The 70,062-nt window shown below is 53.1% G+C and overlaps 1 protein-coding gene across 2 annotated transcripts; it reads left to right on the top strand.

The window, feature by feature from the left end:
• Positions 1-37,861: 37,861 nt before the first annotated feature.
• On the top strand, positions 37,862-69,323 carry SLC6A17 (solute carrier family 6 member 17). Of its 2 annotated transcripts, none has more exons than XM_047085251.1 (11): positions 37,862-38,147; positions 42,451-42,608; positions 44,328-44,454; positions 45,222-45,403; positions 47,090-47,200; positions 62,828-63,069; positions 63,343-63,535; positions 65,388-65,571; positions 66,074-66,233; positions 67,856-68,018; positions 68,501-69,323. In XM_047085251.1, exons 1-11 carry the CDS (start codon positions 37,862-37,864, stop codon positions 68,867-68,869), a joined length of 2,175 nt encoding a protein of 724 aa, XP_046941207.1. In that variant the 3' UTR covers positions 68,870-69,323. The 2 variants fall into 2 exon arrangements, with proteins under 2 accessions (XP_046941207.1, XP_046941206.1); XM_047085250.1 differs by having other exon boundaries at positions 65,379-65,571.
• The last annotated feature ends 739 nt before the right edge of the window (positions 69,324-70,062 follow it).

The following is a 70,062-nucleotide window of genomic DNA, read 5'->3' as shown; positions in this document are numbered from 1 at the left end:
TGTGTAGAAGATAGAACCTCCATCTCCAACTCAGGTGAGATTAGTCAAACTTTCCTCATTTTCTAACATAGTTAAAAATCTCTTATAAGTCTATTGCCACCGAGTGGTGAAAATTTAACCTTGGTCACTCCGCGGGGGGCCTCCGTCACTTTCCCTCGGACCGCTTTAATTCTTGGGGGCTTATGGACAGCCAAGAGGGGGGTGGCGTAAGGGGTGGGGGCAGGGACATTTGCCACTGACGTTGCTGGCCCTGAAGGCCCTGCTGGTTGGTGCAAGAGAGCCACAATCCCACGGCTGCCCTTGCGGCCTGAGGTTCCTCTGCTCCATTCATACGGGTCTGGGGAGGCTTGGGCGTCTGAGAGCAGGAAGACTTCTGGTCCTTGAAAACCCCATGCTCCAAAGGATGCCGGGCCCTCTCTGACATGGACTATCTGTGGTCTGGGACTAGGCCATCTGACAGCTCTGGTCCTCTGTTTCTCCTGTACTTATTAGTTAATAAGTACTTGTGGGGTGGGTAGGTGGAGAAAAAGATGGGAAGGCAGACTGCCCAAGGACAGCAAAGGGTGTTGGAGCTTAATGCTGGCCGGGACCTTGAGCCCCACACAAGGCATGGGCCTGGCTCTCTGGGCCCTCTGGGCCCTCTGGGTGTGGTTTGGGAGGTCACGTCCCTGCCACACTGTGCTTAGCCAGACGCCAGGGGTGAGGGTGGGCACTGGAGCCCCTCATCTCCTGCTTGGTGTCCTTCAGTTCCCAGGGCACCGGCCGCTCTTAGGAGCGGGGAGGGGGTGCCCTGGCCCCTGTATGGGGCATTGGGGACCCCGAGGCCTCTCAGCAGGCATTCTAGAGGCTAGCGGTAGCCAGCCCTGCTGCTTCGAGACTCGAAAGAGGTGGGATTTATGTCTCTGGCTGGGGAGGACGGCTCATTTTTCACGGTGCCTCATGACTTTCCAGACTATATTTTCAGCCTTGGTTTGACGTCAGTCTCTCGCTCTGTCCCCGGGGATCTGCTTTGTACATTTCCAGGCCGACCAAGCCGGAGCCTCCCCATGCCCTAGGGCCTCTCGTGGGTCCCTCCTGCCGCCTCGGCGGTGCTCCCGGGCAACAGCTAGTGTGCATGTGTGTGCGTGCGTGCGTGCGTGCGTGCCGGGCTCCCGGGGAGGCCGGTGGATGCGGGGAGAGGGGTAGAGGGGGTCTGCCGGAGAGATGGCTAGGCGAGCTGGTCGAGCTGCGCTGGGAGGTCCTGTGTGGTGTGTGAGTGTGTGTGTTGCAGGGGGAGGAGTGGAGAGCCGGAGACCCGGAGGAGCGAGCCAGGCTGGCTGAGGCGGCACGTTTGTCCCTAAGCGGCTTATCTGCAGACATCCCTGCTTCCCTGTAACAGGCGAGGTCTCAAGGCCTGAAAGGAGGGGAGGGAAGATGAGGAAATGGGGGGGTGGGGAGGAGGAAGATGAGGAGGACGCCAGGGGGAGGGGGCGGTGGCAGAGGCAGGAGAACGGACTACCGGCACAATGACAGATCACATGTGCACAGCACATGCTTTCCCATTTCTTTACCTGAGTCCGCCACAGCTCTGCCGTGGGGATTGTTCTCTGTGTACAGGGGGAGAAAACCCATTTTGCAGAGAGACTGCTTTTGGTTCCCGGTGCCCAAAACTCAGCCCAGCTCCGCCCTCCGCTTTGATTTCAGAGTTTGAGGAGGCACGACTGCGCTCAGAGCTGAGCTCGTAGACCCGCCAGAACCTGCTTCAAACAGTGGCCCCTAGACACAGACCACGACTTGTATTTGGGGGTGTCTCCCTTTACATCACCTTAGAAAAATTTTTTAATGTTTATTTACTTTTGAAGGAGAGAGAGAGAGCGAGCACAAGTGGGGGGAAGGGAAGAGAGAGAAGGAGACACAGAATCTGAAGCAGGTTCCAGGCTCTGAGCTGTCAGCACAGAGCCTGACATGGGGCTCGAACCCACCAAACGTGAGATCACGACCCGAGGCCAAGTCGGACGCTTGACCGACTGAGCCACCCGGGCGCCCCATTTTCATCCCATTTTTGAACCTAGGCTAAGGCCCTGTCTGTGGCAGGCACCCCAGATACAGTTAACAGACTCCAGTTCCAGTTTGTGCCCTCACACCTACAGGCTGTGTGACTCCAGGATAGTCACTAAACCTCTCTGGGCCTTGATTGCCTCATTGCTTTGTACCTGATAAGTTTAGCGTGTCCTAGACTGAAACACATCTTCCCTCCCACAGCCTGTACCTGGGGCCCAACCTCCCCCCCCCCCTGCTGCTCATCATCCCAAATGTTTTCTCTGGCTAATGTCACCCTCAGCCATCCCAAACCAGAGCCCTCCACGTCCAGTCAGCCACCATGCCCTCCTCATTAGGCCTCCTAAACACTTTGAGGACCCCTGACGCCCTGCCTAGTGTTCGGTAGATTCTGAAGAAGTGCTAGTTTTTTGCTTATGAGCTCCTCCTTCTGCTCTGAAAAACATCGAGGGGTCTGAAAACACGAGTGCCGCTGGGATACACTGAGGTTCCCAAGCTCCCTCTCCTTTCCCTGCCAGTCACAGTGTCCCAACTCCCACCTGGGAGCTGTCACCCAGTTCCCACTGCATGGCCTGGGTTCAGGCTCTCCTGGCTCCCACGGGTGGCGGTACGTTGCATCAGTTAAGAATGTGGGCTTTTTTGGGCTCCAACCCCAGCTCTGCCACCAGCTGTGTGACCTGGGCAAGTTAACTAACGTCTCTGTGCTGCAGTCTCCTCGCCTGTCAAATGGGAATGATGCTAGATACTACACCTTGTTGTGAGAATTAGATGCATCCATATACACAAAATACTTAGAACAGTGCCAGCAAGGAATAAATGCTGAACAAAACTTTTGTGATTATTGCCTGGAATATAATAGCCTCCGAAATGGTCTCCCTGCTTCAGGTTTTGTCCCCTCTAGTGCATTCTCCACTCAGTGGCCAAAGAGCATTCTCTGTCACTCCCATGCCAGGTTGCCAAATAAAATACAGGATGCCCAGTTCAAATTTAAATAGATGTCTGGTATTTTTATTTGCTAAATCTGGCACTTCTACTCCCATGCTTAAACATTTCTCCTGGCTCTCCACTACCTTTAAAATAAAACCTAAATTTTTAGCATGACATTTAGTGTGACTCAGTCCCCTGCTCCCTCCGTTTAATCGGTCACCACCCTCAGCCCCCTCCTATGCTCCCGTCGTCTCCGACTGCCTTCTTGGAATCCTGGAAAATGCAGCTTAGCATTTTGGAGCTTGGAAGAACCATTGGCCACATTTTTAGAGGAGAAGATTGGGGCTCAGAGAGGTTGAAGACTTGCCCAAAGCCACACAGCAGTTAATGAAGCCCACACACTTCCCAGGCCAGTGTTTTTGCCAGAACCTCAAACTTTAGCTCTGAAACACTGAGCTCAAATGTTTGGAGCGACAAACATACTAGGTTTAAAATTCCTGACCTTCATGATCTCACGGTTCGTGAGTTCGAGCCCCACATCAGGCTCTGTACTGACAGTGCAGAGGCTGCTTGGCATTTTCTCTCCCTCTCTGTCTGCCTCTCTCTCTCTCTCTCTCTCTCTCTCTCTCTCTGTGTGTGTGTGTGTGTGTGTCTCCAAAAATAAATAAACAGACATTAAAAAAAAGAATGGCTTCCTTTAAAAAGATCAAAATGAGAAAGTAAAAATCCTGACCTTGGAGAACCAGCTGTGTGCTCTCTTAGGTTTAGGGGGTGAGGGAAAGCTAGACCTGCTGGCCCAGAGAAGTTCTTGGGGGACTTTAGGATGACCTGGAAGTGTTCTGGGCTCAGGTAAGGAGCTTCTTGGGGTGTGGAGGCAGTGCTTCCGGGGCGGGGGAAGCAAGGCCCTGTTTGCAGCTCTGTACTTGGGGTTTGGCCCAGAATGGTCTTATTTTCCCAACTCCAGGCAGCTGACAGGGAGGGCATGTCAGCATCCCAGACAGAGTAATCATGGCCAGCCCAGCAGCCTTGGGGTGACCTCAGGGGCTAGCCCAGCGTGGAGGCCATCATGATGGCAGTAGGGACACTTCCCCTGGCACCCGGGGGGGGGGGCAGGTGCCACCACTCTGCAATGACTCTGGCACCAGCCTCGACATGGACCAGCTTCCCGGCCAGATCCCTGGGAGGCTCTGGCTCCGTGACAGCCACGCGATGAAAATATCTCCGCTCAGTGCTGAGAACTTGGTCTCGATAATTGACTTGTATAATGTCCAAAGACTGTGCATATAACCAGCCCAAAGTGATGCATCATCTTTAGCAAAAAGATTTATCATGGAATCTGCAGCAGCTTCCCATTTGTCTGGAACAGAAATGAGAGCGACTCTGCCTGCCAGGAGTCATCCTTTGTCTTCAAAGCAAATTCCTCCATGGTTGGAGGCTTCTTGGGCCCAGGCTGAGGCCTGTGGCCAACTTCCTGGCCAAGGTCCCAGGGCCCTGGTGTCTCCATCCCAAGAATCTAAGCCACAGGCATCAGAGTGCAAATAAAGTGGAGCACTGGGTTTAGGAGCCCCGCGTTCTAGAACTGGCTCTGCCATCAACTGGCTTCGTACCTGGGCAAGTCACTTAGTATCCAGGCTTTTACTTCTCCGTCTGCAATATGGAATTTGTGATTCCTGCTTGAACTGTCTCACAGCCGAGATGGAAGAGGAATCACCGATCCCCTACCTTGCAGAAAGGCTCCATGGAATCACGGTTCAGAGCCCAGGCTTTGAGGTCAGATGGATCTGGGTCACATCCCAGCTCTGCTGCTTGGTTATGTCACGCCGGGCAAGTTTCTCACCCTCTTTAGGCTGTGGTTTTGTACAATGGAGGTGCTAAGAGTATCTTCTTTGTGGTTGCGGTGGTGTCAGGAGGAAAAAGAAAAGGTGCACAGGAGCCCAGAGAACGGTGCGGTGCAGGCTTATGCCCTCGAGTCCCATGCTCCACCCTCTTGAGGCAAACCCGGCCTCCCGGGAAGGCAGGGCGCGTGAGTGGTAACACTCCCTGTTGGGAGCGGCCCCACCGCTACACGTCACATCATCTCACAACTCTAGGTGAGGAAACACACGCAGAGGTCAAGGCCTTGTGCAGGGCCCCTCAACTTGTCCATGACAAAAGTGAGCTTTGCGCCCATTTCTAGCTGCCTCCAGGATCTGTGTGTTTTTCTGCCACACCACGATGGCTTATATTATAGTTGGAGAGTGTGAAGATGGTCAGTGTAGAGTATAATTAGCAGCAAGGCCGCAGAAGCTTTGGAACCAGGCCAACTTGAGTTTACCTTCCGTCTCTGCCACCTCGTAGCTGTGTGACCATGGCCAAGTCACTTACCCTCTCTGTCTCAGTATGGTAAGTTCCTAGCACAGTAAGTGGTGTTCTACACGATACCTCTTGTGACTGCTGCCGAAGGCAGGGTGTGCTGTGTGCTGAGGGACAATACGGTGGGACTGTGGCCAGTGGTGGTGCTGGCAACCCCCCTCCCCTGCCCCAAGGAAGCATCTGGTCTGCTGGAGGTGACCAGGCAAGCCAGCAGGGAGGCATGACGTTGAAATGGGGCTTTGAAGGACCGAGAGGCTTCTGATGAGTGGAGCTAAATGAGAGGCCATTCTAGGAAAAAGGGTTGGTGCCTAGGAAGGTGCTAGAAGACTCAGGAGAATCCTAGGGTGAGAGAGCGTGGCACCGGGAACCCATGAGGAAATGCTCCCCCCTCCCTGCCCCCCGGTGCACCTGGCGACTGCCTTTTACAACCACTTTCTGCGCGCCGGGCACTGTGTATCCTTCATCTCGAGTTTCCACCACTGTTCTTCAAAGTAGGGGTTGTTAACTCCTTTCACAGATAAGGAGCTGAGGCCCAGAGAGTCTGAACAAGCCCCCACGAAGGCGCATGAGTGAGTGACATGGCCAGGAAGGACTCCCACTTGGGTCTGTGCGCAGAGTGTCCTCCGTCTGCACCACCCAGCACGAGTGAGCGTGTGCCTCCGTTCGGCGCCCCTGCTGTGCACCAGGGGAGGGTTTATAGATACAGGCTGGGCATGACCATGACCGGAGTCCCTGGACTCCAGCAGCTGGGGGGCCCGGTGAAGGAAATGTGCACAGTGCGGGTGCTCGGCGGGTTGGGAAGCCCAGAGGAAACGTGGCTTGTACTCGGGCAGCGTGGCCTCCTCATCAGAGTCCCTGCTCCTAGCCTCTGAGGCTGGGGACAGGCTGCTGTGGTCAGCCCACTCTCAGGCTAGCTAACAGTCCATGGTGGGGGGGAGGGCAGGTGGGTCGTGTGGGTGAAGAATAAGGGAGAGCCAGCCGGCCAGAGGCCATTTGGCCGCTCCCGGCCCCCATCCAGCACGGTGGATTTTAACCTCTTTGGGGCCGGCTGGACATCTGTCCCAAGACCACGTGGTGACAGAGCCCACGGCTGATGTCTGCTTTCATTCTCTGTCTCCTTCAGCAATATTTCAACGCAAGAATTTGTCTTTTCTGAGTCCATTTCCTCCGAGCCCCTCCACCGTTGGCTGGTAAGCCCATGTGACTGCGTCATGTGAATCAGCTCTGTGGTCGCCAGTGTCCTATCCCAAGACCTGGCCGGCATTTCCCCCTTGGCGCATCTCAGGCAGAGCACTGTCTCTGACCCAGCCTCTGAGAAAGATCCTCCCATCTCCTCCCATCCACCTGCCAGGCTACGTCCTCCTCCCCACCTCCTCCTGGAAGCCTTCCCTAATTTCTGTGGCCCACCCTGCTTCTGACCCGAGAATGTCTCCAAATACAGCTGTTAAGATTCTCTTCTGTTTGCTTATCCATGTGTTCCTCAGCGTGGTCACTCTGCAGGGGCAACGAGGGTTCCTTTCCTGCCTCTTTATCTCATCCCCAGCACTGAGCAAGGAGGGGCGCGGGACATGGCGATTTCTGAGGGATTCAGCCGGATAGGGGCAGATCTGGGACAGTCTCATCAAAAAAAGATTTCCATAGATTACTGAGGGTGACATCTGGCTTTGTTCAACGTTACAGGACTTTTCATGATTTATTAGCCATTCTCTCTATGTTTAGGAGCCAGGGGCCTAGGTCTTGGCACCAATTAAATGAGCTCTGTTTTCAGAGCTCTGTTTCAGACCTATGACTCTAGCCAGGTGGAGAACCTGGGAGCAAAGATACCTAAAGTCCCACTCACCAGAGTCACACTTGTATTTCTCACCGCAGCTTCCTCCCCGCCCAGAGCTGAGCACTGCTTAAATGGAGATGAGCCTGTTAATGACACACACCCTGTTCTTGCCCCAGTTTGGCAACTGACTTGCTGCCTGACCTTGGACCCCACCTTTCTGGGCCCAGTTTTCTTCCTCTGACAACAAGGGTAGTGGCCGAGAGGGCTGTTCAGGTGACTGCAGGCTCTGAACCTTTGCTTCTCAGACTCAAAGGCAAGGATGTCGATGGCTTCTCGAATATAAACGTTTCTTCCCTGACAGCCAGCCTGGGAGATCAATAATTCTGTCAGAGCATCCTTGCAGGAAGGCTAGAGTCTAGAGGCAAGACCGGACACTTTATTCGTGGCTCATCCCCATTCTCCAGCCCCCTTCACCACCCCGCCCCCAATCCAGGATGCGGCAACCTGCCATGAATGAAGAGTGGCTGGTCACATGGCCTGGTAACCATGGTGACGGATCCCCCGCAGCCGGTAGGCATCAAAGTCACATGAGAACCCCGGAAAACTGGCTGGGGTATTTATAGAAGCAGGCTGGTGCTTTTATGGAAATGGGTCTATATTTGACTCTGGTACTAAAAGCTGCATGCTGGCCCTGGGGCCAGGCGGGTTTGCACCTGATTCTCCTTCCCCGCCTGTGGGGCACACGCCCCCCTCCTTTCCTATGTCTCCTGCCACGTTCCCCTCCTCATCCCACTCCTAGAGGCTGCTGCTCCTATTCCAGCAGACCCCCCCCCAACCCCTTTCTGTGCACAAACAGTGCTTCCTTCTGGGCTGGGAGTTTGGGGTCCCAGGATGCAGGCATGTAGGCAATTTGGGATATCTTCCTTCACCATCCTCCCACCCCTTAAATATCAGAAGGTACTGTGACTCCTCCAAGTCTTTACCGCTTCTTTCTTCCTCAAAATTTGGAGGTAGCTGATAAAAGGGAGGCAATACACTTCCAAGGACAAGACTTCAAAGGTTCAGCCACCCGGCCCTCCATGGGTGTTATAGCCATGTTCCAGAAAAGCAAAGTTCCCTTATGCTAATGGTAACTATTGTTTATTGCGCCCTCCCTGGACGTATGTTATCTCATTTAATCCTCATACGCCCTATGATACACATAACTGCTGTTATCCCCATCTTCCGGATGAGGAGCTCCTAGTCAGAATGAAAACCTGGATGTGATCCGCAGTCCATGCTCTCTTACTGTGTCCCGTGCTCTCTGCAGAGCAGCCATGTCCCCCTGAATGGCAGGGACAGGAGCGAAAGTGGGGGGCCAGGAGACAGCAGTGGAAGGAGCAAGGAGAAACGCATTTTGTTATTTTAATGAACAGATAATATATGCACATAGTCAAAGAAAAATTAAACCAAGGTAAGTCCAATACCACGTTTCCCTTCCAAGGTCCTCCAGCCCCCAGGCCCCCCTCCGTAGAGGAAGTGACTGTGGCCATTTTCGGGTATCCTCTTTCTAGAGATCGCCTTTGCGTATAGAAGCAGATATAGATATACCAAATATTCGTGGTACAGATACAAGGCCTAAAATTCAAAAGGTATGTGGAAAATAACTCTTTCCTTCTTGCTTGCCCACAGCCATACAGTTCCTCACCCTAGAGGCAAGCACCATTATCAGTTTCTTATGTCTCATTCCAGAAATATTTTATACCCCGACAAGTACGTGAGACATACACAAATGGTCCCGCCCTCTCCACACTATTCTGCATCTTTTTTCATTTAACAATACATTTTGAAGACATTTCCAAATCAGAACATTCAGAGCAGATTTGTTCGTTTTAATGGCTGCAAAGAATTTCAATGCGTGGAGTTACCGTAAATTATTTAAACAGTTTCTCAGTTTCTTGTTGAGAGACATCTAAATTGCTTTCTTTTCTTTCTTTCTTTTTTTTTTTTTACAAACACGGCTGCAAGGACTATTTTTCAACAAATGTCTTTAAACAAACACGTGTTCAGAATGAGTATGTGCCTTCAGAATTTTCATAAGTGTGGTTTAATGGGCAATGGGTATGTGCCTTTGTCGTTTTGATAAATATGGTCTCGTTATCCTCTGCAGAGATTGTATAATTGAAGTCTTCTCCAGTTAGCAACTAGTGTGTTATCAGCCTTTTAAAGAAAATTTATTTACCGACATAATAGGTAAAAGATCATATCCCATTATTTTTCAGTTTGCCATTTCTTCTAATATGAATGAAATGGAACATCTCTTTATACGTGTAAAAGCCACTTGTATTTTATTTTCCATAAACTTTCTATTCATAGCCCTCTCACTCATTTCTTAAAAAGTTTATTTATTTTGAGAATGAGCAGGGGAGGGGCAGAGAGAGGAGGACAGAGGATCTGAAGCGGGCTCTGTGCCAACAGCAGAGAGCCTGATGTGGGGCTCGAACTCACGAACCGCAAGATCATGACCTGAGCTGAAGTCGGAGCCACTCTAACTGACTGAGCCACTCAGGCGTCCTCTTACTCATTTTTAGGAACTCTTTATATATTAGAGAAATATCTCCCCCACTTTTAAAACAGTCACTTAATAGATATCTCTAAACACCTACTATATGGCAGGACTGTTCTAAGTGCTGGGGATATAGTGTTAGTCTAGTTGGGGAGCAGACAACAAGCAAATGAAGAAGAAAGTGAGTCAAATGCCAGATGGTGATAAGTGATTTGGGGAACAATAAAGGAGGGAGAGGTAAAAGGACATCAGTGAAGACCTTAGAAAGGTCTTCCCCTCCCAATATTAGAATAGCTTTTCCATGTCTTCTTTTCGTATTTTTATAATTTCATTTTCATTTCCATTTTAATTTAATTTCATTTTCAGAGGAAAAACTTCTGATTTTGATGATCCTCTCTACTGTATGTTTACTTTCCTATTTCATTAATTTCTACATTGTCTTTATCGTTTTCTTCCTTCTGTTCCCTTTGAGTCTATTTTCCTAAGTTCTTGAGATGTTTGCTTGGCTCATTGATTTTTAATCTCTCTTCTAATATATCTATTTAAGTCCAAAAATATCCCTCTAAGTACTGCTTTGGATGCATTCTTACGGCTTTTTATTTTTTTTAACATTTATTATCCCCGATACGAGTATAATTTGGTGTAAGGGGTAAGGAAGGCATTCACATTTACTTCTTTTCTGGTGGCTAAACCAATACCATTTATTAAAAAATCCATCTTTCCCCTAGTCACTTGAAATATAATCTTTATCATAATCTAAATGACTAAGTCCGAGTTTATTTCTGGACTCTGTGTTCTGCCTCATGTATTTCTCATACTAGGACTGCATGAATTTAAACTTGCAACTTTATAATATGCTTCCTCACCTCGTGGGCTAATGACCTACACCACACCTATTGTGCTCTCTTTTCATAATTCCCCTGGCTATTTTGTATTCCTTTGCTTCTGCTTAAATGTTTTTTGTTTGTTTATTTGTGTTTTGTTTGTTTGTTTGTTTTGCAGGGTGGCGGATCTCTCAGTAGCATTTGGGAGCTGCTCTCTCTATGCGGATTTTCTATACCTTTTTAAAAGTTTATTCCTAAGTACTTTTCTTTTCTTACTATTGTAAAGGAAGCGTTTCTTTTATCTTCTCACTGGCTGTGGGGTACCTGAATGTTCTAGATAATTTGCATGTTAATTTTTCATCCAATCATATTACCAAATTATACTGTTGTTTAACTTTTTCTCTTGTGAATTGTTTTTCTAAACGAAACTTTTAGCTTTTAAGGGGATAATGCACATTAATTTTAAAGTTCTCAGGGTAAGTGGCTATTTAATGATTCAGTGAATTAATAAATGTAAGATGCTTACAGTAGTGCCTTATGAGCTACTGCTAATAGCAACAGCGATAATACTGCCTTGATTTATCTTTTTAATCCTCACAAGGACCTCATGAGATTAGAGAACTGAATATTATTTCCATTTTCCAGATAATATGAAGTTTAGGGCACCTCGGTGGCTCAGTTGGTTGAGGGTCCGACTTCGGCTCAGGTCATGAATTCGCAGTTCCTGAGTTCCAGCCCTGCATCGGGCTCTGTGCTGATGGCTCAGAGCCTGGAGCCTGTTTCAGATTCTGTGTATCTATCTCTCTGCCCCTCCCCCACTAGCTCTCTGTCTTTCTCTTTCAAGAATAAATAAACATTAAAAAAAAAAGGATATGAAGTTCAATATTAAGTGATTGTCAAAAGTTGGCTGGCAAGGGTGGATCAGAACCTGGGTTTATCTATGTCCATCAAGCTGTCTCAGAAAAGGAGAGCTAGGCGAGTCCTTGTGTAAAGTGAAGAGTCCCTTGAACTCACACACACTCATCCCAAAGGTCTGCTTTGATTTGTGCTCTGTATGCTCCTGCAGGGGTGTGTTCAGTTGGGGCACCTTATCCTGTTCCATAAGGACTGTGCAGAGTCAGATTCTCTGGGACAATTTTCCAGGCCACTGAGTTCCAAAAAGCAGAAGATCAGAGTTGCCTTGGGGCTGGGCAGTGGGGCTCGGCTTGAATTTACCGGGTGCTTCCTATTCCTGTGAAGAGCTGTCCATTCCTCTCCTCCACTGCCGTGCTTGACTATCTCACATCGATTGGGAGATGAGGAACCAAGGGGTTCAAGGGCTTGCCTGAGTCACAGTGGAGGACGGGGAGGTGGTGGGTGCAGGAAAGAATTTGGTGCCTTCTTTGGTCCTCTAGGGCAGCTGATCTCTCGCTGCCTCTCTCTTTCCTCACATTCCTCTCCAGTTCTGCCCCACTTCCATCGAATTGCTAACCACTGGGGTTCTCTCAGACCCTGAAGTGAGGCTTCCACTTTACAGACTGGGGAGTTGAGGTCAGGAATGAAGAGACTCTTAAAAAAAAAAAAAAGGTTTATTCATTTGTTTTGAGACACAGAGGGAGAACACAAACGGGGAAATCAAGAGTCGGATGCTTAATGGACTGAACCACCCAGGTGCCCCATGAAGAGACTCTTGAAGCTGCTATGAGTTAGAACTGGGAATCGAAATTGGGGTCTCCTCTCACGGGGTAGGGATGCTTCTGAAGGGCCCTGGTGTTGTCACATCCCATTAAAGTGTAGCTGGGAAGCCACCCCCCATAATGTGACTGTCATGCTCTAAAACTTTCCATGGCTCCCTCTTACCTTTCAATCTAAGTAGAGGTTTCCAGCCTAACACATCAGGCTTCCACATTAGAGAATCCCACTCACCTTCTGGCTTTACCTCTCATTTGTCCCCAAAGCCACAGCCTCTGAATGGCCCGGCTGGACCCAGACCTACGCCTTGGGGTTGGACATACGGTGAATTCACAAGCTCCTCCCAAATGCTTGCCCTCTATTTCTTTACAGGGGTCCTCAAGCTCCAGAGGGGAAGCTAGATGGACTTGTGACATCCACCCCTTTGTTGGAAAACGAGAATTCCATTCGTGAAGCTCAAGTTTAAGTTAGCAGCCATTTCACATTGTTGCTTCATATTTACAGCTTGAAATCTACTAATAACTCCAGTTATTTTTCACATAAACTCTGATGGAACCAGGAATGATGGATTTGGAGGAACAGGAAACAAACATGTAAAAGGCGATGAACTCATCTGTGTTGTGTCTTCAAAGATCCTTACTTGGATTACTATATATATTATATACACGTGCATACATGCTACGCGCACGCCAGAGAATCCTGCTCTCTCTTCCGGGCCACATAATGCTCAGAGCAGAAACTGAACTGAACGCAAACGCCCGGGTGCTAACAAAGTTCTTTGTCACTGCTTTAGGAAAACTTACTTTCTCTTAATGGGGATGAAGTCCGTCGTTGTCTTCTCACCGCGAGGGTTGCCTTGGGGCTTTTATTAGGCCCTGGCCAAGACCCGGGAAATTGCTTAGCTCCTCAACACCTTCCATGCTGTCTGTCTTTGGCTGATGGTGTAAACCCTGCCTCTGAAGTGGGCCGTGAGCCCCCCGTGCTTTCCCGAACTAGTATTTAGTTGGATTTGCAAAGAGACTGGCCGCACACAGACGGGAGCAGGTGGACCCGGAGCCATAGGAAGGGCTGCTGCGCCCACGGCTGCACCAGATGGGCCGGGTGAGGGGGTGGCTGCCTGCTGTGTACTGACCCCGGGAAGTCCTGTCCCGCTCAGGTTCCCACCGCTCCCCCCTCGACACCCGGCTCGAGTTTGGACAGGTGACTTTTCGACAGCTGGGATTGCTGGCAGGCCTTCCTCCCTGGGCTCAGTCCTGTTCCATCTACACAGGACCCCGGGGCACAGGGCTCTGGCCTGAAGCAGCTGCTCCCATGCTTCTGGCCCAGCTCTTTACTATGTCACTGTCATCATCACAGTTGTCATTGTCATCATCATCATAGCAGCCATTTACGTGCGTCGAGTCCTCGCTCTGTGCCAGGCCGCTGTTATACATACGTTCCTTTGAATGCTCAGCATCCTGTGAGGAGGGCACTCTCCTTATCCCCATTTCACAGGTGAGAACACGAGGTCCCGAGAGGTCGCAAGGTGAGACCGTGAGTCCTGGCACTGGCCTGCAGGGGCCGAATGAGCCTCCGGCCACTGGCTCGCTGAGCTCCTGCACCGCTCTGCTCCCGTGTCCCTGCGTCCCTGCGTCTGAGAGCTGACACTCACTTTCTCACTCACTTGCTAACTCAAGACGCCGTGTATGTGTGTCGTTCCTCCTGCTCGCTCCAGCTGATTGGTGAGCTGATGAAGCCCGTGGGGTCTCCATGGCAAAGCAAACTATGGTGTGTCAGGGATGGCAGCCACTGGCCAGGAAAAGGAAGGAAGCAGAAGTGCCACGAATGAGGGCAGCCCTGGAGGAAATCGGAGCTCCTGTTCCAGGGTCCAGCTTCCATCTCCCCTGGCTGGTTAAGTTGGCATTTGCCTCTTCATTCGGGTGAAACTCCACCTCCCACGGGGATTGGCTTGATCCTCAGAAGCCATAACAGGATAACCATCTTCAAGGAACTGCGATAGGCCTCGCATTTATTCTAAAGACACACAGGGGGGCCTGGGTGGCTCAGTCGGTTAAGCATCCGACTTCAGCTCGGGTCATGATCTCTCACTTGGTGAGTTTGAGCCCCACGTCCGGCTCTGTGCTGACAGCTCAGAGCCTGGAGCCTGCTTCGGATTCTGTGTCTCCCTCTCTCTCTGCCCCTCCCCTGCTCATGCTCTGTGTGTGTGTGTGAGTGTGTGTGTGTGTGTGTGTGTGTGTGTGTGAAAAATAAATAAACATTAAAAAAAATAAAGACACACTTACACAGTAACGGTGGCACCTGGGGACTTTTATATCAGCTGTATTTTAGATTCTGAACCCTAATTGGGTGAACCCCAATTACTCTTCTCCTTTGCTGATCTAACTCAGTTAATCTGGGAGGATGGGGTTCCGATGATGGCTGTGGAAGGAGGCCCATCTACTGCCTCTAAGTCAGGGGTGAGGGAGTTCTCCAAGGTGTGAAAGTAGCACATGGTCACTGACCATCCTGCGACTTCCCTACTTATCCAATAAATACATGGCTGTTCTGGTTATTTATTGCTGTGTAACAAAGCACCCTAAAATGTAGCGGCTTGGAGCAATAATTATTTTTCTCTATCTCGTAGTTTCTGTGGGTCAGGCACTTGGGAAGGACTCGGTGGGACAGTTTGTCTCTGCCCCGTGCAACATCTGCTGGGGGCTTGAGCGGGCTGGGAGGGATTGCTTCCAAGATGATCCACTCACGTGGCTGGTGCCTGCTGTAGTTCGGGAACTCAGCCAGGACTGGGGGTCGGTGGCCTCCTCCCCACATGGGCCTCTCTGTGGGCTGCTTGGGCTTTCTCACAGAATGGTAGATTCTGAGAGCAGGCATCCCAAGAGAGAATGGAAGCTACCATTTCCTTATGGCCTGGGTCGAGATACACATGACTTCCTTCTCTTGTTCAGGCATCACAGATCGGATTCCGAGGGAGGAGATACGGGTATCACTTCTTGAAAAGAGCGTTCAAAGAATGCTGGGACCATTTTTAAAAACATCCACCCTGGAAAAAACTCTAATAACTGTGCCATTCAGAACAAAAGAGAGATCATAGTTTAGCATCTGTGTGTGTTTAAGATACTCAGAAACACAAACAATTGAAGTGAATTACAATTTGGGCTGTTTCTCTGTGTCCTGGAAAAGGCCACGGCCAACACTTCCTCCTACGTCTTACTACTTTACGATCCTGGGGGTAGCGTTTCTTGGATTCATGTAGTGAGAAATAAAAATTAAGGGCATTACTTCAGTGTCTTTCTTTTCAGGAAGACGCGCTTGGGTGGAAGAGGAAAATCTGGGGAGGGGAGCTTCGCCAGGAAAAGTATCTCCTTTTCTGAGCAGAATCAGTATTGAGAAGAGTGGATTAGGTCTTGTGTTGGACCCTGCCAGATTTGACAGGAATGCCCAGACTGTAAGCTTTGACTGGGCACTTATTGTGTGTAAGTCCGGTGTGTGAGGGGGCGGTGGGGGAAGTGAGGCATGGAGAGTTGAAGAGGAAGAGGTCCCTGCCTTTTATGTAGCCACACTCCAATTTGAGAGGCCAGGCATAGATACGTGAAGGGAAACCTACATTATATGGCCCTAAATGTCAAGATTGAGAGGGAGGATGGACCTCACCATTTGACTTGGACGCCAAGGCTGAGTTTGTCTGTGAGTAAGCCAGGGATACTAATAGTCTCACCTAGTAATATAATACTAGGTACTTGAAATATCTTTCTATAGGCCTGGCAAGGAAGAATCAGTTTTCTAGATGTTCAGAAGGGAGATGGTCACTGAGCGCTGGAGGGGTCAGGAAGACTTCCTGGTGGAAGCCTTCCTTCCCCTCTCCATGTTGGGGCCTTCAGTCAGGGACACCTTCCAGGCTTCATCTTCTTTCACTGCAAGGCAGATGTTGACAGTGTGGACTGCCTTTTCCTTCTGGAAACGCTTTCTTCTGTGACACACACAGTCCTCTCACCTCTTGAGTCTTCCTCTCTGTCTTCTCTCCTGACCATTCCTGCTCTTCCTGCCCCACGGAAGCAAGCCCGGCACCCCAAGTTCTGCTCTCCCGACTGTCTTCTACACACTTCTTCTGGGGGGGGGCATCCTTCCCCTCTGCTTAGCATCCTCTTCTGCTCATGACTTCCAGGTCTGTGTCTCCAGCTCTCTCTCTCTCGGACTTTACACCCATATTTCTAACCACACTTCATTCTTTCAGCCAATCTTTATGGACAGTCCGTTCTGTGGTAAAGATGGACGTGGTCTCTCCCCTCGTGGAGCTCACCCATCATCTAGGGAGACCATTCCCCGGCATCCAGTCACACCATTGAGCAGCTAATTACAAATCATGACAGGGCTACAAAGGAGAAGAAATGTCTACCTGGGAGGTTGACTGAATTCTTCATGGTCAGGAGAGCCATGAAGAATTAGGGTTTGAGGTGAATTGGGTGGGCGAGCAGGGAGCGAAGGAAGAGGAGGAGGGACTGAGAGGCTCTCTGGCAGAGAGGGCATATGGCTGAAGTCCAAGTTCGGAAGGAGTGGGCGCGCATAGGAGGGCCAAGAGAAGGTCAGAGCAGGCAGTGGGTTGCAGGGAAGGCCATGGGGGAGGGTGTGAAACAAGGCTAGGGCTGAGGAAGGGCCTGAAAGGATGTGTTGAAGGTGTGGGCCAAACGCTGCAAGCTTGAGAAGGCTGTGATCATATCTGGACTTCTAAAAGGTCACGGTGCTGCTGCTGCTGTTGTACGGAGAAAGGCAGCAAGACTGCAGTCGGAATCAGGAGGTGACGGTGAGGGTCCAGGCGAGTGATTATTCTGGTGTGGATAAGCATGATGGCAGCAGAATGAAAGAGAAGTGGCCAGATTCTAGAGGTACTTAGGAGATGAAATCTCCAGGATTTAATGACAGATTTCACGAAACAGTGATAAAGAGGAGGTCTCAAGGGTGATTGTTGGGTTTCTGGCTGGCTCAACTATTCATGGAGCCAGGGAGCACTGGAGGAGGAGCAAGAAGCAAATTATGGAATGTTTACAGGGTAGAACTTCGAATGTTGAATTTATTTCTTGCAATCTGTGCTGGAAGTGACTCCAAGGGAGTCAAGTAGAAAGATAGAGTAGGAGGTTGCGTATATGGAGCTCAGAAGGGTGTCCGGAAAGGAGATGTAAAGGTGGGAGCCAGTGGTCTGGGAGATGATCTCAGAGAGACGTACAGAGGGTGAAAGGCTAGAGCTCTGGGAGGTCCAGCATTTAAAGGTCAGCAGGGAAAACCAAGCGGTGACCAGAAGGGTAAGAGGAAAACCAGGGAGTGTGGCACCTATGAAGAGAGTTCTAGAAAGAAGTCTTGAGAGGGCAACCAAGACACGTATCACAGAGAGGTCAGGGAGATGAGGATTGGAGACTGCTCCATGGATTTAGTGACATAGAGGTCACTTGTGACCCTAGCGAGAGAGAGCCCCCTTGGCAGCATGATGAACAGAGGTGGGTTGAGGAGCGAGTGGGGAGTGAAGGAATGGAAGCAGGGTGTGTGGAAGAAAACGAGAAGGTGAGGATGAGAGCTTTAGTGACTTTGTGAAAGGAAGATGCCTGCTATGAAGGATCCAGTAGAAAGGAAATGGTTGATAAGACAGGAGAGAAGGAATAACCCACAGTGATTGAGGTTCTCAAGGAGGCTGGGGCCAGGGGACCCAGTGGACTGGGGACTGATCGCAGGGAACAGGAGAGACTCTCCCCTGCTATGTCAGAAAGGAGGAGGAGAGAGCAGGTGCAAATGTAGGTGCAGATGGGGGCAGGTCTACTTATCCTCAGTGGAAAACCCAGAGGGCTTCCAACTGGCTGGGGGCGGGGGGGGGGGGGCAGCAGGGTGGGTGTTTAGGAGAGCGGAGAAGGTGGGAGTGGCGTCCATCAGACTGGAGAAGTAAGTTGACCGGAGAATCATAGGAAGCTTGTTGTACTGCATGAGAGCCCATTTGAGGTTGGTAACCATGAAAGCAGAGGGACACTCATGTGCCCCATGGTGTTTTTCTCCAGAGAACTTTGTACAGAGAAACCAAGTATTGCGTTCATTCAAGGTTGGGGTTTTACTGGGTAAATGTGATACAAGGGCAGAGGAGCAAGGACATCTCCTGGTTATTGTCTTGATATCCCACAGACACTTTATTTTCATATATCTCAAATCCATGATCTCGTTACCTTCTTCCTACTGCTCCCCAGATCTGTCCCTCTTTTGAGATCCCCATCCTGGTTAATAATAATACAATTATCTAATAATACCACTAATAGCAATCATTTATAAAGCACACGTATCAGATATAATACCAGATATTTTTAAAAATCCTCTCACCTGGTCAGCATAATAACCTTATGGGATATGTATTATTCATTTTACAGATGTGGAAACTGAGGCTCAGAGACATTACGTCACTTGCTCAAGGTCTCTAGTAAACGGCAATCAGAATGAAAGAAAACAGGTCTATAAGGCTCCAAAGTCCTACCCTTTCCCATGAGCACACCACCGGCGAGCTCCCCTACCCTAAAACCACCCATCTCTGACCCCATCCTTCTGTCACATCCCCCACCAGGTCAGCCATCACATTCTGTTTGTTCACCTCTGGCATGTCTCCTGTATCATTTGCTACTTCCTGTCACGCCCCTTCACCCCACTCCATGTTGCTGGAGGGGTCCACCTCAATGTAAGCTCCATGAGGATAAGGATCATTATCTGTCCTGTTTTCTGTGGCGTCCTCAGGGCCTAGAACAGTGCCTGGTAAACACTATCTAACACTCAGTAGCTGTTGAGTGAAAAGATAGATGCCCATTGGGAGATAAATCTCCATGGGTGTCTCACATTTCTGCAAGTCTTGTGGGCAGAGGCACTGATGGCTTTTTGTTCCAGACTATCTTTTTGAGGATATTTGCATAGTGAGCAGCTTTGGAAGACAGTCTCCCTCAGTGGAGGACAGGTTTGTTTGCTAAGATAATAATGTCTCTCTCCAGGGCAAAGGTTGGCAAATTTGCATGCAGTCCATTATAAAGGATTGGGGTTCCTAAACTTAGAATTCTTCAGAGTGTGCAGGAGCACCCAGAATCAGCCCCACGTCCTTCCCATGGGACTTGGGGGTCAAGGGAAACTGATTTGAAAGTGCAGCTCGCATTGCCTGCTGCGCTATGGGTGATAAGATCCTTTGTCTCTGGCCCGGGAGTCTCATGTCTTCTGCCAGCATCCATGAAACCATGGCAGGCTCCCTCCTTACTCTGCAAGGGTAAAATCTCAGAGTCTTCACAGTTCATGGCACGGTGCTATCGCCTGTCAATAGGATAACTGAGAAACAGCCCCCACCTCCGCCACCCCCTCCCAAACACTGCCTCTAATGCTAAGATCCCCCAGAGCAGAGAGAATTCATCCCAGACTCCCCACACAGCCCTCCAAGGCCCAGGAGGATAGCTCCCACCTCCCTAACCTCACCCCTGTTGCTCCACCCCTCCAGCTCAAGCAGTCACCGCCTGCACACTTCTCTACTCTCTGCTAGCCTTGCTCTTGTCATGCCTCCCGTCCACAAGAGCCAACCTTCTCCCCTTGCATCTGTTGAAGTCCTATCCACCCTCTGAGGCCAGGATCCCAGCTCACATCCTTAAGGCCTGCCCAGAACCCAGTCAGAATTTTCCTCTCCCTTCATAGCTCCCCACTTTCCCCATCTTGTAGAGTTCCTCAGTCCTTTGGGCTGGTATTGCGGCTATCAAGGTAAACCCCACTCTGCCGGTTCCAGAGGCGCGGCTGGCAGTTCGGCGATCTACTCAACCCCTGCTGCCCACAGCATACAGTAGGAGCTCAACAGAGGAGTACTGTAGTGAAGTTGAACTGCACAGGGAATGGTCTTGCAGGATGGTAGGATGGAAGGACGGTGGAGTGGAAAAGGAATTGCAAGTAGGGGAAGAGTGAGCAAAGGCACGGGGGTGGAGGTGGCTACAGCAGGGGAGTAAGCACTTTGGGTGAAGCCGAATTCATGAAGGAGGGCCAAAGAGCTGCACCTGATAGGGTGACGAAATGGGGCCCAGGATTCCAGAGACCCTTGGCCATTGGGGCCCCATTCTTCTGATAATGGAAGCCCCCGTGATGAAGCCCCAGGGTCTGGGTGTCCTGGGGGGGGGCCTCAAGAGGCCGCTCCTGGGTTAGCCCCTCTCCCTCTCCTCTCCCTGCCCACCCCCGCCGCCTGCGTCGTCGGCCATCAGAGCCTCGCTTGCGGCCCCAGAGCCTCGCACTGACGCGGGCCCGAGCGTGAGTCAAGCCTGCGTCACGGCGCCCCGCCGCCAGGGTGGCCTTTCGGAAAGCGAGGGAACAGTGCGCGCTGCGCTCCGCCCAGCTCCGTTCCGCTCCGCAGAGCCGGCGCGGCCGGGGCGCGGGGAGGGCGACACTCGGCGCTGGCGCCTGCAGCCCCCACGCGCTCCCTCCGCCACGGAACCTGGGTCCCAGGGCTGCTCCCCAGAGAGGCTCGAGCGCGCCGCGGGCGGGATCTGAGTCGGAACCGGCGGCGAGGGAGGGAGCGAGGAGCGAGCAGAGTCGCGTGCGCGGACGCGCGGCACCGGGTCCCCTCCCAGCCCCGGCCGGTGCCCGCCGCCGCCAGACTCGGGCTGCCCGCGGGAGGGGCTGTGAGCCGGCAACCCGTCGGGGACCGCAGCTGCTCGGCCGGAGTGCGGGGGGTCGAGTCCACGCGACGGCTCACGCGGGACAGGTGAGTCTCGGGCCGCGCCCTGCCTGCCTGTACCCGGCCAGCCACCGCAACTTTAGCTGTTCTGGCCCCGCCCCAGCCTGGAAGGCCTAAGGACAGAGGTGCGAGGCGGCGCTGCCCGGTGCCCGCCCGGCCCTGCGCGGGCCCCGGGCTCCTCCCGCCGCTCCAGCCGCCGTTGCCTGGCGACGAAGCCCCGGGGCCCGCGCTCCTCGGGCGCATCGGGGCTGCCCAGCTCCGCGTTCATGGGTTCACCAACGGGCTCCAGCTTCCAGGGCTCAGGAGGGCCCAAGAACTCCGGAGGTAATCCGGCGGAGCTGCAGAGGCAAACGCCCGCGGAGCACCGGGCGGGAGGCCCGGCCGGTTTGGCCCCCCGGAGCTGCGCGCCCAGGGCGCAGTTCCCGCGGGGAGGCTCTTGCGCGGCCGGAGACCCCAGCCTCAGCCGCTCGGCTTCAGGCCCATGACCTTGACAGTAACATTGGCAGGAGTAGCGGAGCGCTCACGCCCGAGATGAATATTTAATTCCGAGTCCGGGAGCTGGACCTCGCTGAATTCGGAGCTAGCGGGGAACCCATCTTCCCTCGAGGGAAGCGCATCTGGGAAGCGAACGGCTGAGATGGGGGACGTGCGCGGGGTGCAGGTCTGGAGAGGGCGCCGTCTCGGGAGAGGCCTCAGCCACATTTATACCTGTGCAACCAACGTCCTCCCAAGCTATGCTCACGGTAGTCCGGGGAGGGCCGCTCCCCCAGGGGCGCGGCTGCCGTGGAAGGAAGACTGGTGTTATCTTTTTAAAGGCCAAACAGCCCTTCGGAAATCCTGAGGCCAGTCACTTGAGGGGGCCCAGTGGCTGTCAAGTGGCGTTAAAAAAAAAAATGTTTTTGTTTTGTTTTTATTTATTTTTTAAAATTTCATTCCTCTTTCCTTCTTTGAGAAATTTGTAACGGATCCTTCGGATTAGGGAATTTCTAACCAGAACTACCTTTGGGGCAATTCAGCTGTGAAAGGGAGGCGGGTGGGTCAGGCTGGGAAGACAGGGTCGTGGTATAGAGAAGGAGGATTTTTCTGAGGGCACTGCCCTTGTTAACAGGAACTTCCAGGAACTAAGCAAATCCTGTAACGGCTCAAAAAAAAAAAAATCAACCAAAACTTTAGTTCGAGCCTAACTGTAAGGCTGTCCTGCACATACTGATTGATGTCTGGAGAACAAGGTCAGAGTGTGTTGAGGTTAATGGTAAAGAATTCTTGTATTTCATGCTGTGCTTACATTACCCCACGGTCCAGCCAGGTGGACCTATCACCCAGGCAGGAGGAAGGGCTTCGAGGTCACACCCGATTGTCCTTGGCTGTGGCTCATCCGTTGGGACCGTCAGAGGTCTTAGCTCCCGTGCTGGCTTTTTCTCCAACCAAGCAGCTGTGGCTAAGTAGGTGGTGAGTCTCAGCAAATCCCTGCAGCTCAGCCTGGAGAGTGACTCAGTGCAGGAGGCAAATCGTGCCCACCAGCTCTGATTGGAGTGAGTTCGTTTGGCCTGAGTCACACAGAGTTGTGTGTCAGCTGTTTGTGAGCTGAATGGAGTTCTTTACCAGGGCTTGTAAGCAGCGATGGCCAGGGCTCCCGGAGTTTGGGGGCCACTGACTAGAGGTAGGCAGGTCCTCAGAGTGAGCCAAGCAAAACTCAGGTACTGGGCAGGTGTCCTAGAGCTCTGACCCCACAGGGAAGGCACACAGAGCCAGGCTGGGGTTGGGGGATTGGAGCAGGGGCCCAGGGGGAGGCTGTGTGCTTGTGGTCGGAAGTGGGCCCAGGGCTCTGCCAGGTGCCAGGGCGGGGTGACCTTGGGCAAGTCACTTTACGTCCGGGGCCTTGGTTTCCTCGGTCATAGAAGAGGGATGCCTGTGGTGCCTTTTCCTCAAGCTTATTTTGAGCCCAGTGCCGGACACGTGGCAGATGCTCTAAAATGTTAATTCCCCACCCCTTTCTTTATGGGCCTTAACCAGAGGTGGTTCTTTCTCTCCCTGCCCTTGTGCCTTGGTGTGAGAGGGGGTGTGGAGACAAGTGAAAGTGTCAGGGCTTCACATGTGCTTGCGAAGGACCCCTAATTCAGCTTCACGTTGACCTCTTCCCAACCTTCAGGTCTCCCCAGGACACGCTGAGTAAGAGCAGGGTCATGGACCATGAAAGACTCTTAAATACAGAGAACAAACTGAGGGTTGATGGCGGGGGGTGTGGGGAGAGGGGAAAATGGGAGATGGGCATCAAGGAGGGCGCTTGTTGGGATGAGCACTGGGTGTTGTATGTGAGCGAAGAATCAGAAGAATCACCAGAATCTACTCCTGAAACCAAGAGCACACTGTATACGATGTATGTTAGCCAACTTGACAATAAATTATATGTAAAAAAAAAAGAACAGAGTTATGAAGGGTGGGGTGGAGGTGGTGGACAGAGCTGTGCTGCGTCTGATGTGTGCCCTCAGCTGTCTCTGCAACAGCTCCAGGGCGAGACTCCAGCACAGGCCCTGACTCCTTAGAATTGTTCATGACCATGGCCTGGTCTCAAGTTGTGGCACTTGCCCGGTGGACTTTGGGGGCCCCTGCCATACGGCCAGATCTTGCCATCCTCCTCCCTCTTGTCCTATCCATCATGGAGTTGGAAGCTGCATGACAGCCATCCTGGGGAGGTGAGGCTGGCCTTTCCTGGAGAGGAAAGGAGTGTGTCGCTTGCCTTCCCTGAGGGATCCTGGCCCCTTGCTGTCTCTTTCTGTAAGATGTCTAGGCTTGGTGCTGAGCTAAGATGTGTGTGCCTCAAGAGTGAAAGGCAATAATGGTGCAGCCAGAGAGGCCGTGCTGACCTAGGGGACTCCAGTCTACTACTGGCAGTGTGTGTGTGTGTGTGTGTGTGTGTGTGTGTGTGTGTGTGGTACATGCACCCTGGATTGATGCTCTCCCCACTGGACCTGGAAACAAATTTCAAAGATGATCGAGACAGAGATGAGAGGGTTCTTGAGAAGCAGGCTCCTACTGCCAGTGTGTCCCCCCTTCTCTCGAGCTCCTTTCCGATCTAAGTTTGCTGCGGCAGGACAATTCATCATGAATCCCTTTAAGGCTGTTAAGATAAGCAGCCACATAGTTTAAAGGGAAGGTGGATTTGGGCTTTTTTTCCTGGAAGCAGATCTGAGTTATCACTCACTCCTAGGCTGGGCTGCAAGAAGTTCTCACAGCCAAACATCTGGAGCACCAGGCAGGGAAAAGACTCTGTCACTCAGCCTCTACAAAGCCCTTGTGCATCACCCTCCCCCACCTAGCGTCCCAGACTGTGTTAGTATGGGTCTGCGGGTCTGTGTTATGTGCTACCCTAGAATCAGGCGGGTCAGTGGCCTGTGGTGAAGCGCCTACTTTGTGTGCTTTTAGGAGGGGCCGGTGCAGTTCTGGATTCCAGGAGCTCATGCCGTGCTTGGCAAACAGTGAGAACATCCAGGTTTTTACTGAGGCTTCTGTGTTGCACTAAGTGCTTTTTTCGTATACCACCTCGTTTAATCTTTGCTACAATCCCAGGAGATGGACATTGCTCTCTGCAGTTTACAGATGTGGGACTTGAGGTTCAGAGAGGTTAAGTCATTTTCTGAAGGTCACACCAGCAGTGAGTGGCAGTCTGAGAATTTGAACTCAGGTCTGGCAGATTCTTAACCACTTCACAGTAAGTTCTTAATAAATGTTTGCAGACCGCCTAGGCATTTATACCCAAATGAGGCTGTCTAAACCTGTGGGTCTAGCTCTTTAAGCTAGCGCCCTGAGGAAGGGAGAAATGGGCCTCCACCAATGGGAATTTGGTGGAGAATGAACATACCTAAACTTCCAAGGTTTGGGAAATACGGTCTGTGGTGCCAGGGGAGCTGGGATCCAGCGGAAGATCCTAGACTCCATCATGCTGCTTCATTGTCCTATCTTGTCTTGCCCCATCCCCACCCCTACCCCGACTCTACCACTCCTGACCTCATTCCTTAAAGTTTGTCCAAGTCAAGGGTTGGTGTTGGAAGCAGTGAGGGAAGAGTCAGAGCACAGTGGATGTCGCCCTGAGGATTTCCGCATCTGCAGAATCAAGGACGGTCAGTCGCTGGTGGGAGCTCTGGTGTGTCAGATTTCTCTGCTGGAGAGTGTGTGCCAGGGACTGGCAGCAGTTTCTGGTGAGGCCCCAGACTCCAGAGCAAAACTGCGAACACTCCAAGGTTATGCATGGCAGCCGCTGGCTGGCCTGGGCTGCTCAGAAGGACGCCGCTCGCTTCCTCATCTTGTCCCGTGGAGAGCCCACTCTCCTCACCCTTGGGGTTCTTCCACTGGAGTCTGGGGCTGTGCTGGGAAACTTGGCATCAGACTCTTCCTGCTTCTTCATCTGTTTCCTCTCTGAGAAACCACCGTCCCTGGCAGGACAGGCCCGTATTGTCCTAGCCTGCGTGGTACGTCCAAACGACCCTTGATCTTGGTAGGGAAGTTCTTGTAAGTGAGGGTGGATAACTGGAATGTAAGCATTGATGTTCCCCCACCCCCAGAGGACACAAAAGGTTTTCCCAGAATCCCTGGCTCCACAGGCAGCCATTTTGTGGAGACAGAGTCCTTTGAAAAGTCCCCCCCTCCCCCATGAGTTATTATTCAAGTTAAACCACTGTTCAACTATGGATACATCCAGTTGTTAGAAGAAATAGATACTCACCGTGCACAGAAAATTTACAGGTGAGCACATCAGCTCAGGTGCAAGATGGATTGCTGTACCCTATTGTTCTCATGTTCATGACCAGGTACATTTTGTTGGAGAATAATTCTGGGTCAGGGGAGTCCTGGGCAGCCTGAGTGTCTAACTTGGGAGTTGAGACTTAAAGCCCTATTTGCTCTGGGACCTCTTGTGGAGTGAGGGTGGGGCAGGCACGAACGGGAGGAAATAACGCCCCAGCTCCTGGGCCTTGGGGTCATCTCATCAGCTGCATTTGTGCCCCCGAGCTGCCTCTGTGCCTTCCAAGGCTACTCACAGTTCATTTGAAGATAACAAGTTGCCTCTCCATGTACTCTGTCATTTCTAATTACTGGTTTAATGAGAATTTCCACTGGATTCTGTGCACCACTAATTTGCCACCTATTCTTTCACTTACAAATAGAATTCATTGGTCCACACCCCCAGCTTCCTGCTGGTTGCATTTTCTCTTTAATTATAAGACTCCTGGGCTCCTGTGGTTTTAAATCCCACTCCAGGTCAGGAGTGCTGTTTGATAAAGCTACCTTTCAAGGGAAGTGAACAGTCACCTGCTGGAGCGGCTCCATCAGGTGCTGCCGGGTGAGTATCCAGTGGGGATGCGGACCTCCTCTTCCCTGGGGGGTTGGAAGGGAAGGAGAGCAGGTGCAACCCAGCACAGGCGTCCTGAATGGCCTGGTGGGCGCTGTCCACGGTCCTGGCACACCACCGAGACGACCTGCCTGCTAGGAATTTGGGGACTCCTCTAGAGCAGCTGGAAGGAACCTCCTTGACCAGTCCCCCAACTTGCATTGTGACATTGGCTTTGGGAAAGGACCTGGCCAAATGAAGAAGCTGCTAACCTCAGGGAGAAATGGTGGGAGATGGACTCACCTCACTGTTGACCTGCTGAATGAGATTCGGGTATATCACTTTGCACCGTGTCATGGTACATTGGAAAACTTCCTAACCAGTGCCGCAGATGGGTAGCGTGGGGCCCAGAAATAACGATGCCTCTATTCCTTGGAGTTGCCTGGAATGGCCTAGGGTGCCGGGACCGCTTACCCCAGTGTGCCATATCAGTGTTCTCTTCTCCATGTGTCGTGATGTACAAAAGATTGGAAAGCACTAGAATATCAGAAAGAAAATGGGCTACAGAGCTCAGGGGCCCACAGTTTGAATCTCCACTCTTTCACTTCATGGCAGGGTAATTTTGTACCTGATAGTTTTCTTCCCTCAGCCTGGGTTTCTTTGTAAAATGAGAATTACATTTTTATCCCAAGTTGTTGGGGGTATAAATAACATATGTAAGCATAGCAGGTTTTCAAAAATACTTGCTCCCCTCACTGCGATCGGCTGTCCTGTGACCTGTTCCCAGTAGGGGCACTTTTCTGCCCACCTCTCCACAAAGCTACACTGAGGGTTGATGAGGAAAGAGCCACAAACCCTTCTCATTCCCAGGAAAGAGACATCATGTTGGGACTGTAATTAAGGGTTTCTGATCACTATTCCTTCAAGTGCCCTTCAGCAGTCTGGTGGGTAACACAGGTAATTGGACACCCTTGGTTCCCTCTGTCTCTCTCTCTGAGGCAAGACAAAGTAGTGGCTTTAAGAAAATCCAGGTCCGGGGCGCCTAGCTGGCTCAGTCGGTTGAGCGTCCGACTTCAGCTCAGGTCATGGTCTCGAAGTTCGTGAGTTCAAGCCCCGCATCAGGCTCTGTGCTAACAGATAGCTCAGAGCCTGGAGCCTGCTTCAGATTCTGTATCTCTTTCTCTCTCTCTCTCCCCCTCCCCCGCACATGCTCTGCCTATCTCTGTCTCTCAAAAATAAATAAATGCTAAAAAAAAATTTTTTAATAAAAAAAGTTTTTTTAATTAAAAAAAAAAAACAGAAAAAGGGGCGCCTGGGTGGCACAGTCGGTTAAGCGTCCGACTTCAGCTCAGGTCACGATCTCGCGGTCCGTGAGTTCGGCCCTGCGTCGGGCTCTGGGCTGATGGCTCAGAGCCTGGAGCCTGCTTCCGATTCTGTGTCTCCTTCTCTCTCTGCCCCTCCCCCCTTCATGCTCTGTCTCTCTCTGTCTCAAAAATAAATAAACGTTAAAAAAAAAAAAACAGAAAAGAAAATCCAGGTCAGAGAATTTGGACAGATACTGTGAGGACCCATCTGTTACCACCATGGGCCTCTCATGAATGAGGAAAGAAGGTAGTGAGGCTTTCACTCCTTGCTCCTGGAATTTTATTTTAACACGTGATTTTAAAAAACTTTTGTCTTTTTCCAAATTGGGACAGTCCCGTAGGTTGTCTACCTGTCGGGGACCTGGTATGTTCTCCAGCACTCTGGGGCTCTATGTTTCCCTCTCTCTCTAAAACCTAAACCTCACCCACCGCCCCGGCTCAGGTCACCATCCCCTCTTACCTACCCTCCCTGTGTCTTCACTTGTCCTTCAGTCATCTTTTTAAAAACAGTTGAGTCACATCACTCTCCTGCTTGAAAACTTGAAACGGCTCCCTATGAGCCTTGAAAGGAAACCCAGTCCTTTCCATGCTCTGCAAGCCCTGCCTACTCTGGAGTCTAGCTATCCTCCTGAAGGCACTTCCCATTCTTCCCTTGTTTAGGATGCCCTAGGCCCAGGTCCTTCTTTCTAGTCCTCCTACTCACCAAGCAGGCTGCCTCAGGGCCTTTGCACTTCCTGTTCGCTCTGCCCTGAATGCTTTCTCAGGATATTCACATGGCCCATTCTCACCCTCCATCAGGTCTTTATCAGAGTGTGCCCTCCTAGTCCCTCTACATATTGTAGCACCCCTGTCTCACTCCGTCCCCTCACATTCAATATTACATATTTATGTGATATGTTTATATATACTGGAGATATATGTCTATACATATGGCAGTAATTATATATTTGTCTGTTTTTAAATTTATTTATCTATCCTGGGAGAGACAGAGAGAGTGTGAGTGGGGAAGAGGCAGAGAGAGACAGAGAGAGAGACTGACTTTCAAGCAGGCTCCATGTCACCAGCGCAGAGCCCAACACAGGGCTCGAACCCACGAAACCATGAGATCATGACCTGAGCCGAAACCAGGAGTTGGATGCTTAACCAACTGAGCCACTCAGGTGCCCCATATCTGTCTGATTTTTGTCACTTTACCCTAGAATATAAATCCCACAGGGGAGGGGCATTGCTTGCTCTGTTCTCTGCTGTGCTAGAACAGGGTCTGACACATAGTTAGTGTTCAATAAATATTGGTTGAAGGAAGTAAAGGAAGCGGGAAGTCAGTTGGAGCACCAGCACCCCCTCCAGCCCCCCGCGTCCTCGGGCACCCACATGCTTGTCGCATTCTGGTGCCAGGGCACCACAGGACAGTGGGCAGCTGTGCCCCTAGGCTTGGCCACACCCACTTTCCCCACGTGCTCACGTGAAGGGGCAGCTGGTGCCAGCTCACGGTATGCCGACTGCATCATCTCATCTTGTCCTCATGACCAAGAGGCCCTCACCTTTGGGGACTTCTCCATCTTTTCAGGTCCAGAAGCCAAGACCCTGAGATTCTGTGTTCTTTCCTGAAGACTCACAGCTAGTAAGTGACAGCAGGACTCAAACCAGACCTCCCTGCCTCCAAAACCCATCTTTCTGTGATAGTGTTGTGGTTAAGAGTCAGATCCCAGAGTCAGACTGTGCTGGTGTGGACCCAGGGCCTCCAGTTTTTGACTTGTGCCCGTGGACCTGTTGCTTTGCTTCACCAGTTCCAAGATGCATTTTTTTTTTTTTTTTGGCACACCGTCACATCTTCAATTCAGGACACAATGTACAGTCAGTGGCATCTCAAAATGGCTGTTGATCAGGTGGCAGTGGTGACCTGGTTGGGTGAAAACCTTCCATTGAGCCTCTCTGGTAAGTTCAAGAAAGCACCAGCATCGCAGGGCCAGCGGTTCAATGAAATCAGCAACCAGTCCCACTGAGCCTCTACTTCTTCATCTGTAAGATAGCAGTAAGTGTGGTGCCAAACTCATACGGTTATGGGCAGGGTTTAAGGAGATAATGGCCGCTCCACACAGTGGCTGCTACAGAGCCAGCCCTCAAGAAGGATCCCTGTGTTGTTTGTTGTTGCTGCTGCTGCTGCTGCTGCTGTTAATGATGACACCCCCCACCGCCTTCAGAAGTTCCCTTAGCGCCTAAGTTCTGGCACAAGGTTAATGCATCTGTGGGGTGGTCATGGCACTGCTCTTGCTTCCACAGCGACTAGGCATGCCTTTCCCCCTCCCACGAAATGGTAAAACTGAACCAAAAGATTTTGTTTGCACTGGCCCCACCCACATATTCCAGTGCCAGTTCCTCCCCCTCTGGACCATCTGCCCCTTTTCCTGCTTCCCTTCCTCCTTGACTAAGAAAACAAAATACCAACTGCAGAGAGCACGCTCGGCAAATGTAACAGGAAGGTGAGACGGGCCACAGAAGGTTCTACTGGCTCCTCTGCCTGAGCTGCTGTTTGCAATGGTCCCACCAGCCTCGTGGAACACTCCGTGCCGAGATGGTGCCCATCCGGTGTGTACCTCTCTAAGGTGAAGGCAGACCCTGTCTACAAAGTGGAGAGAGTGAGGCACAAATAGTGGATCATTTAGAAGAGGCAGAAAGTCAGCGAATGACGGCCAGACTTCTTAGCTTACCTTTGCTTTACACTGCCACATGGGGCGTCTTTGGGACACCGTGTGTTTTGGGGATGGGAATATTGCACCAGAAAATAGGAAAGTTTTGAAGCTGGGGAATTATGTCAGGTTCTGGAAAACTGGGGGAATTCAGAATGCACCTGTCATTCATGCACTCATTCACTTCCTTGATTTCACATTCACTGAGCACGTACAATAGTAATACATGAGGATTTGGTCTGCAACAAATCTGTGAAATGGAGTCAGAAATTCCTGTTCTGTTTATTTGACTTCCCAAGAATCTTCTCTTTCTCTTGCTATCCATGTGGTAACCAGATGCAGTTGGTAGGTAAGCACTGTTCCCTATTGTACAGATGATTACAGAACAGAAAGCTGGATTCCAAGTCCCGGGGTCCTCCCCACATGGGCTTCTGGGCTGCACTTCATTCATAACCCCCCCCACGTCCCCCCCGCCCCCCCGCTCCCATGGCTGGGGCACGCAGGCATCTAGTAGGTTTAAATGTGACTCAGTCAAGTGTGTTAGCTTTTTGTCCTTGCTGCTGTTTCAAAGGTGAAGGCAGTGGTTAGGATTTCAACCTAGGAAGCAGGTTGCTCTTAGAGGGTGGGGTGGCAGGAGCCCTGGAACATCTGCAGGCGTCCTGTTCCGCCCTGTGTGTGCCAGGCACCGGCTGGGCTGGGGGCAGTTGCGGGTGGACGCAAAGCTGGATATGCTTTGGTTCCTGCCTTCAGGGAGCTCCCTGTTTAGAGGATGAATCGGGGGTGTGCACAAGGAGTTATACTAGAAAGCCAAATAGTCAAAGCGTGGAAGAGTATTACAGGTTGCGTGCCAAGAGGGGAAAGAAAGGAGCATTACTTCTCACTTACAGCATCACAGAACGTGCCACAGAGGCGAGGTGGACCTTGAGCTGCACCTTCAAGGTCATTCAGTGAAAGTATAGCTAACCCCTCTGAGCCTTTGGTTCTTCATCTGTAAAATGGGAGTAAGTGTGGTTCCCTTCAAGGGAAGCTTCAGGAGGCAGACACCGGGGAGGGTTTTCTGCACAGGGGCCCGGCGGAGAAGTGGCAGCTGAGGCTGGGGAATGGAGAAGTGGCAAATGTCTCTGGCAAGGGCCGTGGGCTCTCTCCCGTGGGAGTGGGGTGATGTGGTATTTCAGGAAGCTGCCTTTGAAGGCCCAGAGGACAGTGAGCCTGCTGCAGGCATCGAACTGAGAGAAGGGCTGAACCAGAGCACAGGGGGTGGGAGAGAGGACGGGCTCAAACATACTGATGGGGCTCTGTGCCCTCGGCATGGAGGGGGAGGGAGGGAGGGGTCCAAATGGTGCTGGCCAAGAAAAACCAGGAGAGCAGCCATCACCAAGGCCTGTCAGGAGCAGTTTGCCCCAGGTGACTGCCGGGAGGTTTCAATAAAACAATTAAAAATAATTTGTAGGACAATTTGTATCTCTGATAACAGTCGACCTGCTTTAGGCTCAGCTGAAGCCCAGAGGCTCCGAGGTAATTAGGAGAATTGTTTGGGCCACCACAGCTCGTCACATGGAGATCAGGAAGCTGTCTAGTTGTGTGAGAGACAGAGAGACCCCGACCTTGCTTCCTTCTTACCTCTGATCAGCCTAGAGTTAGTTGGACCCTGGCGTTATGGCTGGGGCCACTGGGTGTCCTCCCACTGCTCCCCGCTCCTGGGGGCTCTTCCCAGCTCTCCGTTGTAGAGGTTTGCATTTAAGAATGTGCAGTACTGTCCCCAGAGCCGTGAGACCCAACAGTGGTAAGATACGGCTCTCCCTGGGGGGCTGAGGGAAGCAGGGCCCTGGGTTGGGGGGGGTCTGTCGTCATCTCTGCCGCCTGCTTTCCCAAAGATGGTGGCCTCACCACCCAGTCCCCCCGGGGGGTCTGGCTTGGAAAAGAAGTGATTCCCTGGGGTTCGTCCCCGGAGTTACTTGGTACAACCCTCCCGAACGGGAGAGACTGTGACCCCAAGAGGTGGGTGCTCAGGGGGCCGACTGGACACCGCGTTCCAGAAGGCCCCCACCTCGGGATGCTTGGAGCGGTGGGGCCGGCCTGGCCCCATTCACAGGGTGAGCGGCCTCCCCTCACCCCTGAGGTGATGGCCGAGTGCCATGCTTTGAAACTTGTGGTGGAGCCGTCAGCCCTCCGGCAGGGGATATTTTTACCTGTCTGCCTCCTAGTCGCACAATTTTTTTTTTCTTTTTAAGGAGCTTCACTCCCTGGTGCTGCTTTTCTCATGCGAGCTTCTGAGCTGCAGGCTGCATCTGTTGCTAAGTGACAGGTCTGGCCCCAAGGGCTCTCTCAACTCTCGAGCCCCCCCCTGCATTGTGCTTTGAGTAATTGAGGCCCTTCAGTGCCTCAGAGCTCCATCATCTGACGCGCTGCTCCTGGAATCAGCTTCACAGCCTACCCCAGCTCCTGAGCAGGGGCAAAATTGGAGTATGGCTAGCTGGCTGTCACAGCGTCCCCACGACACCCCACTGAGCTCTCAACTGGCAGAGGTGGTAGGGCCTCGGAGATCACGAAGACCAACCCATTTTACACACGGGGAAACTGAGGCCTAGAGAGGTCAGGGCAATGGTGCCAGCTTGCATGGTTTGTTGGTGGGTGGTCGGGACCAGCACCTGGCCGGCCTCCTGATACCTGGATCACGGCTGGCTCCAAGCCCCGCAAAGTCAGGGGTAGAGAGGAATCCGCCCCTCCTGGATCCTTCTCTGACCCTGCTGCTCGTCCCAGGTAATGCGTCAGGGTTGTTGGCTGGGTACACGCTGGGTTCCCACGCCCTGGTCTGCAAGCTGACCTTTCACCAGCCCAGGGGCTCCAAGGGAACTGGGGGTTGTGGGAAAGGATGATCCATACCACTGGTGCTGTGTCCTCTTTAAACCATGGAGGCAGCGGAGGCGCGAGGAGACTTGGGACTGCCAGCCGTGTGATGTGAGTCAGGTGCTGTCCTGCCCTGGGGCGCACCTGCCTCACCCGCTTCCCGGGCTGGCTGTGAATCCAGTGAGATGACAAGGAGAAGCAACATTTATGAGCACTTGCTGGGCTCCTGCGTGGTTCTGAGACCTGCGCGACCTGTTCTGTCCACAACGTTGTGAGGTGGGAACTGCTGTCCTCCTTTGACGGCTGAGGAGATGCAGCTCTGCGGCCTTAAGAAACCTGCGAGGCCAGGCAGCGGGTAAGCAGGGAGCTGGGATTCGAACCCGTGCCGTCTGGCTTCTGAGCAGTGTCACCACCATCCCGTGCCAGGAGACGGAGTACAAAATGTTTGCAAGTGATTTCAAACGATAACACATATGAGCTACAGCGTGACTAATAATATTGCTAGACTTTACTGCGAGGCCATGTTTTTTATTAGTAATAATGTTGCTGATCTTTAGACCCAAGACCAGGCCTTTACCTGCTTCTCTTTGACACCAGGTGAGGTGGGTGGGCTGGGCTTTGTGGGGTGCTGTCCCAGCAGCCTCAAGGTGGTGCCAGCTCTTGGTAACAAAAACCGACATTTCTGAGGTGGTGGTGTTGGAAAACACTTCTCTCCATCTCCACCCCACTTCTGCCACAAACCGACTCTGGCTTTTGGCGTTTATGTGACCAAACATAAATGGAGGGGGGGGTTACATATTTTTAAATGAAAAACAAAAAACAAAAAAGCAAACAATGCAGGGCTTCCCAGGAGCAGGGTCCTTCCTGGTGCCAGGCCCTGTGCTGGGCACTTTGGATGTGTCTGCTCATTGAGTCCCCAGGGCAGCCCTCCCTTGGAGGGGACAGCTGTCATTATGTAGACCCTCTGCACCGCCCCCCCCAGAGGCCTGACGCCTGCATAATTAAAGCGAAGTGGCTGCCCACCTCTCTCAGAGCACCAGCCAGAGTCCTTACAGTCGGTTGTGGTGGTGGAGGACAGCGGCTTTGAAGACAGGCAGGCCAGGGGTTGAGTGTTTCCATTTATTCATTCACTCACTCACTCGACATCTGTTTCCTGAGTGCCTCTGCTTGAATGTCCCCTCCTCGGGGATGCCTTTCTGGACCATAAAATAACAGCCCTTCAGTTTGCAACACCCCCTCCCCCACCCCATGTTATTTGTCTTTATGTCACGTATCACCACTGGCCTTTATATGTTTGTTTCTTTCTTTAGTATCTGGCCCTTCCACAGGAAATATAAACTCCACGAGGGGAAACATTTTGCTTATTTTGTTCACTGCTCTATCCCTGAAACCTAGAACAGAGCCTGGCACAGAGAAGGCACTCGGTAAATGGATGTCAAGTGAGTGAGGGAATGAACGAATGAATGAAAGAAATGGGAGATCTCAGACCCAGGTCCATCTGATTGCGAAGCCCCTGCCCTCACCACCACTGTCTTCGTCCTGTTTCCCACCTCCCTGCTGAGTGTGACCCAGTGGCTTTGGGCAATTGGCTTCCTCTCTGGGCCTCAGTGTCCTCATACATGGAATGGGAATATTGCTAGGGCCCCTCAAGCTTTAATATTCTAAGTGTCAGACACTTTTGTCACCTGAGCATGTTCCTGGGCACAGAAGGTTCTAGTCATGATTGCAGCCCAGGCCAGTGCCTCCGCTTGTAAATTTGTGCTTTTCGTCCTGCAAACCTGACGGCACAGGGGGCCTTCTGGCACACATCTTGGGAAGAAGGAAGAAGCTCCCATCGTGCCTGTGGTTTCTGTGATGCTGCTGTGGCTTTACCGGAATGTGCCGGTTTTGTCCTTGAGTCCTCCTCGTCTGAATGACGCTCTTCCCTCCTGCAGAACTTTCTCCTGTTGGTGACGAGAGCTGCCACTCTCTAGGCTATTTTTGGGAAAGCATGTTCTCCAGTTGGTCAGCGTCAGGATAAATTCCGCATGCTTGCGGGAATCCCCTTTGGTTTTCTCCAGTTGTGGGATGATGAGCAGTAAATCGTACTTAATGCATCGCGGACTGTTCTCGTCAAATTCCACGGCAGGCAGAGTACCTGGAGACAGGCTCTGAGCTGGCACCCTGGTAACTGCAGTCTCCAGACGGACCCCAACCCTTCTCCCCAGTTCTAGTTTTTACTTTTTAATTTTTTTAAGTGTTTATTTATTTTTGAGAGAGAGACAGCAAGTCGAGAGAGAGAGAGGGGGACAGAGGATCTGAAGCAGGCTCCGTGCTGACAGCAGAGAGCCCGATGTGGGCTCAGACTCCTAAACCATGAGATTATGACCTGAACTGAAATCCAGAGTTGGACGCTTAACCCCCGGAGCCACCCAGGTGCCCCCCACCCGCCCTCCAGTTCTAGTTTTTAACAACAACTCTTGTTTAAGGGGCACCTGGATAGCTCCGTGGGTTAAGTGTCTGACTCTGGATTTTGGCTCAGGTCATGATCTCATAGTTTGTGAGTTCAAGCCCCGCATCGGGCTCCATGCTGGCAGTGTGGAGGCTGCTTGGGATTCTTTCTCTCTCTACACCTCTCTAGCTCTCTCTCTCTCTCTCTCTCTCTCTCTCTCTCAAACTGCCATTGCCTGTGCTTAGGTTTTCTCCATTTGAGTGCCCTGGGGACAGGGATCTGCTGACCAGGGAAGGGGAAAGGGCTCATCCTGACAGTCCAGACAAGAACAAAAGCCTCCCCATTGCATAACTCCTAGGGGCACCATTCCCTTAGGTCATGTGGGCAGGAGGAGGAGGGCTGAAAGGTCCCCAGACACACACTCCCTCCAGGACACAGTGGAATGTTTGGCTGGCCCAATGTGAAGTGGAGTCCCAACAGAGAGCTGTGTTTCTTATAGGGAATTCTGAGCTCTTTTTGGCAGGCTAGTTCTGTCTGGGTCACTGCAAAGCCCAACACCTTGACCGTTCCTGGAGTGGAAGGGGGAGTCACCAAAGACTCACGGTTTCCCTTCAGGGAGTTGTCACCTGCTGCTGTGGTCCATGGCCTGGCCCAGGGAGGACTGGCTAACCACACAGACCAGCGTGGACAGTCCCCATCTGTCGGGTGTCCTAGCTTCACTACACGTGTAACAGGATCCGGCTGGCCAGGTTCCCTTGAAGTTTGGGGCTTTACTGGAGTCAGCCAGGAGGTCCGGGTCAAGCTTCTGCTGCACGGTGCCATTGCCCGCGCTGTTCCGATGGTGCAGACCAGGAGCACAGACTTCCAGAGGCGACTCCTTCCCCTAGTAAAGTGATTACCGAGCCGGCTAATTTACATCCCTAGAAAGACACAGGGCAACCGCAGGCCGGGGTGTACGTGTGTTTAATTTTAAATCCTCCAACCTCCCCTTAACGAGGAGGTGCTTTGAAACACGGCAGCATGTTGATATCCTTCAAAGGGCTCATTTCCTTGGTGCTTTATTTCTTTAAGGGAAAGCCTGAGAGACGGATGGGGAATGGCAGGAGCAGGGGAGGGTTTGCCTCCCCCGCTCGCATCGTGCAGACATTATCTGCTGTAAAACTGTCACCGGAGGATGGAGAACTGGCTCTTGGCTGCAGTGGCCCTCAGATAATGTCAGTGCTGAGCGATGACCCAGCATTTGTTGGCACTAAGCAAACACCTCTAGGGCTTTAGTGCCAGAATCCTTAGCAGAACCTGGTCAGCGCTCCTGCCTGGGGAATGAAGGTCCAGATGTGGGGCTGGTGTTCAGGGTCCCCATGGTGAGAGCTCTAACCTTTTGGGTTTTTTTGTTTTGTTTATGTTTTATTGTTTTCTTGTTGTTTGTTTGTTTTCTGTTTTTGTTTTGCAAGCATTAATGTCCCTTTTAATCACTAAGGGTTCTGTAAACATACAGAGAATGGTTCGGTAGGTCTGGGGTGGGCCTGGCATTCTGCATTTCTTTTCTTTTTTTTTTTAAGTTTTCTTTTATTCATTTTTGAGAGAGAGAGAGAGCAAGGGAGAGAGGCAGCGAAGGAGGGTGAGAGAGAGAATCCCAAGCAGGTTCCACACCATCAGCACAGAGTCCAACGCGGGGCTAGAACCCATGAACCATGAGGTCACAACCCGGGCAGAAACCCAGAGTCGGACGCTTAATCAGCTGAGCCACCCGGGTGCCCTCTGCATTTCTAACAAGCTCTCTGTGATGCTGCTGGCCCATGCGCTGTATTTTGAACAGAAAGACCCCAGAGAAGGCAGACACTGGTTTCCCAGGGTCCCACCAGATGGTTCGGCTACATAGCTAGAGCTCAGGAGGGCTAGGACTTGGCCACAAACCTGCACCACCTGGGAGGAGAGGGCTGTGGGGGCCTCCCAAGGGCCTGGAACACTTCAGGATATGCGGTTACGAAAGGGGGCAGTGGCATCATGGATGCCCCTTTATTTGGGTTTGGTGGGTGGGTTGGCCCCTCCTACCCCATTAGGTTTACCTTTCAGGCATGCTCAGGCAGGGCCTGTGAGAAAACGGAGTCTGCAGACTTTGAGCCCCTCGGTGGGTACCCCCTGACAGGGAGAAAGACAAACGCAACATTCCAGGCCACTCACAGCCCAGCCTCCGAGTATGTGCCCGGAGTGATGGCGGATCTGGGTCCGCTCGGGCTCCCCACCTCTGTGGGGTGGTCAGCTGATCCTCCCCTGCTCACCTGGTCTCACAGGTCCCTGGATGAGAAGGAGCTGACAGCAGCTGAGCCCCACCTTCTCTGAGTGCCGGGGAGCGGGGCTGCGTGGCCCAGGCGGCACCAATGCCTAAGAACAGCAAGGTGACCCAGCGTGAGCACAGCAGTGAGCATGTCACGGAGTCGGTGGCCGACCTGCTGGCCCTCGAGGAGCCCGTGGACTACAAGCAGAGCATCCTGAACGTGGCAGGTGAGGCCGGCGGCAAGCAGAAGGCGGCAGAGGAGGAGCTGGACGCGGAGGACCGGCCGGCCTGGAACAGCAAGCTGCAGTACATCCTGGCCCAGATCGGCTTCTCCGTGGGCCTGGGCAACATCTGGAGGTTCCCCTACCTGTGCCAGAAAAATGGAGGCGGTAAGAGGCAGCCCTGCCTACCCCAAGGGGGCCTTGCAAAGGGGCCGGGCTGAGGGGTGGAAAGGGACGCCCCTTTGCTGATGCAGAATTGGAGCCCTCATAGGGTGGAGCTCGGGAGTCCAGAGGAAGGCTCCCCAGAAATAGCTAATGGTTCATAGCTACCAAGAGGCTGTCAGGCATGATGATGATAAGAACGTGGGCTCTGGCCTGGGACTGCCTGGGCACAAACCCCAGTGCAGCCAGCCGGCATTGCAGCCCTGTACAAGTTGCTTGATCTCTCTGTGCCTCTCTGTCATCATCTGTAAAATGGGAATAATAGTAGATCCTGCCTTACAGCAAAGTTGGGAGGATTTGGTGAGCCTTATGTGTGGAATGCTTAACACCGTTATCTGACGCATAGTAAAGAGCAACTGTTGGCCATGACACTTAAAGGCTTAGCAGGTGCCAGGCACTGCTGAACGCTTACCGGATATTAGGCCGAAATGCATGAAACTGCTGATATTTAAGTGTCTGGGACCAACCAAAGCACCAATTTCATACAGTTCAGCCATCGAATCCCCCTACTCCCTGTGTGAGGAAGGAGTTACTATCCTCATGGTAGAGACTGCAAAATTGAGGCACAGAGAGGTTAGGTATCTCACTCAAGGTCACACAGCTAGTGATAAAGTAAGGATTCTAACCAGAACAGCTTGGCCCCCAGAGTCTGAGCATACCTGCTGCCTCCCAGGGAGGAGGGGGCCTCGCACTGCCCCCCGAGTTTTAATCCGCCTACAGGATCTTGCCCCTGGAATCAAACCCCTTCTACTAACCACTTCTAGCCACCCAGGTGGGTAGCAGCCCCCGGGCCCTTATCCTCCGGCCCGTCTGAGGCAGGCTGGAATGTTTCAAAGGTAATTTGTTTTGAAACCAGGGGAAAACTAACAGAAAATAAACACAGAAAAACCTAGCAGGCTGAAAACAAGGACATTTACAAGCTCAGACATCTGGTCCTGGGAAAGTGATTGGAGCCAGCAGAGAGCCCTTGTGCCTCCTAGTCCCTGTGGCCTGGGACTGCCACACTCCAGCCTGATGGGTGGCCACAGCTTTGTAGGCATTCTCACCTGACTCCTTTTCTCTCTGCTCTGTGCGACTCTGGCCATGTAGCCTCTCCCAGAGATGCAGCCCCATTCAGGGATGCTCCCTCCTCTGCAGAACACTCTCTCATCCAGAGGCCGAGCCTGGCTGGAGACTTCCCTTCTTTCCAATTTCTGTTGAAGGGTGGGAAGTGAGCATGCCCCCTCGAGCCGGTGTAACTGAGGCCAGAGGCTTTTATCTTGCCACTATGGCGCCGTTTATTCACTGTATGCTCTCCATGCTTTGAAAGGTCTTCACCCCACCTCTACTAAATCAATAAATAGCTACCAATTAGAGCTTTTCGCCTATATCGCATGGCCAGACTCAGGTCACTGAGTTGATATAACTCTCAGGATTTTGAGCTCCCCATGACTCATTCCTGCCCCCATCCTTCCCCCCTCTCTGATTCCTAGAGTCCCTTTCTATCTCTGCCTTTGACTCCTGTATTCTATGGGGTTTATAAGTCATCTTAAACATTTTTTGGAAGGAGATAAATTATCATGTTTCACATACAGGAAAGAGACAACTATTCGGTCCAAGAGTGGAAGCTCTGTGGTTCCGAGCCGTGAAGGATCGAGTCCAACTTTGCTTAAATCTGGGTGGGAACTCTGGAACTCTGCTTAGCGCGACTAGATGCTGACCGTTTCTTTATTCTGTGTCCTCTTAGTTTGCTTTTTTTTTTTTCCTGTTTATCTTTATGAAAAGAGGCAAATGTTCATCAAGTGCTTACTAAGGGGTAAGGAAGTCACTGAATCTTTGAAACAGCCCTGTGCCATAGGGGTAGAGTTGAAGCATGTGAAATGACCATTTTTATAAGTCAAAAATGGTCAGAGATCAGCAGTTTCATGTGGTTCTACCTAATGTTATTATCCTTTTTTAGGCAGAGGACAAAACAGTGGTGTAGAGAGATCAGGTAATTGGTCCAGAGTCACACAGCTAGTAAGCGGCAGAGCCAGGATTCAAGCCCAGGGGGTCTGCCCCCCCCCCCCCCCCCCAGATCTCAGCCCCTACTTAGTACGCATCTCAACAGGCTGAGACCAAGGTGGTGCTTCAAAGCCCAGAAATAACCTCAGGGTGTGCCGGAAGCAAGACCTAGAATATAGACCAGGACAGAGACTGGAGAGATCCAGGAGGCCTCAGAGATCACACAATCTTACCTTCCTAGAGCCATGTTCTGTGAAACTTCTAACACCGTGCACAGCACTCCTGGCTGTTCAGGCTGACGACCTGAAGCTCCCGAACGTCCCTGAAACGTCAAAGGAGATCAATCTAGTTGTGCCTCCAGGTTGTATTTTCTAAGGTGGTAGAGGGTGCGTTTCCAAATGATCTCAGCAAAGGTTGATAAGAAAAGTACCTCTGCCTAACCAGCAATTCTCACCCAGCCCCCAGCGCCCGAGCGCTGCGCGTGGCTAGGCCGTGGCACCGTCAGGAGAATTGCAGCCAAGTCAGTGCCCTGGGCCTGGCGCAGGCGACCGGCCCGAGGGGCAGGTGGCGGGTTGCCAGGGACCGGTCTCTGCTGTGGGGCCGCTCTTTGGACAGCACGGATGTGGAGGCTTTCCCTGGTTCTTTGGGGCAGAGGAGAGAAGCATCCCCAGAGGATGCCAGCCTACTCTTCTGCTACCCCGAAACCCATCTTTCTGCACATCTTGCGCCACCCAAGGGTATGTGGGTGAAATACGAAACTAGGGAGGCTGTGTCCCTGTGCTTTTCTGCATGTCACTTCTCTCTCTCATTTCCCCGAAACCCCGGACCAGGAGACAGAACCGTGAGTCCTTCGGGCCCACCCTCTTTTCAGGCTGCTTGTTAGCGACACGTGGAATTTATGTGTACGTGTGACTGTATGCGTGTGGATGTTTAATGAATCAGATGCTGTTGTGTAAGGTTTGGTGGGTTACCTCCCCTGGAGGACTTTCCTGATGAGTTCTGTCTGACCCCTCCCTCAGCACGCGTGTGCTCGGTTGGCTCTGTGTGACTGGTCCGTGTGTGTGTGTGTGTGTGTGTGTGTGTGTACATGTGCTGACGTTGCTCGTGTGAACCTGAGGGTCTTGCCTTCCAGACTGTGAGCTCTCCTGGGATAGCGGCTGTGCCTTCTTTCACCCAAGTACCCACCCCCCGCACCCCGCACATGCCAAGCGCATGGTAGGCCTACAGTCAACAGCTGACTGTTGCCGAGCGCTGGGTCTTGTGCCCAAGAGACGCCTGATCCCCCGGGTTCTTTGGCAGATGGGACACATACGGATGTCATGTTACGGGGGCCAGAGCCATGTGGCTGGGGGTCTTCTGGATGCTCCAAGCTGGCAAGGCTTGGTCTGGGGGTGCTGGGTGGCCATGATGGCACTGGTGACGGGGGCTGTGTGACAGCATTGCTAACAGGACTGGGTTGCTGGCACGTCTCTCAGCAGGGATCGCTCATCTGTGTCCAGACACGATTTTAATTCTCCTGCTAACTGCCCTGTCACTTGGAATTGAGATTGTGTCTGCAGTGAGGCCAGGGACATTGAGTTTAATTTCTCATCTGGAATCTTTATCAAGATCCATCCTGTCTATCCATTATGATCCTCTCGGCCGTGCTTTTCTGAACTGCTAATTTCTCCCTCGTTCCTCCCAATTAGCTGTAGATTAATGGTGATGCTGGTCAGACCCTCTCTCCCTGGAGAGCTTCCAAAAGCTCCGCTTCCCTGGAGCTACTCGGTCTGCTGTGTCAGCATCTGCTTCAGATGCGGGGAGGGCTGTGCCCCGGGGCTGTGCCTCTGGGGGACGAGGGAGCAGGGTCCACTCCATCTGGGGCTGCTTCTCTGTGGGCGGGAGGGGGTGTGAACAGGTGTCCACAGAGTACGTCGGGAGGGGAGAGTGTGTCTATTTGTGATTTGACGTGTGGATTCCTGAGAGTGCGGCATCTGTCTGTCTGTCTGTCCATCTCTGAATCCAACCTTGTGAGCGAGAGGCATGGACCTACATCTAGATCCCCCCTTAGCATTTCAGGGCAGAGGAGTCAACGGGGAGAAGGAGGGCCTGGGCGGCCAGTGTGAGGTGGGCCACACGTATGAGCCAGACCATTCCTGGAGGAGCACAGGACCGCTGGCACTTTGGGGGTGATCAGAGATGTGGGCAGGTCTGCAGGACAAGGCTGTCCTCCTTTACCGTGGTGCCGTGCTCCGGACACCCCGTGACGCTCCTCTCTCCTCCCCAGGTGCCTACCTGGTGCCCTACCTCGTGCTACTGATCATCATCGGGATCCCACTCTTCTTCCTGGAGCTGGCTGTGGGCCAGAGGATCCGCCGTGGCAGCATTGGTGTGTGGCACTACGTGTGCCCCCGCTTGGGGGGCATCGGCTTCTCCAGCTGCATAGTGAGTCGGAGGCAGACACTGGGCACTTAACCGGCAGGCAGAGGGGCCGCTCTGGGGTACGGGGCTTGTAGACCGGAGTCTTGGGCCAGGGCGAGGGCAGGGGGGAGACCCTCAGCGTGAGAATTGTTTCCAACCGGTGTCTCAGGGCCACACAGTGCCTAAATTACTGCCCGAGGCAGGATATAATATTGGGAATTGTTGCCAAGGAGGAGAGGCTGGGACATCGTCTCGAGGGGGTGCCTGGGACATCTCAGCCGAAGTTCTCCGTGGACACGTGGACCAGTCCCAGATGCCTGTGCTTCCCAGCCCATCAGCTCCCCGTGAGAGAGGCCCTTCCTCTCTCCTTGACTGAGGAGTATTTCAGTTGGGCAAGTGTGTGGCGGGAAAAGGCAGTCCTGGGGCGTGGGGGTTCCTTGCCACTTTGCTGTGCACATGAGCAGCGTTGGAGAAGGTCTCAGATGAGAGCCTGTGGCTGACCCGGCTTTGGAACAGCAGGAGCCGGGGACACCCCACGGGCCTGGATGGGGAACTCCGTGAGGCTCATTTACGGGCCTGGAGGTGAGGTTCCGCTTAGCTCTCGAGGTGAGGAAACTGAGCTTCCCTTATGGGCAGAGCCCATGGGTGCACGTGTTCACACCTGCCTCTGGAAGGGACTGAGCATTCCGTTAGGCCTGGTAGCATGGCCAGCCCAAACCTGTCTTAGGCAGAGACTGGGGGAGGGTCTTTGTGGCTCCCACAGTCATGGCGGGCATCACCTCTGCCCAGGGAGACACGGCCAAGTACAGCATACCCTGCCGGGGCTGGCCGTGTGTACGCACGTGAGTGTGAATGGGTCTCCCCTTGGCCTGAAAGCACCCAAGTGAAAGAAGTGGGGGTCCCTCTCCCTCGATATTGCGGTTAAGGTGTGCCGTCCGAGCGTCTGCTCCTGAACGCCAGGGCTCGTGACATTGATGTGGTAAAGGGCCCTCGGCGCTCACGCCGATCAGCATTACCGAGCAGGCCGCTGGAGGCGGAAGGGGCCTCTCGGCATCCAGAGCGGATACGGCCAACCCCCGAGCGTGAAAGCATTGCTTTCTGAGAAACCACTCGGACCCTCGGTCAGAATCCGTGTACTCCTATCTCAAATGCAATTCTGCCAAGGGTAGCGATCATGTTTCCGAGACATGGAAAGTGACATCTTTCTGGAGGCGGGCTGCTGACAGTACCGAAGAGTGGGGTCCTGAGACGAGGGAGGACGTAGGAAACCAGGAAGAAGCATCCATGAAAGCTCAAGGAACACTGCAGTCTGGGGCCATTGTCTGTAGAGGCAAAAGGCGAGCAGGCCTCCAGGGTCCCGGAGGGCAGCTCTGGGATTGTAATCCTGAGTCATCAGGAAATGATGGGGAAGTGCTTTAAGCATTTTTAGAAGAATTTCAAACTGGAAAGGATTACCATTTTAAGAGTTCACTGCTTAAAGGAGAGATCTTTAATATCTGAAACATTCTTTTGTGGATTCCCTGAATACCAGATGAAGGGAGGATTAGGAAGAGGCCCTCAGTGCCTGCGTCTCATCCCTCCTCCCCCTCCTCCTCCTCCTCTTCCTCCTCCTCTTCCTCCAAGACTGTGAGCAGTGTTGTGTGCAGTCAGCCGGAGCCTGGGCCTAGGATGGGGAGTGGGGGTGGGGTGGAGTTGCCTGCAGCCTTCATGACCCCTCCCCCGACCATCGACCATTGTCCCCAGGTCTGCCTGTTTGTTGGGCTATATTATAATGTGATCATCGGCTGGAGCATTTTCTACTTCTTCAAGTCCTTCCAGTACCCACTGCCCTGGAGCGAATGTCCTGTCACCAGGAATGGGACTGTGGCAGGCAAGTATAGGACCTCCTGAGTATGACCAACTGGGTTCTCCAGCCAGCCTGTCTCAGGAAGGGGTGGAAGGAGCCTCAGAGGCTTAGGCAGAGATTTGAGACTTCATTGACTTGCTGTGTCGCCTTGAATAAGACACCTACCTGACCCACATTTCCTGTTCTGATGATCCTTGCCAGCCTATCCCATAGAGTTCTTATGGGGACTCAATGAAATGAGTGTAGAGAAAACTCTAGAAATTGTGACTTGTGTTTAGTTGTTACAATCCTGTGTAACTCTAACACCATCCTGTCTGGAAACAGCCTTAGTTTGCATGCCAGTCCTATAAAAGGCCAAATGATGTATCCCACCTCACAGAGGGGTAAACTGAGGTCCAGAAGCAACTTTCCTGTGGTTGCACTACTGATTTAACCAAGAATCTTGGATGAGAATCTAGATGTCTGGCTCCTAGCTCAGAACCTTTCCCGGGGAACTTGAGGCCAGTTCTGCCTAACCCTTGCTGTCCTCCACCGATGGAGGCGGGCAGGGAGTGGCATGTGTGAGAATGCAGCCAGATCAGTGTGTCCCAAAGCCTCCTGGGCCCCATCTGGAGCCCCATCTGGAGGCTTCAGGGTCTGCCAGATCCTGGCTAGCTCAGAACGAGCACAGTCCCTCCCTGCTCCCCACACTCAGCTAGCCTCTCGCCCACTGCTGCCCTCGTTGGGGGTCAGGCAGAGGAGGGGGACCCAGAGCCCCGACTGAGGCACTGTGGCCTTTGCTGCTGTTTCAGTGGTGGAGGCAGAGTGTGAAAAGAGCTCAGCCACCACCTACTTCTGGTACCGAGAGGCCTTGGACATCTCCAACTCCATCTCGGAGAGCGGGGGCCTCAACTGGAAGATGACCCTGTGCCTCCTGGTGGCCTGGAGCATCGTGGGCATGGCCGTGGTCAAGGGCATCCAGTCCTCTGGGAAGGTGAGTCAGGAAGGGACTAAAAGGGGGGGGGGGTAGAAGAGCATGGAAGGCAGGGGTCTGAGGACACTGGGATATGCTATGCAGGGTCTGTTGGGTGGGCTTGGCCTCTGAGTGGCTCAGGATGATGACACAGCCCCCCCCCCATGGAGGCGACGGGAGTGTCACTGCTGGATTATTGCCCACCAGGAGGGGGTCGGAGTGGGCTTGTGGAAAATCGATGCTTTGAACGCTAGCCGCCTCTGTGCTCAGATAACTCAGGCCTGCTCTGCAGACTTGAAAGGGAAAAAAAGCTGGGAGCGCTGACCCAGGGACATTCGTCTACATCCTAACCCTTAAGGTTCCCAAGCAAAAGCCCTAGAAGCATCTGCTCTGAGCACTTTTTGGTAAAACTCAGCAGCTCGCCCTGTGGAAACGAAAGGGCTCTTTGAGCAGGTGCATGCTGTGAGTGCAGGCACCTTGGGGCCTCGAGGACGGCTCTCCGTGGCTCTCTCGGGGTGCAGTCCAGCCAGCCCCACACACCTTCTCCCAGGAGCTCAGACCCCTTTCAAGTAAGGGCCCTTTCTTCTTTGGCATGTACGGTATTCATGGACTGTCGGGGCCGCAAAGGACATTAGGGACCCAGTGGCCTAATCCACCCATTCTACAGATGAGTGAACTGAGGTCCAGAGCGGGGAAGGCTCCTCACCTGAGATCAGGCAGCCAGTGCGTCCCAGAGCTGGAACTAGAGCCTTGACCATCTGTCTGAGGCTCCAGGTGTTATAATGGACTCAATGAGTAAGGAAGTTGAGCCTTGGAAAAAGGTAGAGTGTTCTCCACCTCTTCCCTCTCCAAAGGCCACAAAAGTAGCTGAGACTTCGTGGCACTTATCAGGCACTGCCACATGTCTGACTGCTTTGGGTCCACAACACCCTTATGAGTTAGGAAGCATTACACCCATTTTATAGATGAGGAAATGGAGGCACACAGAGGTTAAGTGAATCGCTCGAGGTCACATGGTTGACAATGGTAGAGCCAGGATCAGGACTCAGGTGGTCTGGCTCTGGACACACCCGCTCTTTACCTCCAACACCATCCTGCCCAAACGACCCTCTTGATTTGTTTCAGCGCAGCAAACATTCCGTGAGCATCTCCTTTGTGTGAGGCTCTCTGCCAGGCACGTGGGGAATCTAGAAGTGTGCAAAAAATGCACATGCTAGAAAACAGCACACAATTTATGGTCATAAGAGGCAGGACTTTTTCTGATTTTTTGCTTGGGAGCCATGTCTGTAACCTCCGGGAAGGCTTCCCTCAAAGGAGTTCCAAGGACACGGGAGATCCTTAGGGGGTCCCCTGGAGTCAAGGATAGAAAAGCAGGCAGGAGACATGAAAACAGGAGGATGGGAGAGGAGACGGTTCCTCACCCCCGTGGTGGCCCTTGGGGGCGGGGAGGCCACAGACCCAGCCCTACCAGCTCTTGAAAGGAGGAAACTGGCCCCAGGCACAGCCGCGCCGACTCCAGCTTGTCTGTGCTCCCACCTTGGCTCGAGGCCAGATGTGGGGTGGGTTTGGCCCTGTGCCCAGGGGTCCCAGGGCTGCACTTTCTTCTGCCATCAGAGGAGGGCTCCTGTGCCCCAGCTGTGAGCAGGGAGGGGGGTGCCAGCTGCGGGAGGCATTCTGCCCCACAGCGGGTCCCTGTCTTCTCTGCAGGTGATGTATTTCAGCTCCCTCTTCCCCTATGTGGTGCTGGCCTGCTTCCTGGTCCGGGGGCTGCTGCTGCGAGGGGCCGTCGATGGTATCCTACACATGTTCACCCCCAAGGTAAGGGTCTGGGAGACACTGACCACGCCACTGAGCCCTGCCGGCTTCGTGCAGTTTAACACTCACTGAGGACCTGTTACGTGTCAGGCATAGTCACGGGCCCAGGTTCCAAAAAGAGGGACATCACGTCAATTTGGGTGAAATCAGGAGAAGCTTCAGGGAATGGATGACCCGGAAGCAGATCCGATTTCAGCGAGTGGCAGTAGGACATTGCAGTGAAGGGAACCGCATGAGCAATTGAGGGAAAGCACTGGGCATGCTTGAGGCAAAGGTGGGACGTCAGGTGGGACTGGGGCAGGGGGGCAGGGAGCAGTGGCAGGCTCTGTCAGGTCAGCGCATCTGTGACAGCAGGAGCCAAGAAGATGCCTAAGAAAAGAGATCTCCCCCCCGGGAATCACAGCTTGTACCCAAATCAGGGGAACGGTGTCACTGTTTAACTCAAGATAATAGGCCGTGTAGGTAGCGATTTTACCCTGACCAAATCCATCCGTATCTTCTCTCCTTTAATCCTCCCCCTAGCCCAGTGAGGGACCACTGTGCACATGTCACAGGGCACTAGCAGGGCAGTAGACATCCCGAATGTGTACACACGGGTTTCTTAATGGTGGTCTTTGCCCACCATGTGGCCTTGCCTCTCTGTTCCCCTTCACACCACTGGCCACAGCTGGCAGAGCCAGTCCCCTGAGGAATAAGGGGATTTCAAGTGCAGATTGGGATGTCCTTCAAGGTGCTCAAGCAATGTACGTTAGTAACTCCAGCTGGCAAGGCTGGGGAGGTCCACCTCCAAATGCCAGCTGATCAGTGAGCACCCAGCTCGTTGGTGAGACTCCAGTCTGTAGGCATGGGTCAGAACTCCACCGTGTTGAGCCCCTAACACTGCCATGGCACACACGTGCTCACACACACCAGGGCTCACACAGACAGTTCATACAGATGACACTGGGAGAAGAACCCAGATCTGGTGGGGATTGAGATCCCCATTCCCTCCCAGCTCTGCCCTGCAGCTGGGAACAGCCCCTGATGTTTGGAGGGTGGCAATGGGCAGGATACACACCGCTCTATATTCATCAGAGAGGGACTAAATTGGCCCCCAGCATTCTTAGTGGTAACATCTGAGGTTTCTATGTGAACAACCACAGAGGTCCTCTTTAGGAAGAGCTTAGCAAACCTCCTGAGGCAGGAGTGTGCCTCCCGAGCCACGTGGCTGGCATAAGGTTGTTGTGAACATGGGATGTCTGACAAAGAAGACAATAATGTGACTCTGGTTTCTTTGGGAGGGAAATGGCCGTGAGAAGAAAGCCAACAGTTTCTATGAATTACTTCAACTGTATTTTAGAATGATGATCTGTCCAACGTTTTCACTTGAATCTTTTAGTTTTACTTTATTGAACCTTATGAGGAAACTGTATACTCTGGAGATGTTCATAAATGGGGAGATTCACACAGGTCTCTGGATGGGCCCCTTGGTGGGATCCATGTTGAGAGAGCCCAGTATGGAACAGATTCATGAGATGGGCTTCTGGTCCCAGCATACACAGTACCGCTCTCCGTTTGATTCAGATGCTTTTTTTTTTTTTTATTTTTTATTTTTGGGACAGAGAGAGACAGAGCATGAACGGGGGAGGGGCAGAGAGAGAGGGAGACACAGAATCGGAAACAGGCTCCAGGCTCCGAGCCATCAGCCCAGAGCCCGACGCGGGGCTCGAACCCACGGACCGCGAGATCGTGACCTGGCTGAAGTCGGCCGCTTAACCGACTGCGCCACCCAGGCACCCCTCAGATGCTTTTTAAAACATCCTTTTTATTTATTTTGAGAGAGATAGAGAGAGCAAGTGGGGGAGGGGCAGAGAGAGAGGGAGACAGGATCCTAGGCAGGCCCTGGGCTGATGGGGGGCCCGAACTCACGCACCGTGAGATCATGACTTGAGCCAAAATCAAGAGTCGGTTGCTTAACCAACTGAGCCACTGAGGCGCCCCTAAAACCCCTTTTTAATTATGAAATATCTCAGGCATGTAACCACGCATATATAATAATATAATAAACATTTTTAAGAGATCAAAATTACAGAGGCCATAAAAAATGCCCGTATAGCTTGACCTGATCCCATTTCTTTCCTCCCCTAAAGAAAACCACTATCCGGAATTTAGGCTTCATCCCCCTAGTACATTTTTTAAAACTCATAATACATTTTCGTGTGTGCATAAACAACGTATAGCATTTGTGCGTACTTTTAAACTTTACGTAAGTGGCATCGTATTTTATGCAACTTCCTGTGACTTGCCTCAGCTTTTATTTTTGTCCCATACTGTTAGTTGAGGTTTATTTATAGTGCTGTTTGTAGTTCTGGTGTCTCCATCTTCCCGGGTGGACAGTATTCCACCGTAGCACGGAACTTTATTTGTTCATTCTCTAGTTGATGATCACTTCTGTTGTTTCCAGCTTTCACTATTGCTAGTAACACTACAGTAAACACTATCACACAGGTCTTCATGTGCACAGTTTTTTTCTAGGGTGTCTAGAAAAAATTCAGGAGTAAAATTGCCATCCCAAAGGATATGCATACCTTCAGTTTTACTAGATGGTGGCCAAATTGCTCTCCAAAGTGGTGGCAACAGGGCACCTGGGTGGCTCAAGTCAGTTAAGCATCCACTTTCAGCTCAGGTCATGGTCTCACAGTTCATGGGTTCGAGCCCCGTATTGGGCTCTATACTGACAGCTCAGAGCCTAGAGCCTGCTTCAGATTCTGTGTCTCCCTCTCCCTCTCTCTCTGTCCTTCTCCTGCTCATGCTCTCTCTCTCTCTCTCTCTGCCTCTCAAAAATGAATAAACGTTACAAAAACAGCAGCAAAGTGGTGGCAACGGTCGACACTCCCACCAGTTGTAGACAAGAGTCCTTGTTGCTCCACGTTTGTTAGACTTCAATTTTTGCCAATCAGAGGGATGCGAGATGGTTGATGTGTACTTTGCATAACAGAGGACATTCCTCTCCAAAACCTTTTGCTGGATGTTCAGGAAACGGCGTGACGTCATGTTAGCATGTATATGGGCCAGAGCCTCCGTGAAGTGCAGTTTAAAGTAACCTGGAGGAGCCAGGTTACCAAGACCCAGCAGGTGTGGCGCCTGGCCCATCTAGCTCTTGTGACTTTCAGTCTGGAAAGAGCCTGCGAGTTCATCTTGAGATCTTGCTCACTGAGCAGTTCTTTGGGGCAGCTCCCACTCTTGACCTTGGATGGATGTGTTGAATGGGGAAGGGGAGACCTAAGGGCCTCAAAGGCCAAACTCTTCCATCAAGGATCCCCTTCACAGCCTGTGCTGCAGGTAAGGCCAGCAACGACGGCTGGGTGAGGGTGGACAGTTGTTCGACTGTCCATATGTGGCAGACCACTGTTGCAGAGCTGTGACTGTTCCAGGACAGGATTGGTGAGATGGGGAACCCTGAAACCATTTCAAGTCCTTGACCTAGAGCAGTGCTATAGAATGCTGGGGTCCTTGCACACAGCTTCTCAGGCTGTGCGCTGCTCCATTTAGACCGACCACCATGCGAATGACATCTCCAGGGGTCATGCCATTTGGTAGCCATGGCAGAGTCCAAGAAGAGTTTTGGCCAGGGCATCTCAGAATCCACTCGAAAAGAGCACAGGTTGTCTATGGATATGCTGAAAGTCCTCTTCTGAAGTCTTCCAATACCAGAAAGGATCCAAGCCATAGGATCTGGACTTTCAGTCCATGCCCCCAAGCAGTCACTGGACGTATGGCAAATGCAGTGTGGCCAGGATACCGTGATGACCCTCTAGCATTTTTGATGGGACAGTCATTCATGTTGACGGCTAGTTAACTTCTTGGATTCCTTGGGCAACATCTCTCCCGATTACTTTCTTTCCATTCAGTGAAAAACCCAAGTCAGCATGGCGTGCCACACAGTTCACCATGTGCCTTGCTCCACACAAAGTGGTAGATTGTGTTAGACTTACCACCAAAACTTTCGGAAAGTGTTTCTCAAAATCATAACTATTCGTGTCCTTTGACCCAGCAATTCCACTTCCAGCTATTTGCCCTGCAGATATATTCCCTCAAAACAAAAATGACCTGTGAACCATATTGGCCGTTGTAGTACATATTTTAGTGGCCAAAGGTGGAAAACAATCCAAATGACTGTCATTAACTTATCCCTTCAGTCCTCAAAGGTTCGCTGAGTGCCTGTTAGGTTCCGGACTCTGTGGTGGGTCCTGGGATCCAGTGGTGAACCAAGCAGACGAACTTCCTAGCCCTCATGGGAATAATAAGACAATAGAAGATTAAGGACTTGCTGGGTGGTGTTGCTAAGGAGAAAAATAAAGCAGAGAAAGGAGGAGTAGGGACGCCGGGGAGAGGGGTTGCTTCAGGTAGTGTTCAAGGAAGGCCTCCCTGAGAAAGTGGTCTTTGAGTGAAGAGGGGAGGTGGGAAGCAGGCTGTGTGGATATCTGAACGTAGCACATTCCATTCCGGAGCGAACAATAAATGAAAAGGCCTCAAGGTTTGGAAGTGTTTGGCATCCAATTCAAGGAGGCTAAATGAGTCCGGAATGGGAGGGGAGAGAAGTAGGACATGCGGTCAAGGGGGCAGTGGGGAGCCAGAGCACGAGTGTGTTATGAGCCAAGTAGGCCTTTGGTGTCTACTCTTGGTGAAACGGGAGCCACTGGAGGTGCCGAGCGAAGTAGCAACGTGATCTGACTTCCATCTTCGAAAGACCCCTCTGGCTGCCGTAGACAATCTGAGGGAGCAAGGGTGGAACAGAACGACCTGCCAGAAGGCTCCATCCAGGTGACTCCATCCAAGTTCTAGATGGAACTAGTTCTAGATGGCTCCTCCAGGTGAGAGGAGACTGTGATTTCAGCCCAGGTGATGGCAATAGGAGTGATGAGAAGTGGTCAGATTCGGGGCATATTCGGGAAGTAGGGTCACACGATTTGTTGTGGAATTGGATGTGAGGGCTGAGAGAGGGACAGTGGTCAATTTGGGGATGACTCCACGGTCTTTTGCCTGAGCGACTAGAAGCACGGAGTTGAATTCATGGAGATGAGGGCAGACGGTGAGGAGAGCAGACTTGGTGGGGAACATCAAGACTACTGTTTTGGACACAGCAGGTCTAAAATGTCTAGTAGATATCCAAGCGGAGATACTGAGTAGGCAGTCGGACAGCTGAGTCTGCAGGCCAAGTGGAGATATAAACTTGGGAATCAGAGACTTTAAAGCTGTGGACTAGTGACGGTCACCTGGAGAGTGAACACTGAGAAGAGGACTGAGCAGTGAGCACCAGGGCCCAGCATTTAGAGGTTGGGGGAAGGGTAGCCAATGTGGGAGGAGAAAGAGGAGGAGGAGGAGGGGAGGGAGACATGGATACATCAATCCCAGAGGCAAAGCAGAGAAACGTCTTTAAGGAGGGAGTGATCTGCCATGTCCAAAGTTGCTGAGGTCAGGCAGGTGGTGAGGACTGGGAAATGAGCAGTGCACCTGGCATCAGGGGGGTCCCTGGAGAGAAAGAGAGCCAAGTAGGCCTTTGGTGTCTACTCTTGGTGAAACGGGAGCACACACACACACACACACACACGCACACACGAGCCAGTGGGGGAGGGGCAGAGAGAGAGGGAGAGAGAGTCCCCAGCAGGGTCCTCGCTGTCCGTGCAGAGCCCGATGCGGGGCTCAACCTCACAAACCATGAGATCATGACCTGAGCCGAAACCAAGAGTCGAACGCTCGACCGACTGAGCCACCCAGGTGCAAACCCAGGCGTTTTACTATAAAAAAAAAAAAGCAGAGAAATGAGAAATGGGTGGAAACTGGAGATATCCATGGGATCGAGGGTGTTATTTCAGAACTCGGTACTATGATGACAGAACTCCATCATACGCCGCTGGTGGGAATGTGGAATGGAGCAGCCGCTTTGGCAAACAGCCTGGCAGCATCTCCAAAGGTTAGACAGAGTTAGCGTATGAGCCAGCAACTCCACTCCCAGGCGCGTTTCCAAGAGAACTAAAAACATGTTCACACAAAAACTTGTACACAAATGTTCATCGCAACATCCTTCACAAGAGCCAAAAGGTAGAAACAGCTCAGATGTCTGTCAACTGACGAATGGAAGAATCGAGAGTCGTGTGTTTGTACGAGGGTGACTTCTTAGGCCATAAAGGGGAATGAAGTACTAACAGGTGCCACGACATTGCACGAACCTCTTTGGTCTTTGGTCTTTGGTCTTTGGTCACCAAAGACCACATGTTGTGTGATTCCATTCCATTGTGTGAAATGGCCAGAATAGGCAAATCTGTAGAGACAGAAAGCAGATCAGTGGTTCCTTAGGGCTGGGTTTGTGAGGAGGCTGGGGGGAAAAGGGGAGTGACTGTTAATGAGGATGGGCTTTCTTTTTGGGGTGATGAAGAAGTTCGAAAATTGTGGCAATTTTCACAACTCTGTGATGTGCTAAATACCATTAAACTTTACGCTTTTAAAATGTTTATTTTTGAGAGAGAGAGAGTGGGCGTGTGGGAGGGGCAGAGAGAGAGAGAGACAGAGGGTCTGAAGTGGGCTCTGTGCTGACAGCAGAGAGCCCCATGCGGGGTTCGAACTCAAGACTCATGAACCGCGAGATCATGGCCTGAGCGGAAGTCATACACTTAACCCGCTGAGCCGCCTAGGTGCCCCAAATGGTACACTTAAAAAAAACAAAACAACCAAGAGTGGGAAATCAATGCTTTTGGGTGGAGGGGAAACAGAGTCCTTGAGTGAGCAGGGAGGGGGCGCCCAGTGCCCACGTGGAGGAGTTGGTCTCATCGGGGAGGAACAGAAGGCAAGGGCCAGCCGGCGGGCACAGGGGCTGGCAGCTGAGAAGCTGTGGTGAGGAGCTCCTCATTGTGAGAGATCTCTCTTCCCATCGTGTCATTTTCTTCTGTGAAGGAGGAAGCAAGGGCCTCAGTTGAGAGTCCGAATGGTGGAACGTGGTGGACGCCTAAGGAGGAGCGAGTGTGAGGTGACCGTGCAGGAGACAGGGAGTGTGGGCAGCACGGAGGACAGGCTGGTGGTCAAGGGGCACACAAGTGTGCAGTGAAGCCAGCCAGCATGGCGTGGCTAACACTTCTCCAGTCCCAAGCTGGACAGTTCCCCCTAGTTTAACACCTCTGAAAGCACGCTATTTCCCATAGTTGGAGGGATACTGAGAACAATCATGTGTTTTACAGTGGATGATGCTTACGTGTGCCAGGCACCGTTACGTGCACCTGACGTATAGTCACTCATTGAAGCTCATAATAACCCTCAGGGCAGGTGTTATTTTAGCCAGTTTGCAGGGGGCGGGGGAGGTACTGATGCACAGAGAGGTTAAATAACTCATCAAAGGTCCCAAGGTGCACCTTGCGTGATTTCTCCAGCTATGCTTAGCGGCTTGGGGGCAGGCCCAGAGTCGGTGGAAGGTTGGTTGGATGTCACCAGGGTCAGGAGGTGATAACAAGGGATGACCATGGGGAGAGGGGGCAGGGGAGTTAAGAGGGTAGCAAGGGAGCAACCAAATGATGGACCATCAACCAAGCCAATTAAGAAGGGAAGTTATGCTACAAACAGGATGGGGGTGGTGAAAGGCAGATAGTCCAGTACAGGTGAAGAATTTTTGGAGTCAAGATACTAGAAGGGGTGAGCTGGGAAGACGGTGCTCTGGGGTTCAGGGTCCTTGACTTTGAGGTCCTAGGTGGCGCACCGCTCTTAGATGTGACAGGGGCTATGGCACAATCCTAGGAGTGGGGTGAAGGACGATCTCAGTGGAAGGGAGGAGCTGAAGGGACCCAGAAATATGATAGCTGTAGAGCTGGACAGAGACAGTGTACTTGGAATAGCGACAATGACCTGGAGGAACAGGGAGCCCGCTCTCCGCCTCCAGGCCCGATGGCAGCCTGGGCGTGTAAGAGGACAGCCTCTACTCGAGAGGGCTGCAGGGGAGGCCTCCGGATCGGGCCCACCCTCGACCAATCAGACTCCAGCCAACAGACTGAAAATCAGGATCCCCAGGTGTGGTATCCCCAGGTGTAGGAGCTCTTGAAAGCTCCCAGTGATTCTGATGTGTGGCCAGGCTGGAGAACCACCGAGTCAGAGCAAGAAGGCATGGGGGGGGGGGCATCCAGGGAAGGCTTGTGGAGATGGGGGAGTGGGGGTGACAGACTGTGAGTTCCAGGGGCCGGTGGCAGGGTGCAGGCAGTTAGGGAGGGGCAGGGCGTGAGTCAGAGCAGGGGACAGACCCAGCCATCCTGAGATGAAGTCCGGATGAAGGACAACCCAGGAGTCATGGGAACCTTGCAGCAGCCAAGGTAAACCGGGCCCTGGGACCGAGGGACCAGGCCCAGTGGTCCCTTAGGCAGACTGTGGGAACAAGGCTGAGAGTGGGCAGGGGCTGAGGGGGGCAGCTTGCCAGAAGCCCCAGAACTCTGTGGGTTCCTAACTCAGCACGACGAGGAAGTGTCAGACTGGGGGCAGGAATACACACACACGCAGATATATATGCTGGGGTGTGTGTGTGTGTTACTGATATACACATAAAATATCACTGGAAGGGCATGCAAGAATACGAACTGAGTGTCTGGATACGGGGTGGGGTAAAGGAGCCCTTACAGTGCCCTTTTGTGCCTTTTGAGTTTTAAACCATGTGTCATCAGTTGAGATGAGAGCACACGGTCTTCCGGGACAGGGGCCCGGCACAGCCTCAGCTACGTGCAGCTTTGGGCATCTGCCTCTCGCTTCACCGCGTCTGGGGTCTAGACACATGAGCAGTCTTCACCAGTGAGCCAGACTGGCCCAGGGTCAAGGGTACGTGTTAACCCTTAGAGAAGTGGGGTCCTGGGAGGCACTGAGGGCCCAGGGGCAGAGATCAGTGGTAGAGCTCCTTGACCTCCACAAGCAGAGGAGGGCTTCTGGGCAGGATGACCAGGGCAAGCCAGCCTTGGGCGGGCTCCGGAGCCAGACAGTCTGGTTCAGATCCCGGCTCGTCACTCAATGGTCAGAGGGCAAGATCCCTGTGGGAACTCCGTTTACTCGGCTGCGAGATGGGGCAAACCATGGTGGCTTCCCGACAGCCTTGTCGGGAGAGCACGGGGGACCTGCTTCCGGTGCGCAGAGAGCGCATGGTAAGCCTTAGCGATTATTATTCTCTCCCTCGTGAAGGTGACACTGTTCTTGGGCGCTGGGAACCCGGCGCTCCAGTGCCATCTGGTGTCTCGCGGCCCCAGCTGGCTGTTGCACCGGCAGGTGCCCGGCAGGGCTGAGGAGCAAAGGCGTGTGTGCTCCAGTCACGCACCAGGTCAGGCCAGGCGCTCAGGGGCTGCTTGTGGATTCCAAAAGCGTCTTTGTGCCGCTGAGTCAAATGCGTGAAACACCTCGCTCTCCGCGTGAGGAAGTGACTCAGCCCTCGTGCCAAGGAAATGGCAGGAAGCTCTTGCCGTGTTTTAGGGCAGGCACCCCAAGGACGGCGCGAGCCTTGTCTTTTCGTAGGGAGAGCCCATTCCCCACCTCTCCTCTTGCGGTCACATCCTGATGTTTGGCAAGGACATCGGGCTTCCTGAGGTCTGGCCGCGGGTTCATCCTCTGTAGACCCCATGATCGGGGCCTTGTTGGAATTATGCACCAGCACCCCAGGAATCCTGATAGAGCCCCTTTAAATTCAAGGAACAACAGGCTTTCCTGTTGTTCTGAACAGTCCTGAAGGTGCCTGCCTCACTTTACTGCCAGGTGAACATTGGGCATCTGGTCATCTCCATCAGCAAGAGAGCCCCTCCAAGCTGCAGGCTGGAGGGGTGCCCAGGGGCTGCTCACACAGGGCACGTGTGTCCTCAAAGGTCAAGCTTTGGCACAGACTGTTTCCTGGGGCCTCATTAATATCAGATTTGGAGCCACCAATTTTCTTCAAGATAATCTAGGGATGGGGAATGGGGCAAGAGGAGGTGAGATTGGCCATATGTTGGTAAATTGTTGAAACTGAGTGATGGGTACCTGGGGGCTCATTATATTTTCCTCTCCACCTTTTGTACCTTTTACAATCAATGTGACATAATTTTTAAAAATTAGAAAAGAACAGCAAATAGATACAGTCTTAAAAACATAAACAAAATTCTTGTTCCCATCCCAGATCGTTGCATATAAGACTTGCCTACCCTGTCCTTGGAGAGTCTGTCCCCCAAGCTACAGGGTCAGTTCTGATGGTGCAGTTTGGGATTATGGTGGTCTCCCTAGGGTGTGGCTGCCTCCATTTATGGAACTTGGCCCTGAAAGTGGCTGGGCCTAGGAATTTACCCATTTTGAGGCTTAGAGAGTGATGAAAATCCTGACAATGACATGTGTTTGGACCTCACAGATGGTCCAGACCCTTTTGTAAAAACTTTGGTAATAACTGATGTAGATGAAAACTGAAAGAATCACCAGAAGAGGAGGAGGAGGAGAAGGAGGAGGAGGAGGGAGAGAAGGAAGAAGGAGGGTGGGGATGGGGGAGGGGGAGAAAAAAAGCAAGAGAGAAGAAAAGGAAAGGAAGCCAGCATTAAAATAGCCACGTTTGAGAAAGCAGAGGTTTAAAGCCCTAAGGATCTTCTTGTCCTAGAAGCCTGATCCTAGCACAGAAAGGCCGGTACAATTTCACAGCGCCTGGTGTGGTCCCTCCCGCGCAGCTCACCTTGAGGAAGCAGCCTTGTCCGTCTCTCTCTCTCTCTCTCTCTCTTGCTCCCAATGCTTTCCTTCTCTCCTGTGTGTCAGACACTGCTTACACAGTGGACAGGAGATGGGCTCCACCCCTAAGAAACACAGAGTGTTGAACAGAAGGCAGACGTATAAACCTGGAATGCAGGTATTGACTGGAGCTGCAAGAGCCCGAGGGCTGTGACTAGCTCTGCCAGAGGCATCAGGAAAAGCTTCAAAGAGGAGGTGATATTTATGCTGGCCTTTAAGAAAGAAGTAGGAGTTTCACCGGTATGTGAGTAAGAGGAGCGGAATTCCAGGCAGAGGGAACAGCCTGGGCAAAGGCCAGAGGTATGAGACTGCGGGGCTTTGGAAGAGTTAGTTCGCTGCATTCGGAGATAGGAGCAAAGAGTGGAAAAAGATTTTTCAGCACACAGTGGGGAACCATCAAAGATTTTTCAGCATGCAAGGGGGACGGCCAGGGCGGTGTCCATCTCAACCTACCCTCTGTCACAAAATCTGGTGCTTCTTCCTAGTGGGAACTCACCAGACCGCCCAGAGCCCGGCCATTGTGTCTAGGTTCCTGGCCTGAGGGAAGTGCCCAGTTTCCAGCTGATTGGTAGAACTGTCATGAATGATCATTGGTGAGCATCAGTGAATGCCAGCATACCTCCCAGGCATAAGTAATCCCCCAACCATTTCTAGAACTTTCTGGGAGGATCTTTTAAAAACCCACCCAGGAGAGGGAAGGTACAAAGGTCCTTGCCCCGTCGGAACAACGATTATTTTGTTCTCCTGTTTAAAATAATCTTCAAATTTCCATGCAGGCCTCTGTCTCCTTACTCACAATGCCAAAATCCAAATAGCCCTGAAAAACAAAAGTTGTTTTTTCTTTCTCCCGGAACTCAGTTGGCGGCAAAATGACCTGAACAGATGTGAGGCTATTTATAGTCATTATTGATTCACTTGGTGTGAATTTTCATATTCTGCTACAGAAATACCAATGCGTTTGATTACAGGGTGCTGCCCCAGACCCCGCTGGGGGATTATGTAATTATGTGGCATATGCACCATATTACCTTTCTAAAATAAAGTTAGGAAGAAGAGCCCGAGTTCCAAAACCAGTCTGGCCTTGGGGCTTTTAGGTAAGGAAACGTGGGCCTGTCCTACTTTTTGTAAAGACGACATTGCAAACACAGTGGACCCTCGACAATGTGGGATAACCCTGCTCCATTTCTCCGTGCTCCACTGTGACCGATTTAAACCTCTTCCGCCTGTCTGAACGTGCCGGCTTCACCCCTAACAGGTGAGTCAGCCTTCTGCGTTACGGGGTGAACAGAGCCACCAAGACAGAAACCCCCTCAGAGACGGACGCGGAACATACAAACCCACCCTGCAGCTGCCCTATCCTGTTCTCTTGTCCTGCTTCCTCTGTGAGCAGCTCCAGGGTTCCCTGTGGAAGACAGCCCGCCTCCCCTCTAGATCCCTTGCCCTCCATCGGCCTTTACATATCAAGTCACTGCATTAAAGACAAACACATGGGACGCCTGGGTGGCTCAGTCAGTTGAGTGTCCAACTTCGGCTCAGGTCATGATCTCACGGTTCATGGCTTTGAGCCCCGTGTTGGGCTCTGTGCTGACAGCTCAGAGCCTGGAGCCTGCTTCGGATTCTGTGTCTCCCTCTCTCTCTGCCCCTCCCCCACTCGCAGTCTGTCTCTCTCTCTCTCTCTCTCTCTCTCTCTCAAAAATTAAAATTAAAATTAAAAAAGCAAAAACAAGATACCAAATAAAAAAGCCACACTTCCTTGATGGCCCGAACCTGCCACGTTTCTCCTCCCGTTCCAGGGCTAGCTTCTCCAAGGAGTAGATTATCTGCTTTGCCTTCGTTTCTTCCCCTCTGCTTCTCACTTTTCCTGGCATCTACGTGACTCTGGCCACATCGCTTCCCGAACAGCTCTGACGGAGCCCACCCATGACCTGCTCACCGTAGCATATTTCTCTCGGTAGCCTGGGTCCCCCTGCAGCCAGGCTTGTGTCCTGTGACCTCCGGAGCCAGCCCTCTCTTGCGCTTCCTCCCGTCTGGGCTGCTGCACCTCCCTCTCTGCTGCATTGAACTTGGAGATGTTGTCCCGGCCCCTGGCTTGCCTCTTCTCCCCACCCCAGTGAGCCCTTCAGTTCCTTCCTACACACCTACACCTCACGAGTTGCACCTCTGGCTCAGCCTCTCTTCTCTGGGCTCCAGGCTCACTTGTCTGCCCGCCCACTTGACATCTCCTCTCGCCTATCGTAAAGACACGTTAAACTCAGCATTTCTACAGCTGACGTCTCGATCGGCACCGTTCCAACCCCATCAAGACCTGCCCCTTCTCCTCGGTGTCCGTCTCTACCCCCTCAGGCACGCAGGCCAGAAGCATGGCTGTCACCTTGGCATCTGACTCTCCAGCATCCCCCCACCTCCAGTCCAGAGTGAAGGTCAACTTGGTTTTTCCTGCTGAAATCTCTCCACCCTGACCCTAGGCAAGGTCATCATTACCCTGCCTGGACCCCAGAGGTGCTTCCTAACAGGGCTGCCTCATTGGCTTTGGTTTCTGTTAGAAATGCACATCTGATCACTTCCCCCGCCCCGGATTAAGTGCATTCTTGGGAGCCCTGTAAGACCTTTGATCTGACTCCTCTGCCCCCTAGCCTCACCTGTACCTCTCGCGCCTCAGTACCTCTCGCGCCTCATCCTTGCTGCTTCAGGCAGCCTGGCCTCTTTCTGTTCACACGCCCTCCTCTATCCTGCCTTGCCTCGGGGCCTCAGCGGATGCTGTTCCCTCTGTCCGAATGCTCTTCCCTGCCCTCTTAACCTCGCTTTCTACCTCTCAGATGTCAGTTCGAGGATCCCTTCCTCAGGGGAAGCTGTCCCTGGCCTCCTGACTGGCTCAACCCCCCGCCTCCCCCCGACCAAGTATTGGGTCCTGGCCTTCACAGCCCTTGTCACCTTTGCAACTTAACATCTGTTTGTGGGGTCATTTGACAATTAGAATATCAGCTCCACAGGAGCTGGGACCTTGCCTGCTCTTACTCTCTGTGGGTCCCCACACCTAGCCCCCGGCCTGACCCCCAGTAGGTGTTCCGTGTTTGATGGATGAGTGGCTGCGTGTCATATTCACAGGGAGGCCACAACACATTACTATTGAGTGTGCAGAGACAGGGAGGGGATGGGGAAGGTGTCCCCTTCTCATGGAAGTCGGGTACTGTTAGCTCCTTAAAGCCTGGGTTCTGGGTTTTCTTGGTGGACCAAAGATGACTTTATTTTGTGCAAGGTGAGGGGACCTTAACCTCCCCCAGAACACACATACTCGCCAGCCAGGCCTCCCTTTGTGCACTGACCCTGAAGACTCTACCACCATCGTCCTCCTCTTCCTCCCCAGCCTGGGGCGAGGCTGGGGTGAGCCTGGGGGCACCTCTCCCAGCCCTCCAAGCTTGCCAGCATCTTCTCAGCCAGTGGGGTGACTCCAGGCGCTCAGCTGTGCCTAGGGAGCTGCTGAGGTGGCGGGCAGATGGGCCTCCATCCTGGGCGTTAGGGCTGTAAGGTAGCACTGGGCGGAGCCTCAAGTCCAAGGCCTCAGTACGCACACGGGGAGTGGACTTGGCCACAGGCACACAGCGAGGGGCGGCCAGGACAGGACCAGTTCGGGCTTGTGCCTGCAGGGATAGCAAACTCTCTAGAACCTCCTTGCCTCCTCGGTCACTTGGGTCGACCTCAGCAGCACAGGCGCAGGAGGGATATGGTCTGGGAGGGGGGGTGCTAGGAGGGTGTCAGGGGCCAGCATCAGAGCATCTGTACTCGAGTCACTCTGAGCGAGTAATTTTCACCTTGGGGTGTCTGTTCACTCTTTCAAAATGTGAACAGTAATTCCTTCCCTCCACCAAAAAAAACCAAAAACCTGTCCTGACCAAGTCAGAGGCACTTTGCCAGGATTAACTTGCCATTTATGTGCCAGGCATTACTTGTTGCTGCACATCTGATCCTCACAACTGCCGTGGGAGGGATACTCTATTATTGTTCCCATTGTTCAGATGAGAAAACTGACGCTCATAAAACAGGCACTGTCATTTTTCTAACCCTTCTAAGCTATTTAAGGATGGGCGTCAGGTTCAGGCCTGGGTCCATCTAACTCTACAGCCCCGTGCTGGGTCCAAGCCACGGTCCCTGTCTTGAGGGGACCCTCTACAGGCTGTTGTGGTGCAGGGTTCCATCAGGTCTGAAGGCAGATGGAAGGTCAGGAAGGGGGTTTCCCCTCTCTAGGAAGTGTCTGGGTTCTGTGCTTCAAGTTGGTTGGGTGGGAGGGGGGAGGGTCTTTCTGTGACCTAGAACATGTAGAAGTGCAAGAATGAACATGGGGCCCTTATTTTTTTCCTGGGAAAAGAAGATCAGGTGGGCAGGAGGGAGGAGCTGGTGTCCCTTTTCATGGTTTGAAGTGGAGAAGGTATCGGGGAAATACTTGTGTTCTCAGTTCTCTAGTGCTGTTGTGCAGGTTGTACACTGCACAACTCTAAGAGGCACCATTCACACTATAGTCCAAGTGAATGGCCCTCCCTCGAGCTGTGCACCACACATCATACCTAATGGCCGTGAAGATATTCCTCAGTATAATAGCCCCATGGTTAGCAAAGGTGGCAGTTCAAATGAACTGAGAAGTTACTGAGTAAGCACACAGCATTTATTTTATCTCACTTAAGCCTCACAACAATCCTCTGAAGTTAATGCTCTTGTTATCTGTGTTATACATGTGGGCATCTGAAGTTCAGAGGGGTCAGGGGAAAACCCAAGGTCACCCAACCACAGCTTTCCCACCATGCCATGCGGCCTCTGAACTCCGGTGAGGGTGAGGAAGGGGCCGAGGTGGGAGCGCCACTGTGCGTGAATAAAACCATCATCTGTGTGTCTCTCGTCCTCCCCCGACAGCTGGACAAGATGCTGGACCCCCAGGTGTGGCGGGAGGCAGCCACACAGGTCTTCTTCGCCCTGGGGCTGGGCTTCGGGGGTGTCATCGCCTTCTCCAGCTACAACAAGCAAGATAACAACTGTCACTTCGATGCTGCACTGGTGTCCTTCATTAACTTCTTCACCTCGGTGCTGGCCACCCTCGTGGTGTTTGCCGTGCTGGGCTTCAAGGCCAACATCATGAACGAGAAGTGTGTGGTCGAGTAGGTGGCATCTTGGCTGCTGTCCCTTCTTCTCCCTGTCCACCTTACCCAGGCGGGGCAGGTGGGTTAAGGAGGCAGAGTCCCCATCCGCCCCGGGCTGATGGCTGGACATCAGAGGAGCTCTCTCCGGCCCCGGCCCTGGATCCCAGGGACGGGTTCAGAGATGTCTCTGTCAATGGCCCGTGTGGGCTCCTGCCTGGGTGTCTGGGAGGGGCCTCAGGGACCGTGCCCACTCCTGCCTCTTTACCTGGCCCTCCCCTTTTCATGCTGCAGGAATGCTGAGAAAATCCTGGGGTACCTCCACACCAATGTCCTGAGCCGGGACCTCATCCCTCCACACGTCAACTTCTCGCACCTGACTGCCAAGGACTACACGGAGATGTACAAAGTCATCATGGCCGTGAAGGAGGACCACTTCTCAGCTCTGGGCCTCGACCCCTGCCTCCTGGAGGACGAGCTGGACAAGGTGTGAGGCAGGCTGCCCTTCCTGGGGTGGGCAGGAAGGCATACATGGGACTGTGGGACCCAGAGACAGGCCAGGGGTGGCTGGAGCCTGGATGCAGGCCTCAGAAGGCCGCCAGGGACTCATTTGCTTGCTTGATAAACCAGGACCCACGATGTGTCCAGGGAGGGAGAGAGGAAAGGTTTCAGCCAAACGTTTGGCACGAGGCACACACACACGTCCCAGAGATCACAGGAATCGTGCGGAATGACTTTCAGATGCGTTACACAGGCTTCCTGCACGTGGGTCACGGTCACACATAATGCACTTGCAACAGGGCTTTGTACACAGCTCACAGAAAAGAAGCGCTTCCATTACTGAGTGCGCTCTGCTGTCTGTCCCCTCTGGCCCTCACGACAGTGCTGTGAGTTGAGTATTAATACGGCCCCCTATTTTGCGGCTGTGTAGCCTGTAAATTGGGAGCTTGCTCCAGGTCTCACAGCTAGTAAGGGGAGCCAGGGTTCAAGTCCCCATGCTCTGAGTCGCCCCTTGATGCTTCGGTTCCCTCCCCCGGCTGTCCCCACTCACTGCAGCTCCCACTGCCACAATGACCCTTAGTCCCTGGGACAGAGCAGGTGACTACCGCTCCCTCCTTAATGCTCAGGCCCAAGTTTGGTCACCTTGCTTCTATTCCCACTTGCACAGCTGGAAACTTTCAAAGGGACTGTTCTGTTAGTAGGGGTAACAGGATAGAGACAGGCCCACAGGGTCTTGGGACCCAGCTGGTGCCAAGATTTCCATGGGGCAGAGCCAGCTCCCTTCAGCCCAGGCCAACTCTGCCCTCTTTATGAAGCTAGGGAAGATGAACTTTCCCTGTCCTGATGCCTGAGCTCGATGTGAAGTCCTCTGCATGCTACTGGCACTATACTAATGCCAAGGGAGCCGTGTCCTGTACCTTCTGCCTCTTCCCATGTGATCGAGAGCAAACGATCCAGTCTGGTTTCTGCCCCCAGGTGACTGACAGCACAAAGGGCCCCTCCCTTCCGTGAGGTCCTGCCCCATTTTCCTGGGCATGGCCCGGTCCTCTGAATAAAACTAGGATTGGAACCAGGTTTTTTTCCTTATATGATCAGTCATCGATAACATCTAAGTGACAAGAATTATACACTCACGCAGTTGGGGGAGGTGTTTCCCCACGATCACGGGTCCCTACGGGACAACGTAGAAGTGATGTCCGTGGGCAGTGTGTGGTCACTTGCCCCATGAGCAGGGGCCCAGGCATGGGTGCAGTGGCTCTCCACCTTGGCTACCCATTGGAGTCCCCCGGGGGCTTAATAAAACCCACATACCCAGCTTTTAGCGCCAGACCAATCAAATGATCATTTCCGGGGCGGGGGGTGGGGGGGGGCGGAGTACTCAGGCATTGGTGTTTTAAAGGCTCCGGTGTAGTTCCATTAGGCACTGGAGGTTGGGCCCACTACCTTAAAGTCTGGAGCTCAGAACGGGACGCTCCCAAAGTTGTGGCTGCAGCCATCAAGGAAGACTTCTTAGAGGAGGAGGGTCTCAGGCTGGGCTAAATATGAACATCTTCATCTAGATCACCTGGGATCCCTAGACAGCTCATAGCTCCCAGATCCCACAGGTGAACTTCTTGAAACGGTACCTTGCTCCCTGGGGGGGGCGGGGGTGCTGATGGTCACTCAAGTTTGAGACCCGCTGGCCAAAGACGAGATTTAGGTGGGGGCAGGGATTCCTGTGAAGGAGGGAATCGTTATTCTTAAAGCTGCAGGGGCAGAGATGAGGAAGCAAGGGGCTCCCAGGAGTGGTGTGGGCTTCGCTGAGCCCTCGCCCTCCACCCCATCCTCAGTCCGTGCAGGGCACAGGGCTGGCCTTCATCGCCTTCACTGAGGCCATGACGCACTTCCCGGCCTCCCCGTTCTGGTCTGTCATGTTCTTCCTGATGCTCATCAACCTGGGTCTGGGCAGCATGATTGGGACCATGGCCGGCATCACCACGCCCATCATCGACACCTTCAAGGTGCCCAAGGAGATGTTCACAGGTAACTCTTCCCGGCAGCGCCCCGGCCCCGGCCCTGTGGGCTGCCCTCAGGGGCGACCATTGTGCCTCTGACTTTAGGAAGACTCCATACTGAGAAGGCTCCCTGCTGCCCCCCGGGATGCAGTTGGGGCCTGGCTTACCACCCAGAGGAGAGCACTCAAGAGCCAGGAGAGGGCTGTTGGGGAATCTGTGCCAAACCCGAGCTGGGGGATGGCCTCTTTCTTGGCTCACGTGGCCCTCTCTCTGAGGGCCTGCTGAACCCCCCTGGGGGGGTGCCCTCCCTCCACGTTGGCCTTGCGCCCTGCTCCGTCTCCGCCACTCCCAGCCCTGGGCCGCTCCTCTCCTGGTAGAGTGGGAGCTCAGAAGCTCAGCATCTGGATCCCTCCCTTGAAGGCCTTCAGGGAGGAGGGGTGGGAAGGGAGGGGCCTGGGTGCCCCCCAAGACCCCTGGGCCCCGCCCACCCTGCACCTGTGCCCCCACACCGGCCTCCCGGCTCTCTGTAGTGGGCTGCTGTGTCTTTGCATTCTTCGTGGGGCTGTTGTTCGTCCAGCGCTCCGGAAACTACTTTGTCACCATGTTTGACGACTACTCTGCCACCCTGCCGCTCACTGTCATCGTCATCCTTGAGAACATTGCTGTGGCCTGGATCTATGGAACCAAGAAGTAAGGGGGGGGGGGGGACATGGGGAAGGCGTGGGACAGGAGGAGGGGTCTGTCCTATTATGACCTCCTGGAGAGTGCCGTGTCCCCAGGGCTGCTTCTGAGTGGGCTAGGAGATCAGAGAGTCAGAATGTCAGCGCTCAAAGTGCCCTTAGAGATCTGGGACTCAGAGGGAGGATGTGACTCCCCAAGGCCACTTGGCTGGTAAGAGGCAGAGCCGGGCTGAGGGCGTGAGTCTCCTGGGTTCAGGTCCTGGCATCACCCTAAACTGCCTTAAATTACTGTAGCCCCTTACCTGAGTACCAGTTCTTCAGACTTCTGTTAAGCTTGTTAAGCATTTAGCGGCTGTACAAGAGGCCCCCCCCCCAGAGAGAACTGTAGGACTTCAGCAGCCCGACTCAGTGTTGGGGTGAGCAATCTGGGGGTGCGAGATGAGGTGCGGTTGGGGACCTGTCTGGGGGGTGAGGTAAGGGAATTCAGCAGTAAGGAAGCAGTGACGCTCGTGGCCCGAGCCCACGGCAGAGCCACATCCACCGTCAGCCCCCCGGCCTCATTCCTCATTTAACAAATCTGTGGGCCTGGGGATCCCCAGGACCGGGCCCCTCCCACTCTGTCCACAAGGCCAGAGCCTCCACTCATGTCTGGACCTGGTCTTGGAATCAGGCTCTGTCACGGCCCTGCTACAGCCATCTTCTTCCTACAAGAGTGCAGGCAGGGACACAGGGTAAGACAGGAACAGCCCTGGGAGCCGGGGCTGGAAGAGGCTGCTCCTGCAGAAGAGGGCTTCTGCAGTCAGGTGAAGCCCCAGAATATTATTCTCAAGTGGATAAGATAAAATATGTAAGATACAGGAAATGAATGAAGTTGAAAACTAGGGAGGTGCTGTTGAAAATCAGATACAGTGACGCACAGGTACCTTATTTTTACTGCATGAAGTTACACGACCTAGCTATGGCAATCATCGTGAGATAGCGGTGGACATAAATGGCGTTTGTAGGCGGCTTCGATTGTAACGTGATGGGAAGGTGTCTGTGATGTAATGATTTGGTGACAAAGTCTCAGGTACTGCCAATTCCGCTGTGGTGGCTTGCATTTACCACAGTAAGAAATGCAAGATTGCACTTAGGTGTTATTGAAGTAGAAATGATGTTTTTTTCATGACATTCATGTACACAGCCTGCCGGCTATTGTAATTGTACCCACAGACCCAGGCGTTAGAACCCCCCAAGTCAGGGCCCCTGGACGCTAGAGAAGCGCCCTTCACCTCTCTTCCAGCAGGGGGCGTGTGGAGCCAGACCAGTGTGAGTTGGGGGGGGGGGGTTGTGCAAGGCGCACACAGAAGTCCTGGGGCGCCTGTCCAGCTGCCCAGGCATGTCCCGTGAACAGCAGCAAATCCCTGGGTGGGGTGTGCTGTTAGGTATTCAGGGGAGATTAGCAGAGGGCACCAGAGCCTGCGCAGAGGCCAGCTGGGCCACCGAATGATAAACTGGGAGCGCTGGATGTGAAGAATGGAAGAGCCTGGGAGGGAGGGACCGGTCAGTGAAGGCTTCCTGGAGGAGGCAGTTGTGGGGGGATACGCAGGCGCGGTGGGGGGGTCGAAGCTGGGCTCTCTGTGCACCTGGCAGGTTCATGCAGGAGCTGACAGAGATGCTGGGCTTCCGGCCCTATCGCTTCTATTTCTACATGTGGAAGTTCGTGTCTCCGCTGTGCATGGCTGTGCTCACCACGGCGAGCATCATCCAGCTGGGGGTCACGCCCCCCGGGTACAGCGCCTGGATCAAGGAGGAGGTGAGGGGGGACCTGAAACCCCGGGGTCACTGGCATCTCCCCAGGCAATAGAGATAAACCCTTCTAGGGGAGCTGCTGTGTGCCAGGCCCCTCCAGGGCCTTTGCACACCTGATCTGTAATCTTTACAATGGCCCAGAGAGAGAGGTGGCATTACCCCTGGAGCACAAAGGGGGAGACTGAGGGTCAGAAAGTTTGGTGCACCCGTCCAGTCTTCCCAACCCGTGTTCTCTGTCCATGTCTGTAGAGCAGAATTACCCATCCACTTTCCAGATGTAGAAACCAAGACCCAGGGGAGCTCGGGCCCTTAACCAAGGCGACCAGCTAACTCGAGTAGCCACCCCGATGCCTTCCATCTCTGCTGGCGCCTGGCCAGGATGGCACGTGGGGATGGGAGAGGGCAGGAGGAGTCAGGCCTGGAGGTCCCGGGAGGGTGAGGTGGTCACAGCGTCGGACAGCAGCCCTCGCCCCCGTCCACCCCTAGGCTGCGGAGCGCTACCTGTACTTCCCTAACTGGGCCATGGCGCTCCTGATCACCCTCATCGTCGTGGCGACCTTGCCCATCCCCGTGGTGTTCATCCTCCGGCACTTCCACCTGCTATCTGATGGCTCCAACACCCTCTCCGTGTCCTACAAGAAGGGCCGCATGATGAAGGACATCTCCAACCTGGAGGAGAACGATGAGACCCGCTTCATCCTCAGCAAGGTGCCCAGCGAGGCGCCCTCCCCCATGCCCACTCACCGCTCCTACCTGGGGCCCGGCAGCACGTCGCCCCTGGAGACCAGCGGCAACCCCAATGGACGCTATGGGAGCAGCTACCTCCTGGCCAGCACCCCCGAGTCGGAGCTGTGACCACCGCCCCGCCCTGCCCTGCCCACCTCTCCCCCCACACCCATCCAGCCTGCTCGTCCCGGCCTGGCCTCGCTTCCTAGGCCAGGCCCTCTGCCCACGGAGAGGGGGGGTGCCCTCCCTCATCCCCCACCCCAGTCCCGGCCAGCTCCTCCCTAGACCTGAGCAGGGGCCGGGAGAAACTCTGTCCCCAGTGCAGGCTCCCAGCCCATCTCACCTCCTGAGATCCGCTCACCAAATTGCAGCTGATTAACGAGAACAATCCAGAAGTCCGGATTCCCAGCACAGTGGAGACTGCAAGTGGCCACTGTAGGGGTCACTCTCCCTACCCGCTCCCTGTAACCTGGCACCTGTCGTTCTTAGGTCCTGGGCATCCCTCCGTGCCGCCAGGTGGTGGTGAGAGGCTCGGCATTGGGTAGGACGGGGTGTGGGGCAGCCCAGAGGCTGATGAATTCAAGGTTGGGGACGGGACGATTGTGTCAGGACTCAGGGCTCAGACTTGGGACGGAATCTTGTGGAAGTCCCCAGGTTCTGTTTTGTGGGCTGGGCACGGGGGCCCTTGGCCTGGGCTCTAGGTGGAATCTCCATGTTCCCGACCCTGCCTGGGGCAGCGTGTGTCCGGCGTCCTGCCTGGGAGGGTGACAACTGTCTGGAACCCTTGCCCGCCTCCATGAGGGCTTAGCTGGCCCTCTCCGTCCCCACCCTGGAGCCCACAGTCCTGGCCTGTGCCTCTTTCCTCTAGAGAGGAGGGGACAGTACACAGAGAGGTTTCCAGAGCACACTTGATGGTTCACAGCACAATTCAGATGGTTTGGAGCACAATTGCGAAGCACACTCCCTCTCTCACCCGGGGGCCCAACTTTCTCACTAGCGGCAGCTTCTCCCCTGGAATGGGGGTCCCTGGAGTTCAGGGGCTCGTACCCAGCAAACCTCATCCCTAGGGAAAGACGGATAACTTCACTGCCCCTTTGGGCTGCCACTCACTCTCCTTGTTCGAGCACAACCAGCGCCGTGTGCATGTCGTGTGTGAATATCTCGGGAACCTTCCCCAAGCCGCCCGGCCCGTGACAGGGAGGGCACGGGCAGTGCTGTGGGCACCGGGGTTGCCCAGGAGAAGGGCCGGGTCTCTGTCCTGGGGCCCAGCCCCCGCCGCATCCCCACCCACCCCTATCTGAGGCCTCCCCCAGAAGAGGGCT

Source organism: Lynx rufus, unplaced genomic scaffold (genome assembly GCF_022079265.1).
Source record: "Lynx rufus isolate CCGP_SWC_20201006 ecotype Redwood Valley unplaced genomic scaffold, mLynRuf1.p SCAF_2, whole genome shotgun sequence".
Classification (NCBI taxonomy): domain Eukaryota; kingdom Metazoa; phylum Chordata; class Mammalia; order Carnivora; family Felidae; genus Lynx; species Lynx rufus.
Note: the sequence above shows the minus strand (reverse complement) of the source record. Positions and strands in the feature narration are given on the sequence as shown.

Excerpts from the sequence above, each read along its gene's own strand:
- SLC6A17 (XM_047085250.1), top strand. The coding sequence starts at position 37,862 with ATGCCTAAGAACAGCAAGGTGACCCAGCGTGAGCACAGCAGTGAGCAT. Across the intron at positions 63,070-63,342 it reads AACGAGAAGTGTGTGGTCGA|GAATGCTGAGAAAATCCTGG; the intron begins GTAGGTGGCATC and ends TTCATGCTGCAG. Across the intron at positions 66,234-67,855 it reads TGGATCTATGGAACCAAGAA|GTTCATGCAGGAGCTGACAG; the intron begins GTAAGGGGGGGG and ends TGCACCTGGCAG.